Consider the following 60,948-nt stretch of genomic DNA (forward strand, 5'->3'; position numbering starts at 1 on the left):
AATTTCGATCCATGTGTGGATTACAAAAATGATGCCTTGGTTTCAATAGGAATAGTGTCTATAATCTGTCCATATTGTTCAGCTTTAGGAACAGATTTGATATACAGTCATTTTTGCCAAAAAATAAAAATTAATCACCAATTTTAGAGAAATGGCCGATTGTGGCAAGAACGGCATCAAAAGTGACACCGAAAAATTGCCAACCTCGCAAAGTGGAAAATGACTGTATATCAAAGCTTAGCCCAGCTTTAAATTGGAAAGATAAATCAAAAGGCATATGTGGTTTACAAGGAAAAATTGAAACAATTTTAACAGTCTAAATATGGAACAGCAATGATATACAGTCATTTTGAAACAAAAAATAGTTTATCGCCAAATTTTAATGAAATGGCTGAATGTGGCGCGAACGACAGCCATAGCGTTTCCAGTTTGAAGGTTCCGAGGAACACTGCAGCAAATTAACAGACATATAGAAAAAAAAGTCAATAAATGCAGTAAAAAAAAAAAAAACTTAATCGAAAATGATGAAGGTAAGCAGAAGTATGTGCAGCAGGAAAAAAAATCAAGGGAAATGAACAAGAAAGATCAAAATGCAGCAGCATACAGTAACATAAAAAAAAAAGTAACCCCAAACAAAGCGCCAACGAAAAATTGCCAACCTCGCAAGGCGCCAAATGACTGTATATCAAAACTTGACTCTAAATATTTCCGAATATGTGCTATAATTTTTTTTTTGTAATTATTTTTGATGATTTCTAAATATCTTTTTCATCCCGCATGACATTCCCATGCCATATCGGGTGGAGGTCAGACTTAAGTCTAAAGCTAATTTTTCCTCTTAGATGTTATGCCACGGGCAACGCTGTACGGGTACTGGTAGTTAATAATAAACAGATATAATTTCGTTAATATGTTTGCAATTTTTTTTAGAAAAATCTTTCAAAGATTTTAACAGAAAATAATGCGGTTATTTTTCACTGACTCCTCACATTCCGCCAACAAGTAAGAATTCTAGCTTGATACAAGGATAGAGATTGCCAAATTTAAAAGTAGCAATTACTAATAAAATATTATTGCACTGCACTATATATTCTTGCAACAATAAGGAACATAATATTTATTACAAGAAATGCTTGATGCAGCTTTTTATTTGAATGCCATAGAAAAAGCTGCTGACATTTATACATGTGCCCTTAAATGCTTTATTTTAAAAGTCAATACAGAAAACTTCATATCATGGAAAAATTCCTCATAGAAATGAACTGAAATTTTGTATAACCTTATATAGAAGGGGTGTTCAAATGAAAATGTACAAAACGACACTGTGAGTATAAATGAAGACTTTATTCAAAGTATATTTATTCAAAGTATACACCATAGGTGTGGGCACGATGATCCCAGTGATTAACGAGCCAAAGGATTCCTTGTTCCCAGAATTCCTGTGGCCATGACGAGACCCAGTCCATCACAGCATCCTTGAGTTTACCATCCGAATTGAACCACTACTCTTTCAGATGTTTTTTCAGGGAACCAAACATATGAAAATCCCAGCGCAACATCTCCGGGCTGCAAGGCAGATAGTCGAGCAGCTCCCACTTGAACTTGGCCAGTTCCATGAGTGTGACCCTGGAGCAGAACCACCCCTCTGCGAGTAGTCCCGGTCTTTTGTTCTTGATTGACTTGCAAAGTCTTTGGAATGTTCTCACAGTAAACATTGGAGTTAATGGTTCTTTTGTGCTCAAGGAATTCAAGAAGTAGCGGAACTTGGACAATGAAAAAGAGGGTGAGCAACGCCTTGCTGCTGACGCCACGGCTTTGAACTTTTTAGGGGGAGATGACGATGTATGCTTTCAATGCATGCTGTTCTGCTTTGTATCTGGCTCGTAGTGAAGGTACCAGCTGTCATCAACTGTGAAATCCGCTCCAGGAAAGCAGGGTCTTCATGACACTGAAACAGATGTTAAAATGCAAGCCCCATACACAGTTCCTTGTGCTAGTCGGTCAGCTGCTTCGGAACCCACTGCGTGCACACCTTCCTGTCGTGAGCTATTGTCCACACTTTTCCAACACTGACATCCACCTTCACCACCAACAGTCGCAATGCGACACAATGACCACTTCTCACTAGGTACTCCACCTTGTCGATGAGATTGGCTGTGATGACTGTGTTTGCCTGGCCCGGTCTCAGATCATCAACCAAACTCTCACGGCCTGCACAAAAACGGCACTCCATTTTCCCACCGACTTGTTTGACACACACAGTCTGCCTCATATATGGCGACCATCCAGCAATGAATAGCGGCCAGTGTAACACTTGCTATCAGAAATCAGATACCACGCTTCTCCACAATAATCAAATTCTGTAATGAGAATGCCATCATATCTTCACATGCCCTGCCACATTAATTGGACAGAGCTCTTAATAAGAGCCTCTGCTCTCTCCTGCACATGCTCCAACCTATGCTGGAGACTCCAATTGCATCCCTAGATGTCTCACTATGTTCTCCCATAGCGGCATAGGCAAATATGTTAACCGTTATGTTGTTTTTGTACCTTTTTCATTTGAACACCCCTGCTCCTTAATCTATATCCGAGTTTAGATGTGTTGCCATTTAAAAAAACTTTTTTAATTCTCAATTTTAAAAAACTATATTGCATTACAAATTATATTTAATCATAAATAACAACAACAACAAAAAAAAAACTTCAGGTCAATAATGATATAATTTTTCAAGATATGAATAGAAGTCCAAGATTTTATTTTAACACTATAATCAAAGTTAAAACTATGTTAGCTCATAATTTCAATACAAAGAATTGCAGACCAAAAGAATTTTGGTTTCCTAGAATAACTTTTGAAATCCAATGAGGAATACGAGTGATCTCTTTTGTTGTTCAACTTTCAATATAAAGAGACCCTTTATGAAATCTTTAACTTAAAAATCTATAAAAGTACATTAATTCTTTTGAGCGATACTTTTTTAAGATGGTGTGATAAACACTGCCACTTCCTCTTTACCTCCTCTATATCATGACTATACTTATATGATCTTATTAATTTCATTTTAATTTAAGAGAATGATTAAATTAAAATGTTAAAACATTTTTTTATTTGCCAACAGAGCTATAAATAAGAGCAGATATGCAAGATTCAAAAGTATGGTAAAACAAAAAAGAGCTGGTATTTGAAAGTTGAGGAAATCCATATATTGATTCATAAATACTCTATTATAATTAAATTTTATATTTAAAAACTGCAAAGAGATGAAAAAATTTTAAAAACTCATAAAATTTTCAAATACAAACAGCAAAGAGCAAAGTAAATTAAAAAACAAACAAACACATAATCTAAAATACTTTACCAATTGTCCAGCTAAAAGAGGCATGTACTCGATGATAGCTAGCCTCACTCTCCATTTACTATCTTCTGCCAGCTCAACAATAGCAGGAAGAAGGCTTTGAGAGAGCTGTGTTATGCCAATTACTTCATTAACACAATCCAGATTAGAAATGATGTTCAACCGCACATCTGGGCACTCATCTTTAAGTTGGGATAAGAATAGAGGCAGAAGATGTTCTATAGTGCTAAAAAAGGCAAAATGTTTTCAAATTTTAATTTCATTCAATATAAACATATGAAATAATAATTTAAGATATATAAAGAAGCATTAAATTAAATCAAAACCTTCATGCTTATAGAAAATGTCTCATAAATATTCCCAAATATAAATATAATAAAGTTTTAGAACATTATGCATAGAGTATTATAATGCATAAAAGAACTGGAAATTCCCAATTTGAATGACTTCTCTTATATTGCTCCCCACTCATATCAACTCTATCTGGAATTCATTCTTAGTCAACAAATATTATTTCATGGCTTTAATGGAAATCAGTAACAAGAATTTACAGAAAAATTACATCATCTGCAAAAATTATTCATCATTCTGTAGCAATAAAAATATACTTTTGCACTGAAATAATAAATAACTAAACTAAACAGATACGTACTTTTGTTTTCCTAATATTGGAGACAACCCCATGATTACTGATGCTAAAGCTGATTTTACATGTTGATTGGCATCAGCAACTAACTCTTTAATACAAGGAAGAATATTATTCATTATTACTGGTTCTTGGATTTCTGTTGGCAGATTCTGGCAAAAGTCTTTAAGAAAAAAAATTACAGTAAATTTCATGTCCTTGAAGTCATTTTTTCAATATTACACATACATAATAAAATTCTTCATAATGATGTCTTTATTATATACGTAATGATCACTGACCTTTTACTTTATGAGCAGCAGCAGCACGAACTTCAGCTTCACAATCTTTCAGCAAGTTCTGGAAAGCAGGCACAAGGTCTGTTTTTGTTATTTCAGGTCCCACTGCCTTTTGAATCTGCAAAAACAAAAGGATATAAATAATAAGTTTAAAACTAAGATAATGCAACAGAACATGAACTTTAGTAAATATCAAAACAATTTGCAAATGAATTTATAATCTTACAAATACTCAACACTAGTTGGCAACTATTCTCACTGCTGACCATTAATCATTTGAATAAGGTTTCATAAATATTATACACTGTAAACTAGCAATATGTTTTGATCTTGTAAAAGACTTCGACGAAAAATGTTAATTGGAAATTTTAACACAGAAGGGAAATAATAATAAAACATATAAATTCAGTAAAATTTTTGAAAAATAACTTATTTTTCTTTTCTTTATTATTTTTCCCAAATGCACAGCAGGACAAAATAGTTACATTTATTCATAATAATGTCTTAATAACCAATTTAGGTATACAAATAATTAAATGATGTATGAACAAGAAAAAAAAATGTTGCAATGGCATTTCAGTATTGAAGATCTACAGTTATGAACCATTTCTAACATTTAAATCAAAAAGGTACTTTTGTTTTATTATATTAAATATGCATATTTTTAAATCTAAACCTTTGTACAAAATTTGTACACTATGTGTTTTTTTTTCTTTCCTTTTTTTTTTTTATTCATCATTCTTCTTTTAGAAAATTCAAAGCAGTTCCAAATATCAACGCATAATTTTTAAAAAGGATAATTATAGATCCTTCAGAAAAAAAATATGACTTTTTGAACCAACAATGAACAGAGGTGTGAAAGGTATAAAAGAGACAATTGAAAAAATCTTTATTAAAAGCAATAAGCTCCAGATAAAAATGCTAAAATTTGTTTTAGTTAATTCATTTTAAATATAAAAGACACCAATCAGAAAATCTCCTTACTTCATTGAATTTGTCTGCAACCATATAGCGGACTCTCCAAGATTTGTCTTCTGCTGCTTGGCGCAAAATTGGCATTACGTATTGTTCAATATCATCTTGGGGTAGAAGTTCGGAAATAGAAACACAAGCTTCCACAGCAAGTAATCGAACAGAGTCCTAAATAAGGAAAAGATAATTAGGATTCATAACTACATGCAATAATGGCAAAAAAAAACAAAAAAAAACTTAATTATCAGTTTTTTTTACAATATATTTTATATATTCATAATAAGCTTTCTATTCTTTCTCATAAGATATCGCTTCCTTACAAGTTTCTTACATCGACAAGAGCTGATGCAATGAAAGCTTTTTTAATTCACAATTTAAATGTATAGCTTTGAAATACAAAATCAAATTAAAAATGTAACAAGGAAATGTTCATAACACAATATAGTTACGATTATGATTAAAATGAGATAGTCAATATTATTTTAGTCTTTTTGGAATCTTTCATTGTTTTTAAAAATAAATAAATGCTAAGAAGAATTCTTAATTCAAAATCTTAATAAGCCAAATAATCTTTCTCTGATAGATAAATTAAATTACTAAAAATTTTTCAAAGTACAAAATACCTGTTCATCCTGAGCTAAATTTGCCCATAATGGAATCAAATCAGATTTCACATAGTCCAATTCCACAACATAGGCAAATTCTCCCAATTTGCTAGCAGCAGCTCGACGAACCATTGGTGTATCATCCTGACAAAGGTTGCGAAAATGACTAGGAGAAAAAGAAAAGAAAAAAAATTATATATATATATATATACTAGCCGCCTTTGGCGACCAGCCGGTTCGCCCATCTTAATGTTCGTTAAAATTTTAATAATTAAATTTTTTATGCAATTCCTACTTTAATAGCTTCTTCATCAAAATATTTTAAAACTTCAAATTTTGATATATAATTCACTCATAATATTATAAACGCCTTCAGTCACAACGTAATATGTATCTCTCTAATTTTCTGTTAGTTCCTGTAGAATTTATACTATAAATTAAAGTGGAAAGGATTAATCTGCAATTAATATAATAATATTTTTTACTGAAACAAAGTATTTTTTTGTAATATGATTACTGAAAAGAGTCACTGAACGTTTAAACTTTATGGGCACTAAAGAATATCTTTCCTAATTTATGTAATATTTCAAGAATTTGTCAACAAAATATTCTCAGATTCATCATGACCAGAACGATTCATTAACAATGTTTAATTTTAAATGCATCAAACATTAAGAAAATAAAATGAATCGTTTAAAATAATCGGTTGAAAACAGGTTAAAAAAAACTACTTAAAAAACGATGTACTTAAAACTATAAGCGTATACAAAAAATATATAACTAACTTAAATACAATTTAATTACAAAAACATGCAACGAACCTAAAAATAATTTAAATCGAGTCCGCTTCCGTTGAAATGTAAACAATTATAATACAATGCGCATGCGTGAATTTTCAACGCCAGTTACGGAACGCAAATGCGCGAGTTTTTCTACGCCAGTTGGGGTAACGCTATGCAGATTAGACATTTTTAATTTCCTTTATTCTGTTTTATTTTAACTCAAAAGTACTTAAGAATGAATCTGAAAGATCGGTTCATTAACAATGTTTAATTTTAAATGCATCAAACATTAAGAAAATAAATAGAATCGTTTCAAATAATCAGCCGAAAAATCTTAAGCCTAGCCTTATGACTGTTGGGAAAAAAAAACTGAAGCTGTACTCATTTGGCGGTGGGGAAAATGAAAAGATTTTTTTTGGCGGGAAAGTTAGTTTTTAATTAATAATTAAAATTCTAATTAAAAATTCAAAAAAAGGGCTATCCTATCTTTTAAGTTAGATGAAACTGCACACGGTGTGCAAATTTGATTAAAATCGGTTAAGTAGTTTAGAAGTCCATCGCGGACAAACAACGTGACACGTAATTTATATATATTAAGATATTATATATATATATATAATATTTACAAAAAGAATACTGTAGCAGCTCCCTTATTAAATATATAAAATATTTTTAAAAATTCCAACAATTTGCTATTATTTATCTTAAGTTATTAAAAAATATAAAAGCATTAATTAGGAATTCAAAAAAGGTTTTTTTTTAATATATTAAATTGATAAGTTGTGAAATGTTTACTCTTTTCAAAAGCAATAAAAGATTACAAAGGAGAACAGAATCTTCAACAGTTTTAAGTTTTCTAAAAGCTATTAGAATGCTATAATTAATTGTCTGAGAGCAAATAAGGCATAATATACACTAGTACTCCAATATTCAGAATCAATTCTGGGAGGAAAGAGTCAAAATTAGAAAAAGAATAGTGAGAGAACAGTCAGTGCATTTTACCTAGTTATTTTCAACAACAAAAATAGGGTATAATTCTTAGGTAATTTTAATACATTTCCGTAATGCATTTAAATAGTTTCCTTTTCATGGGAAATCTTGCAACACTGATAATTTTCTGTAATTCATGTCTTTAAAAAATTAATTTTAATAGTTTTTTTTCAATATCACTCTTTAAGTATAAAGATTTTTTTAAAAAGTTAGAAAGAACAAACAAGCATGGTAAATAAGATTAGCAAATGGAAAAAAGTTAAAGATTTACAAGTACTTATAAGGCAATATAAAGAATACGCCGATTTAAAATACTTACTTTCTCAATTCAGCTTTTAAGGGGGCTGATAACCTGGAATAGCAAACACCAAATAATCCACAAGCAGAAGTTCGTGATGTAAACCAGTCTCCTATAACAAAAATAAAAATAAGATTAAAAAAGAGGGATAAAAAAGTCCATAAATTAACTCAAAATATAGTTATTACTCAAAAGACAACTGCTTAAATGAATGTTTTGATTGTATTTCAAATACATAAATATCTAGCAGAAGAGAAGGAGATCTAAGATTCTAACATTTATTTTAAACTATTTAATTAAAAAAAAAAATGAAATAATTTTCTATATGGGGGGAAGTTCTCCCTTATAAGAAAGCATAGCTTTAATATAATATAAATTATAATAATATAATTTTACCTGATGCAAGTCTTTTTACTAATGGTACAAAATATTGCTCTAAATCAGCAGAACTATGTTGTTGAGAAATATTTCTCAGAGATTCAACAGCTTTATCTCGAACGACTGTTTCTTCCACAGTAGCGAGACTTTCAAGTGGAGGCTGAAATATGTAAGCAATCATATAAAATCCATAAAATTAAGACAAATAAAAATCTAATACAACCTCTCATTTCAATTAAGAAAACTATTAATCTAACTGCAACTGTTAATCAGATTGCTTTACATTAATACATATTACAAAAGTCACTCCTTATTCATTAACAATATCTGAGAAGAATACAAATATGACAATTGATTAATATTCCACAAAAATAATTTCATGTGAATGGAATTTAAGTTGGTTTCTATTTATTATGTGTTTTATTAACTTTTTCAATACACAAGTTCTTGAGGGAGTGGGGGGAGAATCACTGAAGGAGTAATGTATTGAAAATTACGCATCAAAAATCGACGCCTCAATAACAATTAAAGGTAAATTTCATAATAAACAGCTATCATCAAGATTACATTAAAACATATTAAATCTATTTTTACACAAAAACCTTTAAAATTTGAAAGAGAGAGGGGGGATAATAGATTTGATTTAATTTTTGTAGCTCTGAACTTTTTAAATACAAATTCATTTCAAATGGCACACTAATAGTTTGCTTTGAACTTATATATCAAATAATTGTCTTACCTTTTTTTTTTTTTTTTCTTTTTAATCAACAGCAAATAATTTTAGTAGTCCCCCACCCCCATTGTTACATCTGAACATAAAACTATCCATTTATACTTTTTAAATTTTATATCAGTAGTTGTTTTATAAAACAACTTTTTACATAAGTATTTGCCTACAAACTTTTTACATAATTCTGAAACAAAAGACAAAATCTGTAATTCTAAATAGGTGCAAAAATAAGATGAAATTGATGTTCACCATTCAATAATTATATATATTGTTCCAATTTTAGAGATGGATTAAAATTACAACTACGTGTGACATCATTAAAATTAGATGTTGATAAGAAGTGATTTTATTAAATCAATTATTTGACACAGAAAACTAAAACCAATTATTGATACTTGGATTATTTGCTAAAATAATTTAAATATGCAAAAACAATTAACATTCTAAATAACAAGTATAATAATTAGAGCATTTTTTCCTTAAATACAATATAAATACCCCAAATTTAAAATAATTATACATTTAAAAAACAATACATTAAAGTATTCTAATTAGAATTTCAAAATCAATTTAAATTATATAAAGAATCTAAAATACTTGCATAATAATAAATAATAAGCATTTTATAATTATCTTATATCTTCATATAACGACACAAGAATCATCTTCTTAAAGAAAAATAAAGGTGTGTGTATATATATATATAAAATGAATTGTTCATAATTTAGCATAAAGTTATTTAATAAATACATATAATCAACTAAATAAATTTTTCTTAACTAAAAATTAATAACATTTAATTAACCGAATTCTTCAATGTTTTTTGCACTCAGAATTTAAGAAACAGAATCAAAGTACCATACAAATAAACTTCCAAAAAATAAAATCTAGATTGCATGGTACATAATAAGAACATTATAAAATTGTATATTGATAATTTTTAAAAAAATTATAATCCCCTAAAAACAGCATTTTTATAATACAAGAGAAAAATATTCCAGCATAAAAATAAAATAAATTGTTTAAGTTAAACCAATGTTAGCTTTAAAAAAAATACCATTTATTCTAAATAGAGTATTTACAAAATACACTATTAAAATTATATTTTTAATAGTGTTACTTACTGTTAGTATAGGTTACATATATCAACAATAGCAAATAGATAGCAATGAAAAAAAGTGCATAAACAAGATCTGAATACTATTAATAATAAATAAGCATAATTTGAAGACAAGCAAATTGCTTACCAGTAGACAGTGCACAAATTCAGGTCCTCCTACTAAAGGTGTAAATGTGCCCAACTGCTCAGCCAGAGCTAACAAAACTTCATCTTCATCATATATTGTGTCTATGAAACATTTGTACAATATTAATCACAAGCATAAGTAAATAATATTGTTTACAGCATTACGATCCAGAAAAAGAATATTGGATGTTATTTTTTAAATTGTATCCCTTGCAAAATAAAAGATAACAATGGAAAAATTATCAATGTCAAATAAGGGGGGGGGGGAAGCAAAATATCTGAAAATTAAAACATCTGAGAATAAAATTTTATTTTCTTGATTTTTTTTTTGAAAAATAGAAGAAAATATATATAGAAGCATATAAGTACAAAGATTTTAAACAATATGCACTTTTTAAATTATTCTGTAGAAGTTAGATTTTTATTTCATTAATTTATAGAAAACCAAAAATAAATTTTATAAATCAAATAAGCTCTTTTATCAAGACTTGCAAGATACAAACTCTATAATGAACTACATTTAGTTATCTAACACAAAGTGTAGGAAAATGTTACAATAAATAGATATTATATATATAAAACCTAAAAGGTTTTCCCACTTGTGGCTACTAACTTCCGAAGGATTATAAAACAATAAAACAATCTAAAACAATCTGTGTAGATTTGCTATACAAACCATGTTTGATTCACTCTCAAATTATTGAATCAATGAAGATACTATCTCCATAGGACAGTTACCATGAGAGGGAGGTTATAATTATAGCAGAGCTAAATTCATTTGCTCTTAATGCTTTAATAGAAATCAAAACCGAATAAAATGTTTTAGCCTTGGAAAAAATTTTTTTTTTTCTTCTAATTTTTAGTAAACATTTAGAAAGTGAAAGTAACTAACAAACAAAATTATGAAAGTATAAGATAAAAGAGAGATTTAAAGAAAATCTTTTTAAAAAAATATATTTAGATTTATTAATAAAGGAATTCTTTTAGTATATTTTAGCACAGTTATATATATATATATTGTTGTCAATTTTGTAAATTAGGAAAAATGCTAAATTGATATAGAATACAATGTTTTGGCTTTCAAAAGAGCAATTTTTGTTAAATGAAGATATTGTGAAAAAAAATCCATGAGGCAAATAAAACCATTCAAGAAAATTACAACAGTAAAAAAAAATAAAATGTAGAGCTGATTTTCAAATTAAGGATATACAGTTACCTAAATAATCAATATATTGATTCCTTTTCTTTAAAGCAACCAATAAACATTTAAAAAACTAATACAATTTCAGGTCACAATATAAATAACATAATAAGCAACCTCAGAAGGGTTATATGAATGTTCACAATACTTCTGTATAAACGTAACTGTATACCTCCTTGGTTGGAAAAACTTCGATAACGCTTTCAAGTGATCTGGCTCTAGGCAAAACAATATAAAGTTGTCCATTTGAAAAAAATTGGCTTCCTTATTTCTCAAATGCCTAAACCTTAAGATTAATCACTAATCATCAAAGCTACTAATTTTATAAGAAAACCTATTATTGTCCAATAGGATGAATAATATTCTGGTCTGGAAATCAGGAATATTTCTTTTGAACATGATTCAATCATTTCTGCCCCAATTATCTGAAATAGTCCAGTAATATTGACATTACTGGATTAAAATATATAAAATTGACCCCAGCCAGCATTTACTTCAATTTTCCTATATAAACGTGAAACTTTATGGTATATTTGACAATATATTTAAAAGTAATAATGATCAATTCTATTATGAAAACTTAATTCTGCTCTAACAGATTAATCAGAAATATGTAGCTTATAATTATGAAATTCAAGTGAATAAAAGCAAGAAATCTTTTATTCGTTTGGAATATCTCAATAAAGAGGCAAATGTATCTTATTATCATGATAGTATTTTTTTTCTCCACTTATTTGAAATATTTACTTCTTTTCTTTTTCTTTAATAAAAATTGGCCTAGAAAAACTTGCAAATTTCTGTTATTGTCAATCTTCCAATGTTCTGATCATCTACATATATGCAAGCACAATGAAACAATTTATTCTTTCTTCCTTGAACACCTTTCAAAACATTCAACAGATTCATTTGTCTATTGAATAATCTATCTTTGTTTTGATAATATTTTACAGCATGTCTGTGATTAAATAAACGTAAACAAATAAAATTCATGCTCAAAATAAATTATAAATAACAGCAGTACAGCGCAATTCATAGGTACCTTCAAATATTGAAATTCACTCAAATGGTCAAGAAGATCTACAGATGAAAAACTAAATTATAAAAAATAGCTATATAATTTGTAATGAAAAAGCAATTTTTGCTTCCCCCCCAAACTTTTATTTTCCCAAAAAGAATTCTAAACTGAAACTACAATTCTACCAGAATATTTCTTATTTTTGTTAATAATCCTTTGCAATCTAATGGGGGGAAATATTGCAGTTGTCAAATCTTATAGCTAAATAAACATGTTTCTTAGAAATCACATAGGAAAATTATTCATATAGTTTCTTTTCCAAATATAAGAATGATAGTTTCGCATAACTTAAAAGTACGAGTTTAAAACAAAATATATTTCCTTCAACAAACTACTATATTTCAAAAGTAAATGAATTTTAGATTTTTGTTAACAAATTCATACTTAAAAATTAGGGCAAAAAATTGAAAGTAAGAGAAAAATTATATAACAATAAGCTACATAAAAGTCTAATTACTGTATTATAAAAATTTATATTGCAATTTTAAAATTTAATTCAAGAATAGATTTGAAAAATAATTTTTAAAAATTTCATTCTGCATTAAAATATCTAAATAAATTGAAGTTTTATGAAATTCCTAAACTGAAAATTATGTAAAACATACCTGTTAGAAATGGTATCAATTCACTCCTTGTTCTTTCAACTCCCAGTGCCAATGCTATTGTGGATAGTTTCTTAATACTATTGAGCCTCAGCTAAAATATAGAAATAATTATTTATAAATTTTGACAATAACTAACAATAATGCAAATAATAGGTTGTGAAAATGTTATTCTAAGACACTAAAAAAATTAAATAGAAAATATTGAACTTCTGTTAATGACTTGGGCAAACATGCCAAATTCACATATTTATTCATTTTCATCACAAAAATCTTCAAAAACTCTGGAATGTTTTAATATTCAAATATCCAGTAACTGCTCAAATGATAATCAATGCTTAAGCTATATTGCATCTAAATACTGAGAAACAACAATCACATATTCAGGTAACATAAATAATGGATTCTAGTCTTCTATTTTTGAAATTAATATCTCATCAGAGATAAGAATTCATCTAGTTCTGAGTATGATAAAGCATGAGAAAAAGGAAGAGTTAACATATCTATTGTTTTACAAGTAAACATTAACTGTGTACATAAATAAATAAAAACATTTCAATAACAAATTATGACAATAACCCAGTTACTTAATTCTTTTAACCAGTTAACATTTTCAATGTAAGGGATGGACCATATTTATTTCTTTTATAACCATTGAATTTTTTCTAGAAATTATAAATTAAACATTTTTTTTATAGTGAATTTAAATAGAAGATTGCAATTTTATATAGAAATTTGCATTAAATAGAAAAGTTACCTATAAATACTATTCTGTCAAAAATAGCATGTTTAAATACGATATTAAAATGTTTCATCACAATAAGAATACTTATAAGTATCAAATTAATGACCGCTGGCAGAAAAAAATTGAAATTTTTTGGCAGAATTGTCAAAATGACATTACATTTTTCTTATTGATTCACAAGTGACATCCATAATGAAGTATCTAGAAATTAGTCAAATAAAACCACAAAAATTACATAACCCTTCAAATGTTTTAATAAAATTAGAATGCCAGGAAGCTTGTGCAACAGGATATGCTACTAGATTTCCTACAGCATTATCATTGAAAGGATGATCAAATTTCTTTTATAACCATTGAATTTTTTTATTGAAATCATAATCTAATTAAAACATTTTTCAGGGAATTTAATAAAACAAAACAGAAAGAAACAGCTTCATATATAATTAATAAATATTTTTAACCCAAACGAGAAATATTTTTTTTCTATTGAATTATTTTATTAACTGAAAATGAAAGCATAAGAGGAATATATAATTCAAGAAGAACTACTCTCACGATTGTGATATATCCAATTACTGCTAAAATGAAGAATATCCATTAAAATGTCTCCTTTTTTTATGCATATTTTTTTTAGCAAAAATACATAAAAAAATGAGGAAATTTTTTCCTGCAGACTATACCAGTATGTATTTTGCAACTAACAAGCTCTATAAACTAAAATTATATTTTCCTAATGTTGTTAATTTCATGACCTTCTAATCACTCTGTAGAATATTATTTCCAATATTATTGTACCACAGTATACATGAGTTTTCATTACTGCTGATAAAGGCAAAAACAAACGTACACAGTAATTGAAAAGGATCACAAATAATTACTTCATTAAAAGGAAAAAAGTACTTTCCTGTATCATCACCAAAATCATTGTTTCAAGAAGATATTTCAAACTTTGTAGAGCCATAATCTAATGATTAATTTTTCTATCTAATATACATTTAAAATTGTATTATTTAAATAAATACATAATTTTTTTTTTTTTGTTGCACTAAAAAATATCACTAAAATTAATATTCAAAAATTGCAAAAGTAACACAAAAAAATCTTGCATAATTCAATCTTGTGGCAATAAAATATCAAACTTTTTATATAGCCATAAAATTGCATTCACAATCAAACGGATTTTTTTTTACATATCATATAAATTAAATAAAAATATTTTAAAAAATTAGAAAACAATCAAATAAGCAGAATTCTTTAAAATTAGAAAAAACTAAATCAATTATCATATACTCAATTATTTTTAAAGCAGTTTTACATTTAAGGCAAAACCTAATTACTCTGCTTCTAATTATTTCAATAAATTATCCTACTTCTGCATTGAAGAAACATTGAATTTTACTGAAAAAACGGAATTAAAATTCATAATTACCGACAAAATAATTTTAATAAGATAAATACGAAAAGTAATAAAACAATCATTAATACAAAAGCCAATTCTAATTAAAATATTAATATAATTTTAACAATCACTAATAATTAAATATTTTTTCTTCTAAGTGTAAGTAATAACAGACATTAATTATACAATTTATAGAAAATAATTTTATAAAATTACGTTTGGATTTTAGCAATACAATATTAATTTATAAAAAATACTTTTTTTTTATTCCGGTGAGCACATCTAATATATTTCTATATTTATAATAAGCGGTTAATTTCGTAATAAAATGCTTATCTTAATACTTTTTTAAAGACATTTTAATACACTTCTTGTCAATATTAGCTACGCTAACTGATTTAAAACTCACACCTGTAAACAACCTAAAGAAAATAAGATCTTCAAACTCTAGAATAGAAAAAATTAAAGGCGGTATCAAATAACAAAATCTATTTTTAAATCTAGAATAATTTACAAAAAGTTATAAAATTTAAACAATTTCGTTAACTATAAATATATCAACAAGGATGCACAATCAAAGATCACAGACGATCGAACTCGGGTTGAAAAACTGATGAAATAAAAACAATAGTTACTTACCTGGACATCTTCGTTTCGTAGCTCATCAATAAGGACAGCAATTGGATACAATGAATCATCTGTATTAGAATCACTAGAAGCCATTCTGCAAAATTAATTTGCACATTAGAAAAACATCAGATATTAGTAGTTAATAACGTTCCTACGTATTACATGTACATTGAAAGCGAATTTCAACAACTAGGCTTAATCACAATCATCAGTACAATAAACTGCAAGACTACAACTGAAAAGATGAAATGTAAGGCAGAAACATATTAATAAATCAAAAAAATTTCGGAATTCCACTTACATGATATAGTTTTAAATTTTATCTCGAATTTTCAAGTAACAAACGGCAAGCCCTACGAAGTCATGTAGAAACAATTTGTAAGAGAACTGATTTTACCGATGTCAATATATTCGATATAAAAAATAATACAAAAATACAGATTCAAAACGTATTATTATTTTCTCGCTAGAAGGCGCAGTTCAAAAAAGACATAAATTTTCAAATATTAATTTAGAGAACTTAAGAAAGTGAAAAAGTAACTTAAATAATATTTAAAAATAAATTAATTAAGTTTTGGCAGAAGGTTTATTTGAATTTGAGACAATACCGATTTTCAGGTCTTTATATTCACAGTGAAGTCTTAAGTAAAAACCTAAGGTGAATAATGAGATATTTTCATTTTATTAAACTTCAAGGATATGAAAATTAAAATAAGATTGAAAAGTTACTAAACAAAAGTTTAATTGATTAATACTTTTTAAATTGGAATGAAATAGTAATCTATCTCATTACGTGAAATGAAATACTACACAGTACTATCCACTCTGTGACTTGAGTGGCATACTCTACATGCCGATATTATATCCCAAGTCTTCCATTTCATAAATAAAAAATCCATATTATTATATTTACATAAAAGAAAAAAAAACATATATGGATTAATTTTTTGAAATAGGATTCCAACTCTTGACGTAACAAATCATATAAAAGTCAATCAATAAATAACATCCAACAACATATTTTGAGATAGCGTTTTTCTCTCTAACAAGATATGTATGAATTCAAAAATTTATCAGGAATGGCCCATTTAATGTCTATATTATGAACATAAATTTTTTACTTATTTATTTTTTACCGTCTGTTCAATATACAGACTGTGAATAAATTATTGTTTTCTTCATTTCGATGGCCAGCGAAAAATTATTCACGAAAGTTAAAATTTTTAAAAAAATAATTTTAACAGATAGATAAGATTATAAACAAATACACAATGAATACAAAGTTTCCCATGATTAGAAAATATCTGAATGAAATATTTGCAAATGAGATCAAAATAATTTTTTTGTTACTACATTGCCTTGTTATTCACCTTTTAAAGTTATTATTTAGCAGATGGCACAAAAATATAAAACAGAACCAATGAATATAAATATAATTTTTGACGAAAGGACGGCTAAAGGAAGAGAAAGCTCAACATATTTTGGTATTTCATACTGAATGGATCATTTCTGTTCAATGATGATCTTGACAGAATTATGAATTCTTTATTAGCACAAGATGTAAGATATCTCCACGATGCTGTTGAATATACTGAAAATCATACATTATTGTTAACACATTGTAACAATTGTAAATTGTTTATTGGACATTTTGAATTAATAGGGTTGTCATAATTAAAGGTTTGGAAAACAGATGATGCGCCTAAGTTTGGGTTTGCAAAGATATTTACCCGTAGACAACAGAACTGGATCATTAAAAAAACGAAGTAAGTAGGACGCCAAGATTTTAGGAGGCCTCGAAATTTCGAGGCTTTTTATACTATTTTCAGAATAAATTAAATCGGTACCTTAATTAAATTTACGAATGCAGTGCACTCGAACATATTCTAATTGAAATCAAGTATCATTCAATTTTTAATATTCTTTATATTCTTAAGAAAATACGTTGCTTTATAATTAAAAAAAATGTCCAATTCTACATTTGAATAAAATTTAAATTGAGTTAAAAATTTCGCCTTTTTTCTTTACTTCATTTTACAGTGTTACTTTAATTTTGAATATTTGACACGCGATATTCTAAAATCAAGAGATTAAATTAAAATCAATAAAGATACATCTGATTTTGAAAGTTGGGGAGGAAGGAAAGAGCGGCCCGAAACTTCTTTTGCCTAAGAACTCCTAGAGGCATTCATTCGACATTAATCAGTTCAGTTTTCATCCTACAAGGACCAAATTTCACTGATTATTTCAAATAGAGCCCCATGCGAATAAGTTCCCATGACAGGGTGCTACAAAAAAGTACTCGAAAATTTTTGAAATAATATCAAGTATCGGTTTATTTCGGATTTTTCATTTTTTAAAATTATTTTGCTGATCTATGAGATGCCTTTTTTTTACAGTCTTTAATTTTACGAAAGTAGAAAAAAAGAAAGAAAGAAAAAAAAAAAAGCGCATCGTTTAGTCATCTCTCGCCAGAACATCTAGTTTCCTGCATAGAGGGATAGTTTCCCTTTCGCTTAGCCGTGAGCCTCAATAGTCATAAAAATCTGAATGGTGCTCTCGACTAAACGTTGCACAAAAGTTTTTGCTTGTTTGTTTGTTAGGTAAAATTTATTCGTTTATTTGTTTGAGAAAAGGCACAGGAAATTCCGACAATTCTTTGCAAAAGCAAGTTCTTGCCCTTTTTTTTCTCTCACATACATATATTCTAGATGGGGAATTCCATATTTTCTTATGTGTAAAGGGACCCATTTGTCGCCGGACAAGTCGATAACAAGTGTAATTCGATGATGCCTTCCCATGGCAACATTTGAGAAAAAGGGGTTTGAAATAGAAGAATTCTTATAGATTTATGGCCGAACTTGGCTAATTTGAAAAATTGAAATTAAAATAATTCTTGAATTTCTTATTAATATAATACTAAGCTACTATTTGAAAGGCGAATATATTTTGTTTTGTTTAAAAGGAAAACCAGGAACTATAATAATTAAAAAATAAAAAAACAGTTTTTTTTTCATTAATTAAGTATAATCATACTTATTTCTATGATTATCGTAAATAAATAACTTTTCGAAATCCTTGATTCCCTCGAGTACTTGATTGTTATTCAATGTATCAAAAAATAAAGGGGGAAAAAAGCAGAATTTCTGAATTAAAAAAATATGTAAGTTTATCGAAATTATTATCAAAATTTTTGTCAATAAATAATATTCCATTATTTTTTTTTTCAAAATTCAAGGCTTTATTTACCCTGTTATATTTAAGGCTTTATTAAAACTGTTAAATATAATAAATGACTCTCTCTGTACCTGTTTCTCGTTTAAAGTTCACCTTTCTCTCTTGTTGCAGTCTTAGAAAACGTTTTTCTTTACTCAAATTTTTCGATAAATCAATTTTTTATGGCAAGTTCGAATTATTCGAATTCCGCTTTTTTCATTATTTTGTGTTATCTTCTCTGTATTATTTGCTTACAAAATTAATAGCAATCTATTAAACCAATAATTTAATTTAATAGATTTACAAATGTATAAATGGGAACTAAAGCTGAGTCCTAAAGACCACCATCGGCCACGGTGCAACACTTCCCGTGCAAAGTGGGTCCCGTCGTCGGTAGAAAGTAGCCGACCCCCACCATTTATGCACACACTCGGGTGGCTAAAACCAACCACCATGCCGAAAACTTCTCATTCTAAAATCTGAGCCCCCCCCCCATCCAGTGGCACTAGTTTTTATGATAAGGCCTATACAGGATCACCAATTTAAGTAAAAATGAGAAGTTCATGCCAGTTTTATGCGTTATAGACGAAAGATAGCAAAATAGATGTTGGATATAATAAATACATACATCAAAATGGAAGAAATGGTATTTGTGTATTAACCGTATGCCAGTGATTAATCGCCAAAAAATGTAAAGTACGTCATTTTTATTGAAATTACTGATTATTTGGCAAATATTTTAACCTATTGCTTAAACTCGTCATTTGCAACCAGCTAAATTAAAAAAATATGCCAATGACATGTAGTTTTATACACAAGAATCAAAGAAAAAACAACAACAACAAAAAAAAAAAACTTGCATTCTATTAATAAGCAACAACAGTCAACTAACAAAGAACCGCAAATTTTATACGAATAAAGAAATACTTCAGGCAAATTTTTAAGTTATAGATTTTTCTTATTTGGAAGCCATAAAAATACATTTTGCTAAACTTTTCTGCTATTTCAAAAAGTAATCGTCATCGATCTGAAACTTAGAAATAAATAATAAAATACTGAAATTTCCGGGATATTTTAAGTTTTATTTCTGAAAAATAACTAAATAAAATATAATTGCATGTATTTTTTTGTTTTAGAATATTTTTTAGCTTTCTTGAATTTTGTTTGAAGTTTCTTCTAAAGTATGATAAAACTATTTCAGTCAAATCCATTGCACAATGTTTGAATGTGTTTACGCCAAACCTACTCATAAAAAGGAGAAAAATATTGTGATTTCTCTACCTCCGAAATCAAGTATTAAATGACAAATGGTACATTATTAAAAATTAACCAAATGATGAACGATACACTATTATTAATTAACCAAATGACAGACGATACGTTATTATGAATCAATCCAATGACTAGGGATTGCAATATTGGACCAAAAGTTCAATACCGGTATTCGGTATTTTTTAAATCTTAATACCGGTAGTAGAAATTTTAGAAAAAGAAAGCAAACACAGATGTTTCTTTGTTTTATCTGCCAGTTTTATTAGAGAGTGTAAATATCTCAAAAAATAATTTGTAACTTATAAATTATAACAGTATATAAAGAATCACAAAAAAGTAAAGGAACGTCATACTTTTTTAAATCACAAAAAAGTGTAAATATCACTACTATTCTGTCTGTGGTACTATTACAATTTTTTGAAATTTGATCTTAAGAAACATTATACATCAATTGTACTGTCATTAAGCCTGGAGAGTAATTTTGTGCAAAAATTACCAGCTGTCGAAAACGCTCTTTAGGCATCTATGCTAGTTGGTGGTACTGTTAGCAATGCGCGATATACTTCTTTCCAGTATTTACCTCTAAATCCCTCATCTTCAAATAAATCGATTTCTCGTCGGATGGTTTTGGATATAGTTGATTTCTGTATTGTATTTTGTTTCGTTGAAAATTTCTTATTTATCACTAATTCTAAGTTTTGTTCAGGAAACAATTTTTTTTCACTATCGACATTAGTGTCATCATAATCTTCGAAAACTGTACCGAATTCTTCTGAATGTGGATAGGTTTGTGGGTAAAAAATTTAAAGAAAATTTACTATAAACTTGATCAAATTTGAATTGGTTAGTTTCTTTTCTTCTTTTTCATTTTCATATTTAAAATCATTATAATTATGTAAATACCGTTAGACATTTTCTATTTCGGTATGCCTTTCTTATGTGCGATTTTTCAATGTAATATATAATTCTTCAGATAGTGATGTGTATTATTCTTTCAGTGACTGCAACATGGAATTTATTGTTGCATTAGCTGTTAATAAATTAGAATCTCACCGATATAATGCCTCAACAGCCAATTTTATTGGAAATAGAGCTGATTCAGTTCTGGATATTAATTTGAATTCACTATCTGAAAAATTAATTTGCAGGTTTAAGTCGATTATTGCTTTTTAAATTGAATTTCTCAGTTTCAAAAATCGTTCCTACATTAGAAGTAAACTGTTCCAACGTGTCTTAGAATCTATTATTAAGATATATTCTGCTTTATTTTCAGTTAGTATATATTTTTGTAATATGGCATTTTTTGTAGGGGAACGTTTAAATATCCTAAATATTTTTCGAATTTTATAAATTATGGGAAGCAATTCTTGATGGGTTAATATTTCATCCTCATTAGCAATATCTTCTTCAACAATTACATTATCAATATCTTCATTGTCAATATCATTCTCACTCTCTTCAAAGTCGGAATCCATAGTTCCTATATCCACAGTATTTGGATTCTTCTGTTCTTTATTTTTTTGGTATAATATATTTAATTACTAATTATCTGTAATTTTACGTCTCATAAAACCGCGAGTCTTCATTGTTAAATGTAAATATCTTCTCCTTTCATCTTTCCTCTCACCTCTATTTTGTTGAATTAAACCCATTCTAACGCATGTGCAAAAGCACTGAGGGTTTTACAATCCGTTGTCAAACAGTATTTTATCATTTCTCTTGAATATACGATGCAACTTTGTATGCAAAGTCTAATTAATTTCGTCCGTTAGGGACACATAAAAACAAAAAAACGTATATTATTTTACTATGTTGGCGATCCCTGAACATATAGTGGAGACAATTTAAAAAATTTCTAGTAAATACCAAAAAAACAAACAAAAAAAAACGGTATTTAAACTTGTGAATACCAGTATTACAAAATTGTACAAATGGCTCAAAATACCGGTATTCGGTATCCCGGTATATCGGTATTGCAATCCCTACCAATGACAGAAAGGATATTTCATTGTTTAAGAGCTTTTAACGAATTATTACTTTCTAGGGATCGTAAGTGTTTAACTGTTATATTACTAAATCGCGAATTACAGTATAAAAGTAGTTTAATTTCAACAGCCAATGACAATTCAAGCTATAGTGTGGACAGAACTGTATTCTGTATCATAACTTTTTGCTACATAGAACTAAATTTCAAATAATAAGTTATTGAAAGATTTGAATGGAAATTAGTTTCAAATTTCGTGTATTAACGTTATTTTTTAAACGAATCATTTAATTTAATTGATCCTTAAGCTCTGCAATTGCAGTAAGATATTTAAAAACATATATATAAGTTTATCTATGGAAGATTGGGTAGCTTGTAACTAATCACATGCTGTTGCCGTTGAATAGAGTCTTTTTGATTGGAGAGCGATTTATTTAAAAAGAAATTTCAAATTATTTATTTAAATGCCGATTCTAAACATTTTTAAAGAAAAATATCCAAATATAATATAATTTTTGAAAACAAATTACATCTATCAAAATTTGGAGTTTAAAAATATTTTGTTGAAGAAGATATTAAAACAGAGTTACACAAAATATTTAATTGAAACTTTTAGCATCCACAATTCCGTAGAAACAACTAATCTTCAAAGGTGTCTAATTTTGAATAGATATTAGATTTTTAGAAGTGGCAATACCAGGTTTAAACAGGCACGAATGTCGAGGGTAGAACTTTCCCACATTTTTTTTTTGTAAGAGATTTTATTTATTTTTAAAACGGAAAATATTATTTGATTAATTTATGTTTAAGATACTTTATTCATAAGTTCGAAACGACGATCTTTTTCAACAAAATACTAACTAAAGTTTCAGTTCCTACATAGGAAAAAAAAACCCAACGGGAGTGGTCTTTTCAAAACTTTCTAGCATACACTTACATAAAAATGTTACCCTAGAGAGCGTTTTACATAGCATTGGAGTACAATAGTTATGAAATATTAACCTTTTTCATGAATTTAGTATTTCTACTGAATATATTGTGTCATCTTTGGCGAGATATTTGGCGATTAATACCAGTCATGCGGTTAATAGTAACTGAGATGTTGTATTTTAAACGCATTTTTCCCAACCGATTGGAACAAAAAATATGACATACATAAGACTATAATTGTAGTAAAAAAAAACCATACAAAATTTGATATATTTAAGTCATTGCGTTTACATGCTTCTAAAAGTACATACCGACAGACAGTTAATCACTTATTGGATTTGGCTAGAAATTTGATAAGTGTCTAGATTATAGATGTTAATTTTGTGTATCGAATTTTATCGATCTATCTCTCTTCGTTTTGTAATTATCATCTTAAATTATATTCAAACAGTCAGACAGACAGACTTCCTCTGAGCAGATTTTTCTGAAAATTTGATAGAAAACTACAAAGTTGGTATCAAGAATGGATACTAAATTTCATCCGCCTGTATCAAAGTATTTTTTAGTTATCTTTGTCACAGATAGACAGGTGGACATTTTTCCAAAAATGTGTTTTTGAACCCAGGGAAGGTTTAAAACTTGGAGATTCGTCAAAATATCGAGTTCGAATTTTCGGACGATCATTTCATTTTCCCTATACTACAGATAAGAGAAAGAAAAAAAAGACGAAATTGCATCAACTTTCAATTAAATGAAAGTATGACGCAATCGAATTTTTCTTGCTACGTCACTCGCTTGATAACGTTCCATTGTACTAAAACAGACGATTATCTAACGGACGGCAATGCTTTGCTCTTTAATTTCGACGATGTTCATCCACTGAATGGAAGATTATGAAACAAAAAAAAGGGAAATATTCAACAAACAAAGAAACCCAGAAATACTTATCATAATTTATCAGATTGTCGATGATTAAACAGGTTGACAAGAGAGCTGATAAAAGTTAATCTGGAAACAAGAGATAACTAGCTTTTATCGATTTTTTTCCTCTTGGAATAAGGCAATTATTGTATAATATATATCCATCTATTCTTAAAATTCCTAACTGATTCCTAAGATTGCTAATTTCATTTCATTTTTACTCTCTCGTATATGTAGTATAGAGAAACAATTGTAATCGTCAAAAGATTAGAATTCGAAATTTTAACGAATCTCCACGTTTCAGATCTCCTCGAGTTAGACAAATAATTTTTTTGGCATTATGTCTATCTGTCTGTTGGTACGCTAACTCAAAAACTTTTTGAGTTTAATAGATGAAATTTCATATATGATCTTTACTTCAGACTGGTAGGTTTCTATCGATTCAGATGAAGTCTGTCTGTCTGGATGTTGGAGTACAAGTGAACTAGATAAGGCGTAAAGAGCATTATAAATAACATTTCGAATTCAGGTTTAGCATCTAAAATGAAGTTTCTTCTTAAATTTTGAAACAAATCTGCCATTGGATTGACCATCTGTCATTTTGAACTTTTGCAGGCAAACGCAATGATTTAAATCAATGAAAATGGTATGTGATTTTGTGTCTAGAATTGCAGTTCTTTGCCTAATTTATCGTGCAATTTTAGAATCTGCGATCTAGTTCCGTTTCTTATTCTCAGGCCTCTAAATAAAGATCTTAGTTCTTTACTAAAATTAGATCTTTGATGTAAAGATGCAAAATTGAATAGTTCTATGTTTTCATTGTGGTAAAACATGATCATAAATTAAAAAAAAATCTATGTGCAGGGTATGTTTCCTAATTTAAACTATACAAAGATTTCCAAGGTAATTCTGGAAACCTTTTGTTTATACGTACAATAAAAAAGTGTGCCAAGGATGTAGAAAATTTTAATAATTCAAATATCTTCTACTTTTAAGCTTTTAATTTATAATACATTATCCACACTTTTAAAAGGAAATGTTTGCACGCATATCTTTAGTGTCCAAATAAATTCACCGCAATTTCAGCCATAAAATCTGGTACATAGATAGCCGTAATGGTAATTCAATGCATCTCGAGGCTCGAATTTTAAACTTTAGCGTTGGAATATATATATTTTTTCCTATTTTGCGTGATTTTTCCTCTTATTTGCCTGAAATATCGTTTCTAATGAGAAGATATAAAACGATAGAAAAAGATAAGCTTACAATCGAATACAGCAAACAATCGCGTTTCTAAAGAAATGTGTTTTGCACTTCTGAACTAGCTGAATTTTGAAAATTTTTCTAAAAACAGTCAGTTTTCACGAAAAATTAAAACTAAAATTCCTGCTACTGACTTTCTAATTCAGTTATCTTAAAACAAAATTTTGAGGTCATCATTCGAAAGTTTCTCTGTAATTTGAAACAAGAATGATCAAAATGCTTTTCTAATTTATTTTTTAATTAATTATATCCTGATGAGAGAAAAAGTTTCATCGTTGATCTGTGGCTCGAAATTCGGATTAATGCGCTGAAAGTTTTACTTTTTCAATGATTTGGCAAGAAGCCAAATAAGGAAATAAAAAAAAAATTATAACTTTTGCAGCAAAGTTTCTAATTTTATTTATTTTCTTTTTATATATATTTCTATCTTTTTCTTTCTTTTTTTTTGTGCATCGTCATTTTCATTTGTTGTTTTTAATTTTATCATTCGTATTTCATCAGGTGTTATCATTGTCACGAATAAAAGTGAATGTACAAAATCAATAATATTTTTTCTACCTTCGTTTTCATAATTTTTTTTCATGTTATTGGGGGTTTTGATTTCATGCACGTTTATTCTGCCATTGTAAACAACGCGTGGTGTTCTGCTAATCATAACAGAAATGTTGAAATCAATCTAAAATTTACTACAAGGTTGGTTTAATCAATATAATTACATTAACATCCCTTTTAAAAGCAGATCGAGGTCTGTTTTGGAATGGACTTCGTAATTTTGAACCGCAATCGGGAATATAAACCGAGTTGTTTCCCTTACCTCTGAAATTCCGTCCTACATCAGCAGGCAGACGTAGTCCTTGAGAGAAAGATTCAGTTTGTTTGCATGAAATTCACATGTACGACGGATTTTTAATAGAATCGGGTGTCGAGCCTGGAGAACTCCGGCCTCGAAGAACGAGACCTAATCACTTGGTCAGCTCAGCCCTAACAACTAGGTAACGGTTTTCAAATGGAAACAAAAATTAATCAGTCGATTAACTGAAACTGAGTTCTAGAACTATTAAAATAATATAGAATCTCTTGAAGATAAAAAAATATCTCTACAAATTTCTAGGACAAAATCTACAAAATTTCAAAGCTATTAATTATATCAGGAAGCAAGTGAAAAATCGATTACAGAATTCTATCTTTACAAATGTGAAACAAGTCAAGTCAAATAAAAGTGTTTAAGAATAAATTGATTCAAAACGAATAAAAAAAAAGAATAAACTCAAGATTATTGTAATTATAAAAGCTACTGTAGAATCTATTTAACCTTTTATTCTCCAAAAACTAATTAGATGTGTATATTCTCATTGCTATTTGTAAGACTTATTCGCTGATTAAATTCTTTTAAGCAACAAGGTTTATTTTTCTAACTAGATCAAATCACGTAGTTGTCCTAATTGCTTGAATAAAAATTGCATTTCGTACATCAGAATCTAAAAAGTGCATGCAAATCAATGTTGCCATAGTGGCATCAGTGGAGTGGAAAGGGTTAATAAACTATCATGCACATAAAATGTGGAACGCTAAAAGTCTGCATTGCCAATCGATTAATTTTTATTTTTTGTCTGTGACGAACTCTTACTTTTTAAAGTATTGAGAAAAGGTAATGAGCGTTTGGATATATTCGATAAACTAATAATATTTCGATAAAATTAAACAAAAATAATTAGAAATGCTAGAGATTTGGAGAGAATAGGAAGAGGGCGGGGCTTTAAATCAGTTAATAGTTTCATTCGCTTAGAAAAAGTAAACATATTTTAAATAAATAATTCTATTCGAATATTACTGTAATTTTATTTCAAATATTATAAAGTACCACTTATACTTTTCTCTTTTATGCGTCGTTTCTATTTAGTTCGATTCATTTATGGCTTTTAAAATGACAAAAATACTTCGTTTATATGACGCAAAGAACACAAATTTTCTATTATATTATTCTTTCCCATTTCTTTACGTAAATTCAAATATCTTTCTTCAATGAATATTTCTTCGTTCTTGTTTTGAGAAAGAATACTTTCATGCCTTCGGAGTTATTCTCAATTAACAAAATAATGAAAGACAAAGTGCATGAGGGTAATTTGAACGATAATGCAAAAAAAAAAAAAAAAAAAAAAAAAAAAAAATTAGAAACCATTCCACGATGCCGGTGCCGTAAAAAAATGCCGTTGACTTCATTAAAAACTGTCGTTTTTTTGTTTGTTTGAATGCTTGTTTACTTGTCAAATTCATGAAAAAACATTTAAGGAGTCCAAGGACTCTTAAACTTTAAATTTTAAATTTTTTTTTTTGAATAAATATATGTTAGAGACCCATCTTTTTTGAACATTTTGGTATTAAGATTTTAATGATACTATCAAAGCTTCCATAATTATCGAGAAGAAAATAAGACAACACTGATTAAATGCAAACAGAAACCGCCTCTGCCAGAATGTCAAAAGACTAACAGCCGCAACATTCTTTGATGCACATAAGGACGAAAGACTTAAAATGTCAAAATAAATGGATCAGTTTCAGATAACTAAGGGCAATGCCTGTTCGTTTTTTTTTTTTTTAGCTGTTGTTGTTGTTCAAATTCTTTTTTACTTTAAAATCATTTTTCTAAAAATAAAAAATGAAGCAATGAAGCTTGTGTGCAGGATTTCTCAAAAACTATGTATCTTATTAATCTAAGATTTCATGCATATACTCAAAATAAGCTCTTCTATGACTTATATATAAATTTTTAGACTAATTATTCACAGAAAAATTTTATATGAATTTTAATTAAATTTTTTTTAATTTCAATTTTTTTTTCATAATTGTATTTTTAAAATATTTTTTCAAGAAGTTTTATAAAACAAAAGTAAAAATTTAAGCTAAATAAAGACATGTTTCTGGAGCGTTATGGTTGACATAACTTTATTCAATATTTTTTTTTTTTTTTTTTTTTTTTTACTGTTTTTCAACCTCAATGTCATTTTTCAAAAAAAAAAAAAAAAAAAAAAATGAAGCTTGTGTGCAGGATATCTCAAAAACTACTTATCGTATTAATCTGAAATTTCATGCAAATGCTCAAAATAAGCTCTTCTATGACTTATATATAAATTTTTGGATTAATTATTCACAGAAAAATTTTATATGAATTTTAATTATATATATATATATATTTTAAATTTCAATTAAAAATAATTACATTGAAAAATATTTTTTTCAAAATGTTTTATAAAAAGGAATTATAGCTTCGCAACTGAACATTTTTCTGCAAGTTATTATTAATTTTGTAAATTTTGAACACTTTTTAAATTCAGAATCCAACGTGCAGTAAAATATTGATTTTTAAAATTAAAAAAAAATTATCCAATTTATATTTCTTCATAACTTTTTAATTTTTCTCTTGAAATTATATGAAAATACCAGAAATAATGTAATTGTATATCAATATTCTATAGCTAAAGTTTCGATAGTTTCATTTGTAAATTAGATGGGTTGGAAAAAGAATGGATTTTTTGCTTCCATGGATAATTATTAAAGAACGCTGAGACCCCTTAACGAATTTAATTCCATTCGTAATGCTGTATTTGATATTCATAGAAAATCGACATATCAAATGATGATTAAATATATTTTTTGTGATTAAATATTTACTTGCGTGCTCATGGCATCAGTGAATTAGTAATCGTGGTATCAGTAAATGGTATCAGGACTTAAAAAGTTTTATCGACTTCTGTTATATCATACAGTTTCTGTTAACGTATTGTTTGTTTAAAATATTAGATAAAAGGAAAATTTAAACAATACTAATTTAATTATAATTATAACTTCAACAAATTTATCAACTCAAATAATATTATTTTACATATTATTTCTGCTGTCAAAATTACTTTTTTTCGTTGTCATTTTTCATAAGAATCATAGATATGCTACCCTCCCACTCCATAGCTTTCTGCTTTACAAAACTAACAAACTCTCTGTTATAAATCACATATTATGGGGGATTTTTTTCAAGAATCACTAAATCTAACAGCATTCTCTCATCAGTTATTGAAAACAAAAAAGTAAACCAGCGAGATTTTTCTCCCTAAAACCTTTTTGCATACTCTCTAATAATGTTCTTATCCCAGAGCATATAGTGGTGGAGTAACATTAGAGCAAAGTAGTTATGAAATATTAAACTTTGGAATAAATTTAGCCTTTTTCTGAATCTGTTTTATCATCCTTAGCGAATTTCATTGATTTATCCCCGGTATGCGGTTATATTTTTCGAAAATTGAATTTGTACTTCAGATGCGTTTTCCCCAATCAATTTAAAAAATTGACTCAAAACTATACTTGCAGTTAGAAAATGGCAAACCAAATTTGATATATATAAGTCTCTGAGTTTCAGAATTATCGCGTTTACATGTTTCTTAAAGTACAGACCTATAGACAGTCAACCCCTTGTTGGAACTTTGACAGATGTCAACCCCCTAGCTGAAACTTTGACATGTGCCTACACTAGAGATGCTAAATATGTGTACTGAATTGTTCCCATCTAGCTCTTTTCGTTTGCTAATTATTGCGTCAACTTGCATTCGAAAGTATAATTTAGTTTAGTTTAGTTATATTAACGTCCCGTTTTAAAGGAACACTAGGGATATTTTGGGATGGACTTCGTAATTTTGAATCGCGGTCAGATGACGAGGACGTCATCTGAGCTGGCATTCCCCCTCCAAACTTCCACACCATACCACACCAGAATGATTGCATTCGAAAAGCCGGGCAGAGAAACTTCCTGTTACGGATTTTATTCAAAAACTTGATAGAAATCTACAAATTTAAGACGAAGTTCGTATCCCAAATTTCATTTATCTAGTTCAAAGCATTATTTAGTTATCTTTGTCACATCCAGACAGACGGACATTTTAGAAAAATTTTGTTTCTCGAACTCAGGAATGTCTGAAAAGTAGAAGTTGGTGAAAATCTCGAGTTCAAATTTTTTGACGATTACTATACTTACTCTATACTGCGTATATGAGAAAATAAAAGCTCAAGATGATTCAATACTATCATGAAATAACGTACACAAAAAGGAATTACAAATTGCAAAATCATTTACATCAAGAAATTGTCTTTGCGATTTTATGTACAAATTTCAGTGAATGTTTTATTTCCCTAACCTAACAAAAGACTAAATAATATTTTGGTGAAATGATGGAAAAGATGGCATATGTGGAACTTTCATCCGGATTCTATTGGGTTATATATAAAGTAGAAGGGATTTTTGATATTTTATTCAATTAAATATCAAATATCAATTATGAATAATCTCAAAATGAAATACTTTTAATAGCCATCCACTTTATTAAAAACACATTGTTTATTAATTTTCTTTATAAAAAAATTCAGAAAATAAGTTCTAAATTTACTCCAGTTACTCTCTACTAACGAAATATAGAACATAGGGAAAACTAAAATTCACACTATTTGCAAACATCAGTTTTATATAAAGTAATTAATGTATAATAAGAGAGATAGTAAGTCCAATTTCCATTCGGAGACAAATTGAACTGGAAAACCCCGGAGTTATTTCTTTCCTTTCTTCTTTCCTTTTTTGTCTTTTTTCCCTTTCTTTTTTGGCTTCTTGATTTTGTAAGGCCCCAGATGCTTTCTGACCATTGTGCCTCGCCAGTAAGCTTGGATCTATGAAACAAAAGAAAATAAAAAAAGATTGAGTTAAATAGGGGATTGCCACTGATTAAGACGATTATTTATTTTAAAAAGGTTTAAAATGTAATGGTATGCATTTAGAATTTCAGGTATTAATTTCGCTTATGTTTCAAAAGTTGCATCTGCTTTAAAGCAGCAATTTGCCATTAATTCATAGCAAACTATATTATATCTGACGTAAAGTTTTCAATCATCGATTCTTCTAACGTTTTTCTTCGGTACATAAAATCACCAGATATTTTAACGGCATTCAATTGCTTTTTTCTAAATGCATATTGTTAAATGAAGGTATCTAGGGAAACCGGGGCTAGTTGTAACATGTGCGTTATGTAGTGATTTAAAAAAATTTTTAATCAAAATTTCTCCTAAACAATTTTTATGGCGGGTCCTATTACGTCAGCACAATCAGTAACCAGTCGAAACGGTCAGTGAGAAGTTGTGATCACGTGCTCCAATTAGCTAGTAAATGAAAAGAAAAATATTTCGGTTTAAGATAAGTTAGCAGATCTTTTAAAAATATGTTTCCTTATTAACTTAGCTTATGCGGTTAATACAAAAATACCACATGTATAATTTGGACTCAATTTTCTCAACCGATTAATTTCAAAATTTGGTGACCACAAAACCACATATCAAATTTCACATATTTAAGTCATTGCGTTTTAGGGTTATCGTATTTATGAAAGTACCGACCGACAGATGGTCAGCTCCTTGAAGAGTTTGGCTCTAAATGTGATACATATTTACACTTTAGATATAACCCCCGGGGGGCACCTAGAAGTGATGATGAGATGCTTCCGGCATGGTGGTTGGATCTCGCCACCCTGGAGGGTTCACAAATAAGTGGGGGATCTGACTCCTCCCATCGATGACGGGACGCACTTCCTTCGGGGAGGGTTGTACCTTGACCGGTGATGGCCCTTAGGACTCAACCACAGTTCCCGCCAGTGTTGCTGTTGTGGCCTTCCGGTCATTTAGCCTTATGGTTTAAATCTATGTGCCTTCGTGGAGGGTCGGAGAGTCAGTTGGTTGACTTACACTTTAGATAATAGATCTGTGTACAGAATTTTATTCACATACCTATTACAGTTATGTAGTTATTATATTAATTTATATTCGGACAGCCAAATTTCCTCTCCATAGAATTCATTCAAAATCTGGTAGAAATAAACAATGAGGAGTAGAGACCATACACCAAATTTCATTCATCTAGCTCAAAACATTTCTGAGATGGTGTTCACAGACAAAAAGACGGAAGACAGACATAATGCTAAAATGGGGTTTTTGGATTCAGAGAGATCTGAAACATGAGAATTCATCAAAATTTCAATTTCGATTTTTTTTTTTTTTTTTTGAAGATTGCAATTATTTTCTCTTTGTATATTTCCTTTGCAAAAAAGCTAAAAATTATAATTTTTTTAAAAAAATATTAATTATTTGAAAATATTTCTTGTAATTGCTTTAATTAAAAAGTAATGTTTTGAAGTACTGTTTTATGATGCATTAATTATTTAAATGACAGTAAACAAATTTGACAGTACGAATAAAATGGACTTAATAATATACAAGGTTGAATTTTTACTATCAGTGCATCCTTTAAAGACATTTTTACACCATTTCAAAGAAAATTTCAGACTAAAGACATTATGAATGCATGATTGTCTTAAAATGATAATAATGATAGCATAATAATGTTTTTGACTTGATTTGTCTGTCTTAATTTAATTTTAAAATATAATGTTACTACGTGAGTTACTAATATGTGCCAAATTTCGCGGCTTAAGTCTAACAGAAACAAGAGTCTTATAGACAGTTTTTTACTTTCTTGCATACGTAATATAGAGAAAGTCGCCAAAAAATTCGAACTCGAGATTTTGAAGAATCTCCAATTTTCAGACCTCCTTGAGTTCGAAAAATACATTTTGAAAAATTTCTGTCTGTGACAGAAATAACCGAGAAACGTTTCGAGCTAGACGGTTGAAATTTGGTATACGGACTTAAGACCAAATTTGTAGATTTCTATCAAATTTTGTGTAAAATCTGTTCAGAGGAAGTCCGTCTGTCCGGCTGTTCGTATATAATTTAACGCGATAACTACAAAACAAAGAGAGCTAGATAAATAAAATTCTACACACAGAATTAACATCTATTGTCTGGACTCCTAAGGAATTTTGCGCCAAATCCAACAAGGGATTAACTGTCTGCCATTTTATACTTTCAGACATACAGTGTAGACATTGTCAAAGCTGGAGCCAAATCCAACTACGGGTTGATTGTCTGTCGATCTGTATTTTCAGAAACAAGTAAACGTGATAATTAAAAAAAAAAAAAAAAAAAAAAAAAAAAAACAGTAACTTAAACATATAAAATATGGCATGGTATTTTGTGACTGCAAGTACGGTTTTGTGTCAAATTTTTGTGTCAATCGATTGAGAAAAACATGTCTATAACAGAAATTCGGTTTTTCGATATTATTAACACATGCCAGTGATTAATAGCCAAGTAACTCGCCAAGGATGACACGAAAGATTCAGTAAAAATGGTAAATTCGTGCCAAAAGGTATTTCGTAAACACTATATCCAATGGCATGCAAACGTTCTCTGGCGCGAAAAGTTTATTAGAAAGTGTGTGTGAAGATTTTGGCGGAAGATTTGGCAGTGTTTTGGGGAGATTACTGCGTTGGTTTTGTTAATTTTTCACAGACATTAAACTAATTTATAAACATTATCTTGTTAAGAGAAGGAAAAATTTAAGAGGTTGGCAAGACAAGTTTTTGTTATCATTGTGATTCGTTTAACATGTCTTCAACAACAATATATCCATACATACTGCATAAACAATCTCTATTGTCAGTAGAGATAATGTATTATTAACTTTTTTTCGGAGATCCGTGAATTCTTTTGTTTCATTCATGAAATTATGCCTGCGTTCTTGAATTCGTCATAGCTCTCTAAATTTTACCGCACGTACACAATTTAGATACGTTTAGCTTATTGCGCGATCACGAATAATTTTTACACGAAAGTATTGCTGAAAGCTATCAGTGAAAATTGTGGAGCGATGATAAAAACTGAAATAAGTACTCTACGAGTAAATAAAAAGTGGAAACACGAAACAAAGTTAAGAAGTTGTTAGATCAAAGTATGATCGTCGGTCGTGCAGTATTGATATAAAGGAGCATTTAATTTGATTTTTGAAATGAATAAATAAATGAAATAAAGTATAAGAGATTCAAATTTCTTATCGAAAATCTTGCGGTATGAATGTTTTAACTTGATTCGTCTATCTTTATTTTGTATTTAAAATGTTCATTCAAATGTATATTCAAAAATTTTGTGCCGGCGTCCTGGCATAGGGGTAGCGCATCTTCCCCGTGATTCGGACGTCCTGGGTTCGAGTCCCGGTTTGGGCATGGTTGTTCTTCCGTTGTTCTATCTGTGAGATGTGTGAATGTGCCCTCCTGTAAAAAGGGGTTGTGCAAGCGAATGAGTGATGCGTGAGTAGCAAAGTCGTACTCTTGGCCCTAGTTGGCGCCACTATAAAAAACAAGAGGCACTCCCCCACCGGCTTAAAATCGCTGTCTCCGTAACAGCGGGCTTGTCCATGGCAAGTGCCATAAGAAACAAACAAACAAACAAAAATTTTGTATTAAGAACAATAATGCGCAGACAAAACCAGACGAAGCAATCTCCCCTAGACGCTTACTCTCTAATAAACTTGTAATGTCAGAGAAAGCCTTACAAGGCATTGGCGGACAATAATTATAAAATATTTTTTGGCGTGAATTTAGCATTTTTACCAAATCTATCGTGTCATCCTTGGCGAGTTACTTGGCGATTAATCCTTGGCATGTGTTAATAATATCGAAAAAGCGAATTTCTGTTATAGACATGTTTTTCTCAATCGATTAAAATAAAAATTTGGCACAAAAATGCACTTGTAGTTACAAGATTTCATACCAATTTGATATATTTAAGTCACTGCGTTTCTGAATTGATTTACTTCTGAAAGTTCGGATCAAAAGATATCAACCCGCTTTTTGCATTTGGCTCAAGCTTTCACAGGTCTACACTACAGATATTAAATACGTGTACCGAATCTTATTTATCTAGCTTTCTTCGTTTTGTAGTTATCGGGTTAATTTACATTCGAATAGCCGGACGGAAGAACTTCCTCTGAACAGATTTTGCTCAAAATTTAATAAAAACCTTCAAATTTGGTGTAAAGACCGTATACCGAATTTCAACCGTCTAGCTGAATGCGTCTTCGAGTTATCTTTATCAGAGGCAGACAGACAGACATTTAAAAAAAAAAACGTGTTTTTGAACAAGGGACGTCTGAAATGTGGAGATTCGTCAAAATCTCTAGTTCGAATTTTTTGACGATTACTATACTTCCTCTATACTATGTATAGAAGAAAATTAAAAAGAGAAGAAAAAAAAAAAGAAGAAAAGAAAATGAATTAAAAAAAAAAGTCTCCTGAATGACCATTAGTATAAACACATTGATTGAAATTATGAAAAGAAATTTGCTACATATATATAATTTTTTTGAAAATTTAATGAAAAAAATGAGAAAAATTGTACGGAAATAAATCTAATATAGTTGTAAAACTTTTTTATTTGAAATTTAAAGCGGTAAAAATGTTTCAAATACCGACATGAAGTTCTTTATATAACAGGGTGAATTAGCAATCAATAAACATCGATCTGAACGAAAACATATCATAAATTTATTCAAACCTTGCTGGCTTTGGCGAGCAGATGGAATATTAGTTGAGATTCAATTCAATTAAATCTCTTACGAATTGTTTGACATTCATGATTTCCTCAACAGCACAGAGCCATTAAAAAGTAAATGTCTGGATAATCTATTTCAAATTGCACGCTGTCTTTTGTCATTTCACTGTTTACTTCGTTATGAAAACTACACAAATAATAACGCGGAATATTCCTTAATAGGTTTTCAGCAATGGAAGAATATAACATGATTAAATATATGCTGAAAATGATATGAATTTCGTAGCAACAATAGAATCTATTGTTAAAAATTATGAAAATTTATTTTAAATTGTTAGTATTTAGAAAGGAAGCACGTAAGTTAATATCTTGGGAAACACAATTTTTTAAATCTTAAAATGGTATAAAAAGTCAATTTTGTTTCATAATATTTCCAGGAGTTATTGCGGAATAAAGCCAAACTGATGCTTAATTTTTTTAATAAAAAAATAATGGCTAAAAACTTTTAAAAATTAACTTCGATAGGCGCATTTAAACCCTCTAAAAGTCTATTTATAATGATTTTTGTAGTTCTTTGGTCAAACGTACTAGCGTATATAGATACAACATACACTGATTTTTTTTTTGATAATAACAGAGCTATTTGCCGTTTTGTCAATAGGTTCCCTTTAAAAGTTGCTTTACTTATTGTTACTAAGTTTTATATACAGATGCTTAATTTATTGGTGATAGAGTTTCCCCTTTTCTTTTCTTCTTGAAATGGAGTTAGGGATTGCAATACCGGACCAAAAGTTCAATACCGGTATTCGGTATTTTTTAAATCTTAATACTGGGATACCTGTTTTAATACCGGTATTAGAAATTTTAGAAAAAGAAAGAAAATACAGGTGTTTCTTTGTTTTATTTGCCAGTTTTGTTAGAGAGTGCAAATATCACAAAAAATTTATAACTTATAAATTATAACAGTATATAATCACAAAAAAGTAAAGAAACATCTTATTTATTTAAATCACAAAAAAGTGTAAATATCACTATTCAGTCTGGGGTACTATTACAACTTTTTGAAATGTGATCTTAAAAAACATAATGCATCAATTGTACTGTCATTAAGCCTGAAAAGTAATTTTGTGTAAAAATTACCAGTTGTCGAAAACGCTCTTTCGGCATCTACGGTAGTTTGTGGTACTGTTAGCAATGTATTTACCTCTAAATACCTCATCTTCAAATAAATCAATTTCTCGTCGGATGGCTTTGGATATAGCTGATTTCTGTATTGTATTTTGGTTCGTTGAAATTTTATTTATTTATTGCTAATTCTAATTTTTGTTCAAGAGACAATTCCTTGTCACTATCGACAGTAGTGACATCATAATCTTCGATATTTGAACCGAATTCTTCTGAATGTGGATAGGGCTGTGGGTAAAAACTTTTAATAAACTTTACTCCAAACTTAATCAGATTTGAACTGGTTATTTTCTTTTCTTCTCTTTCATTTTCATTTTTAAAATCATTATAATTATGTAAATACCGTAAGACATTTTCTATTTCGGTTTGCCTTTCTTCTGTGCGATTTTTCAATGTAATATATAATTCTTCGGATAGTGATGTGTGCTGTTCTTTCAGTGACTGCAACATGAAATTTATTGTTGCATTAGCTGTTAATAAATTAGAATCTCTCCGACACAATGCCTCAATAGTCAGTTTTATTGGAAGTAGAGCTGATATAGTTCTGGATATTAAGTCGCATTCACTATCTGAAAAATTAATTTACAGGTTTAAGTCGATTATTGCTTTTTGGATTGGACTTCTCAGTTTCAAAAATCGTTCTATCATTAGGAGTAAACTATTCCAACGTGTTTTAGAATCTAATATTAACATATATTCTGCTTTATTTTCAGTTAGTATATATTTTAGTAAAATATCCTTTTTATAGGGGAACGTTTAAATATCTTAACAATTTTTCGAACTTTATAAATTATAGGAAGCAATTCTTGATAGGTTAATATTTCATCCTCATTAGCAATATCTTCTTCAACAATTACATTGTCATTATCTTCATTGTCAATATCACTCTTACTCTTTTCAAACTTGGAATCCGAAATTTCTATATCCACAGTATTTGGATTCTTCTGTTCTTTATTTTTTTTAGTATAATATATCTATTACTCTTAATTGAATTCCATGTGCATAGCACAACTGCTGATTTGCACCAATCAACTTTCCAACTTTTTTCATAATTGTTACTCCATAAGTCGTTAAGGATACAATATTTTCTTTCATGGATAATCCATGTTTTACTAATTTAGATTTAAGCAATTAATTAAGCCGTTAATTAGCTAATTTCGCCCGTTAGGGAGACATAAAAACAAAAACGTATACTATATTGCTGTGTTCGCGATACCTAAACATATAGTGGAGACAATTTAAAAAATTTCTAGTAAATACCGAAAAACCGGTATTTAAACTTGTGAATACCGGTATTACAAAATTGTACAAATGGCTCAAAATACCGGTATTCGGTATCCCGGTATACCGGTATTGCAATCCCTAAATGGAGTATATCGCGAAAGATATTGCTGAAAGGAAGAGTATTTTACACACGCACACACACACACACACACGCACATACGCGCAATGTTTCTTTTTCTGTAATCGGCAATTAGGAATTCCTTTTCAATCGGTCAGCTAGCACTATTTGTAATTTACAAATTCTGGTGCATTAACAATTAGTCTTTAGACATTCCATCTCTCTAGTAGCCGAAAAAAGGTAAATCTTTCCGATTATCAAGGATTTAAGGATTAAGGACAAGGATTAAAGGCTTTATAAGTTTAAAGTGTTTTTTTTTTCATCGTCTTAAGGTATGGAGTTTATCTGTTTATTTCAATTTTTTAAAAATCATTTTAAAGAATAATTCCCTGAAACAAATTGAAAGTAAGACTTCTTTACTCAAGTACAGCTGGCAAATCTAGAAAAAATAATTTATTCACGCTTTGTAAATAGAAAATTATACAATTCCTATTATCGGATTCATTATATTTAGAGATCTTATTAAAATTTACAATGAATAAAATGAGTTTCACTGAATCAAGTTAAAAATATCGAAGTCAAATCATCTGCAGTTTCGGAAAACCAGAATCCAAGCCTACCGGAATCTCTGTTCGCTCTCTGCCTCTTATGTTCTGTGAGTATCGTTTTGTATTTATCTATTTATATTTAATGGTACAATTGGCGCTAAAAATGTGAACAATCGACTAAAACTGCAATTTCTGTATTTTTAAAAAATCTTTTTCGATAGTTATATTGCGAGTAATTGCTTACAAAAAGAATTATTTTGATATCTTTATTCGTTTGCTTAGTAATAGAGTTTTTTAATTGATATTCGGATGCTATTCCCACTTATTTATATTTAGGTAGCTGTAATATAACAGAGTTTCATTTTCATACATATGAATACTAAACTGAGCGGCCATTTTATTATGACCACAAAACAGTTTTATAAAAATGAGCTATTGCCTCACAGTGTTGCCGCTAGAGGGTGAGATAGCTATAGAAAGGGAATACAGAACAAGTGAATCATGAATTTTTATTTCAATATCCACTGTACTCTTAATTAAGATAGGGAGTGATAACAACTGGTATAAAACTGTTTTAAATATTCGGTGTCACTAGAAATCGGGGGAGAGAATCAGATTCGCCCAGAAACTGTCGAGTCTGAAGAGTTGGCACGTGCGGCTACAGGATGGTGATACTAATGTAGAATACAACAACGCTATCGATACAAGCAGCCAAGTAGTGGGTCCCATGTATCATACATACTGCACTTAATTAAGGAATCTGATTCCACACACAATCAGCATTAAATCTTTTAAAGTAGGTCTCCCAATGGCCGCTACCACAACAAAGCATATACAGCTCCCACATGTGTAACTAAAACAGCGCTCACACGAGGCTAACTATTGCGTGCGAAGGAAGGCCACGCCTACTTCAGGAACATCACGTGACTCCATTGGAGTCATCTCATTGGAGTATCTGTATATACTTGCCCAATGGGGCAATGGCAAAGGGTTGTCTTATCGGGATAACTATTTGCCTTGTCCCATTGCGATATTCCCGAGGTAGGTGTGGCCTTCCCTTGCGCTCAATAGTTGGCCTCGTGTGAATGCTACTGGTTTATCTTTTGGGAAGGCTTGTCATAGTTTTTTTCTTCCCGTCCGCTAGTGATGCAGACGTATTTTATTAATGTCTAACTGAGCATTTCTCAGGAGAGTCCCACTTCCAAAATATCTGCAATCCTGATTCCTTGTGCGATCAAAATATATGTGACCATGCATCCCGGTCGATTGCTAGTCACAGGAGCGAAGGACGTCCTTTATAAGCGCATCATTTAAATAAAAATTTCTTCACCATGGAACAAAACTTTTTAAACCTACGTGAGCTTTGAGAGTTGCAAAAATATGGATAGTTATAACATATTTTGTTTTATTATATCAAAACATAATGTAAGTGTACAGTAAAAAGTCGCCAAAAAAATTCGACCTTTTATTAATTCTCTACACAAACGCTTCCTTTTATCTATATTTTTACGAATCTGTATATACTTATGTATATGTATGACTTCGGTCTCCAGATAAATCTATTGCATTTACTGCCATGATGTTTGATAAACAAGTTTTCGAAACAGCTTGTGATGCAATGCATTTAGATACCCGAATTTTTAATGCGGAAAAAAATTATTTAATATATTGTGTTATTTTATATGATTTGTCGTACATATTTGCCATACTTTAGATTATTTGTAATACATATTTGCCATACTTTAGTTTATTTGTCGTACATATTTCCCATACTTTAGATTATTTGTCGTACATATTTGCCAGCCATATCGGTTTTAAAGTGTAAAAAAGAATAAAAAAAGGCCAATGCATCTTCGAAGAGAACAAACAAATATTATTCTCCAGAAGTTAATTTTGCATTTCTGATATAATTCAATGAATTTTGAAATTTTTTAAAAAAAAAAAAAAACAATCTTTCTGGAAAAATTTTAAGAATTAGAACTAAAATTCTCCATCCGACATATTAGTTACATTAACTTTTTCAAAATTTTTGAGGTCTTTATTCCAACGCTTGACTTTAATTTAAAATAAGAACGATCAAAATACTTTTCTCAATGATTTTTTTTATCAATTATACACCTGATGTGTAAAAAGATTTTTTTTTTTTTTTATGAAAAGGAGATTTGTGAGGGAGTAATTTCACTAACTGGTAAGGAGCCAATTAGGACAAAATTAAAGGAAACAAAACATGAAAATTATTTTTGTAACATTTAAATCAGCATCGTTTGCAGAAAACTTTTTAATTTGATTGCTCGCTTCTCTTTTAATTTTTAAGCTTTTCTTCATTTCATTTATTTATTCTATTTTTATCGTTTGTAGTTCATCAAGCAATGTCATTATTACGAAAAAAAATACAAGATCAATATTATCTTTCAAATTTCATTTCCTTACTTTTACTTTTATTTATTATTATTTTGATTTTAATAAGGCCACTTACACCACCAGGCTGATTCTGCTATTATTTAAATAGTTTTTGAATTCTTCGAAGGTGTAGTGTGTATTCTTGTAGCAGAAAAAAAAAAAAAAAACTTATTTAGAAAGTATTTTTTTTCATTCAAAATGGGATCAGTAGTGGAAAGAATTTTAAAAACCTTCGTTTAATTGACGCAGTCAGCTGTTGGAGTTAAAAATCAGCTGACGGGAAATGCTTTCTCCATTTGCAGTACTTACCAGTGTGGCCGCCAACCGCCTCTTTAGAATCTCTCTCTCCCTCTGTATCTCCTTTTCTTTCTCCATCCGATCAGTTTCGATAACTTCCTCTTTCTGAGCGATCTGTAAAAAAGAAAGAATCCTCATTCATCGCGAGATCCTTTCTAAAATTCTTCAGTTTTTGGAAACGGGTAAACTGCATGTCCCTCAAATCCACACCGGAAAATGAAATATCAGACTCATCGAAGATTAAGAAAATCAAACAATGAACTTTTAGAAAGATCTAGCTATTATCTGACAGAATATTATATTTCAGAAGAAGGGGAATTTCCGTCATACATGTAGTCTTCACCTATCATTAATGCTTACACAAGAAATGGCTGCGAATCTTTATACCCAAGGTTTAATGCAAATTTTGCTAGAGCTCATCCTAACATCTTTACTTTTATTAAGTATAAAAGGAATTTGGGATGATATATATGAACTAATAAAACAGCGTAACAACACCAAAAAAATACAAATGCGAAATACAAAAAAAAAAAAAAAGGGAGGGAGTAGCAAATATAGAAAAATTGATAAGAGAATATCAAAATTCAGAAATTACAAGACTGCATTTTTTTTAAAGTTTGTAGTATTTTTCTCTAAAATCCTCAATGCAAAGAAACGAGTAAAATTTTTTCGAAATTAGAAAATTGCATGTAAGTCATGCATGTATTCTGTAATTCATTCTTTGAAAATTATGACTTTTTTTTATCTACAGATATTTTGTATAATTTTTTTTTCTTTACAATTTTTTTATAATTTTTATTTGCCGATATATCGTATAATTTTATTAATAATTTATTCAAAAATACATTTTTTTTGTAAAAAGTAGTAGAGGAGGTATTTTTGAAAAGTTTTTTATACATTTATGAAAATATGTATATTTATTTATATATATTTTTCTATATATAATTTTATTATTATTATTATTATTTTCTATTTGAGTCGAGTTTTAATAACTTACATTTTTGTAAATGAAAAATTATATTTATAGCTTATGAAAAAAATTAATATTATTTTTTAATACAGTAAATACAAAAGTAAAGATATCTCAAAAATGAACACAAGTGGTACTATATATATGAATTTGATTCTGTGTGCGACTATGCAATTTACCACTTTTACAAACTTAGCTGTACTCCATTTGTCAATGGAAATCATCAAAAGTGGTCTCCCGGGAACTTTCTCGTGTAATCTGCAAAAAGAATGTTATCCTTTCCCCAGGCAATGAACGCCACGAATGCTCAGATTTTTATTTTCTGCGCATGAGAGTTTTGTTTCGAACGAACTAAAACCAGGTATGTATTTTAGATGCCACTTTTTTGGTCGATGGAAGCCACAATTTGACATACAATTACAATTTTAGTATATCATTTATTTGAATTATTGTGTTTTTAAGTTAACGCGTTTACACGCTTGCGAAAGCACAGGCAGATAGATGATTAACTTTTAGACAGATTTGGTTCAAAATATCATAAAAATCTATTCTTTATATGCTAAACCTGTCTACCAAATTTTATCTATCTAGCTCTTAGCGTTTTGAAGTTATCGAGTTCACTTATAATTAAATAGACAGGCATACTTTCTCTCATTGAATTTCAATCAAAATTTGAGAGAAATCTACAAATTTGGGGGAAAACTCATAAATCAAATTTTATTTATTTAGTTCAAAACTTTTTTGAATTATTGTGCTCACAGATGGACTGACAGATAAACAGAGCGACGGACAGATGCAATTTCCAAGATATATTTTTCGAATTCAGAGATGTGTAAAAACTTGAAGATTCATCAAAATTTCGGGTTTAAATTTTTTGGCGATTACAACGCTTCGCGTACGAGAAAGTAAAAATTATTTTTATTGTATATTAAAATTTAAAAAAAAAAACCAATTTGAACGCTTTTCGTACTGCATTCTTTAATTTTAATATCGTTTCACATTTTTGCATGCAATGGCTGATGCAATAAATTTTTTACCATTCATTTGATTTTGAAATACTTAACAAATTGATTAGTTGTGGAATCAGCTTCCTTTGATCCAAAAATAAATTCATTTACATTTCAAAACTATTAAATGTTTTATAAACTTACTTGCATGTTTCTGTTTCATTTTTTTTGAAATGCCTCCAATTTTCTATTGTTTTGAAATAATTTTAAGAATTCGCAAACTTTGTAAAGACGACAGATAAATAATATTATAAAATTTTAAGCTATAAACTAAATAACGCTTTTTAACAAAAGAATGTTTCAAAGCTGTTTTTGTTACCTTTTCTCCAAAGCGGCCATTAATTAGATTTAAATTGCGTTATTCAAACCTTCATAATTTGGAGAAGTTTGGTTACAAAAGATTGAAATTTATTTTGAACTAGCCGCCTTTGGCGACCAGGCGGTTCGCCAATCTTAATGCTTCGTCAAAATTTTAATAATTAAATATTTTATGTAATTTCTACTTTAATAGTTTCTTCATCAAAATATTTTAAAACTTCAAATTTTGATAGTCATATAATTCACTCATAATATTACAAAAGCCTTCAGCCATAACGTAATATGTATCTCTCTCATTTTCTGTTAGCTCCCATGGAATTTATGCTTTAAATTAAAGTGGAAATGATTAATCTGTAATTAATATAATAATATTTATTACTAAAACAAACCATTTTTTTAAATAATATGATTACTGAGCATTTAAAACTTATGGGCACTAAAGGATATCTTTCTTAATTTATGTAATATCTCAAGACTTTGCAAACAAAATTTTCTCAGATTCATCATGAGCAGATCGATTAATGAACAAAGTTTAATTTTAAATGCATTAAACACTCAGAAAATAAACATAATCGTTTGAAATAATTGGTCGAAAACAGGGTAAAAAAACTACTTAAAAACCGATGTGCTTAAAACTATAAGCATATACAAAAAAATATATATATAACATAAATACAATTTAATTACAAAAGCATGCAACTAACCTAAAAATAATTTAAATCAAGTCAACATCCATTGAAATTTTTTGTCAACAATCAGAACACAATGCGCATGCGTGAATTTTCAGCGCCAGTTACGGTAACGTAAATGCATGAATTTTTCTACGCCAGTTGCGGTAACGCTATGCAGATATGAAGTTTTAATTATTTTTATTCTGTTTTATTTTAATTCAAAAGTGCTTCAAAATGAAATCTGAAAGATCGATTCATTAACAATGTTTAATTTTAACATCAAACATTAAGAAAATAAACAAAATCGTTTGAAATAATCGGCCGAAAAATCTTAAGCCTGGCCTGATTAGCGTGGGAAAAAAAACTGAAGCCTTACTCATTTGGCGGTGGGGAAAATGAAAAGATTTTTTTGGCTGGAAAATTAGTTTTTAATTAATAGTTAAAATTCTAATTAAAAATTCAAAAAAAGGGACCCCAGGTGCACATTCCCGACCTCCAAGGTATAAATGCACCAAATTTGGTAGCTGTAGATGAAACGGTCTGGCCTGTAGATCGCCAACACACACACACACACATTGAGTTTTATATAAGTATAGATGAGATGCTCGTGCGTCAAGAGTATTTTACAAATATGGCTTGAGGGGCCGGAAGACAACATTAAATTTAGATTTAATTATTTTTCCAGAAATGCGTGTTTTGTACTGAAATAGCATAAAATAAAAAAAAATTCTTTACTTCCTTTATTTCTTTTTCCTATTGCCAATGTTTGGATATCTGTAACGATCTAGAAAGCAACGGTTGACCACGAATAGAGTGGACATTTTACATACATGTTCGCCTTTTGTTTCTTAAACATCAATTTTATTCCACTCTTTAAAATCCTCAATCACTAAAAAAAATAACTTTAAAAACTTTATAGAGATAAATAGACAGTTAAAATTATATCGGCTTTTGGCCATAGCTGCTCGCCCACCATACTAAAAATATTCATTTAGTCTTTTCAACTAATAGTGAATAATTACGTTTTATTGCGTCAAATAAAATTATGATTTTAAATTATACTTGAAAAATAAACATAGAGCATTCTTGTTGACTAGCGGTGCACATAAAGTACGGAAATTAACTGACCAATAAAATTAGGGAAATTAATCCAGTTATCTATTATGGGAGTTATTAAAGTTTAATTTTGCGATGTATCTATGATCTTCCCAAAACTTTCCCTTATTCTCTAATAAAGGTGTTATCCCAGAAAAGTCATGTACATCATCGGCGTTCAATAGCTACGAAATATTTACTTTTGGCGTGAATTTAGCATTTTTACTGGATTTATCGTTACATCCTGGGCGAGTTTCTTGGCGATTAATCCTTAGTATGCGTTTAATAGCATCCGAAAATCAAATTTGTGTTTCATACGCGTTTTTATCAACCGGTTGAAACGCAAACTTGATACAAAGCTACTCTTGTAGCCACAAAATTAGACACTAAATTCGATATATTTAACTCATTGCGTTTTTGAATTATTGTATTTACATGTTTCTGAAAATACAGGCCGGCAGACGATCAACCCCTCATTGGATATGGCTCACATTTTGACAGGTGTATACACTATGGATATTAAATATGTGTACAGAATTTTATTCATCTAGCTCTCTTTGCTTTGTAATTGTCGTATTAACTTATATTCGAACAACCAGACAGACAGACTTCCTCTGAATGAATTTTGCTCAAAATTTAACAGAAATCTACAAATTTGATGTAAAGACAGTATACCAAATTTCAGTAGTCTAGATCAAAGCGTTTGTGAGTTATCTTTGCCATAGACAAATGGACGGTCTGACATTTTCCAAAAATATATTTTTCGTATGTGATGTTTCTATGTCTGGTGATGTCTTTCGTATGTGATGTGTCTATGAAAATGTCTATTACGTATTATATACTCAGGGAGATCTAAAACGCGGAGATTCGTCAAAATCTTGAGTTCGAATTTTTTCACCATTACAAGACTTTCTCTATGCTTTGCATACGAAAAAGTAATGAAAGGGACAGGGCGGGAGAACGTTAATATATCCCTCAAATGGCACAAGCTTTCAAGTGTGTATGAAATCGATGCTTTTATCGACAGCAGCAGATTTAGGCAGTGCCCATTATGAGGCCCATTATTCTGATATTATATAATTCACAAATCCGTATTTTTAAAATTCTGCATTTGTATTTTTTTGATTTACTTCTTTAACAATTAGTCTAATAACATTTAGTAAAAATCTCTGTCTACAACCCCTCACTTTCTAAGTGGCTATAAGCAATTACCTGATCTGCTTAGTTGGAAATCTGCCATTAGGGATGGAAGGCAGGTTCTTTGGTATTCCTAATTATTTTAAATGTATAGGTGATTTATTGATCTAATGAAAGAATTAAACTTTTAACGCAGTTTGATGACTCTCTTTCAAAATATCTTCACATTGGAAGTTCCATTTTTTTCAATTTCTTGTATACGAAGAATGTAAACTGAAAATACTGTAATCCTCAGAGACTTCAACTTCGAGATTTCAACAAATCGGCACATTTTAAACCTCTCTGAGTCCGAAGAACACATTTTAAAATAATATCTTCTTTTTGTCTGTGGACATGATAACTCAAAGACGCTTTCAGCAAGACGAATGATGCAAATAGTTACGTATTTATTGTATTTTTTTGTCAAAGGGAAAAAATAATACGTATCAAGTATCATTTATCTATTCCGTGCTAATAATTTCAACAGCTAGACATTTTTGCAATTGAATTTTAACCCAAATGTAGATGAATTCTGACGAATGAACAGCTGCATTTGCTGAAAGGAGAAAGGTTTGAAGCGGAGAGCATGCCATGCTGAAATAACATAATAGCAATTAATGTGCAGAACTAGGTTTCATTGTCTCATTACTGGTTTAACATCAGTCGCTTCTTACAAAGGAGAGAAACGCAGCCATACATAGCAAACTTTGATTCACGGTTGCCTTTTAATTTATCAAAACATAAGGGTTTGTTATCACTCAATTTTGTCGTCACCCCTACCAACTCAAGAATCATGCAAAATTTTGTATCGTATCGCATGAATTGTTCAATCTATTTTTATTCAGATTGCTACTCTATATTATATATACCTGAAAAATACCGATTAAATATTATCTCCTTATTTCCTTTTCACATTATAATATGTTTCGGCATTAGTTTCGTCATGTAATGAAGATTATCTAATATGCATTTGAGACCGAATATGGATTACAAATCCATATCAATATACAGACCCAATTATTCAAAATTTGATACCTCTTCATTTTGATCTCAAATGTAGTCTTGCTCTTTTTGGCATAATAAAACAATCACATAATTAATCGATCTTAAAAGGATCACATAATTAATTTTTTTATGTATAATTCTATTTCTGTGCTATGCACATAGACAGACAAGCCTAATTTCTCAAATAGTTTTTTTTTTTCTTCGAATTCCGTAAGATATTAAATGAAGCAGCCGGCGTCCTGGCATAGGAGTAGCGCATCTTCCCCGTGATCTGGGCGTCCTGGGTTCGAATCCCGGTTCGGGCATGGTTGTTCTTCATCTATGCTCTATCTGTGATGTTTGTGAATGTGCCCCCCCTCCCCTGTTAAAAGGGGTTATGCAAGCGAATATGTGAGTTTCATCTTCATATAAGCTAGAAGTCAGACTTCTTCCCTCGGGTGCTCAGGAGTCTTTACACACAAAAGCTACTGCACCCCCGTTCCGTGCTAACGCGGACATGACATCATCATTAAATGAGGAGACTAAGGAAAATTTCGAAGTCAAAGCTTTTTTGCGATTACAATACTTTTTCTTTCAGTCCACGATAAGATAAATTAAAATTAATAATTTTAATAAATGTAAGATTATACTATCTGATAGCTGGTTATTTCTCGTTTACAAAAGAATAGGATCCCAATTTCGGTTATCTCAAGAAATTTGTTAGAAAGAGAAAAATAATTCAAAAAGAAAATCATTTTTCTCAACCAGTAGAAAATGGAAGATTTCTCACTTGTTTGGTGACTCGCTCGATTTTCTCCAAATTGAAATTCCGATACTTCTTCAAAACAGAAATTTCTCTCTTCTTTGAGGCCCAATCATCGAAAATCTTCCGCAGCAGCAAATCCAGGTCTTGCGTAAAGGACTATAAAGAACGTGAAATAATTATAAAAGAATATATAAAATACCGCATACAACTCTTTATGGTAATTTAGGTAATACCAAAGCAAAACCGTATTCACAAAGAAAATAAACTAGCTCATAGAAGCAAAATAAAAACAAAAGACTTACTTCATATTTAAGCAGCCAAAAAGAAATCGTTTGGAAGTCTGTATGAACTTGCATCCGAGACTCTCGCTCAAAATTCTAAAGCAATTTTTTTAGAAAAAAAAAGCACTTAATATTTTTTGATGATGAGATAGTTTAAAAAGGATATTATACTATCTTTGACTTACAACATCATTTTAATTATAAATCTGCAAAAAAAAAAAAAAAATCATGGAAGTAGTTATCTGGATTTAATAACTTTTTTTGGTCATTGTGTGACAGATACGAATCCGCTTGGTGATATCTCTTCAGGTCTTTTAAAAATTACAGATTTGTCATACAAATTTATTTAAAATGTCCGTTTTTAAAACTCTTTAATGCGCATGAATAATATAATTTAAGAGATGCAGTAAAAACTGAAATGATAATTAACGGGTTAATGAATTAAGCGGGGGCAGGTTTATTTTTTCATGTAACGAAAATAAAACAAACATAGAACTTAAAATAGTAAGGTGCAATAAATCATATAACATAATCTTAAAATAATCATGTAACGTTCATTTTAAAATAATTTTTTATGGAAAGTATAAAAAAGTTATTTTAAGATGTACTATAACTATTTAAGATGTGTTTATTTTAAGATGCAATTTATTTTAAAATGTACAACACTAAAACTAACATTTACATTATTGTTATCAGTCACCGCTTGTGACCAGCTGATTCTGTAGAAACACTAATTATATTTAACTTCTATTAAATCGTTTATACATTACTTCATGTCTATGATTCCGTCAATAAAACCATTTAACTGTCTTACACATATTCTATTTTTTACATACGAATTTTTTTTATGGAGATCATCACATCGCTATCAAAACAATAAACGTAGGATTCATTTAAATTTCGCGGTATTGTAAATTCTCTTTTTACTTTCGTATATGTAGAGAAAGTAATCGCCAAGAAATTCAAACTCGAGATTTTGATTAATTTCCACGTTTTAGACCTCACTGTTTTAATAAAACATCTTTTGTCTGTCTGTCTGTGACAAAAACAACTGAAAGATGCTTTGATGCAGACGGATGAAATTTGGTATACGGTCTTTACACCAAATGTGTAGATATTTATCAAATTTTGAGCAAAATCTATTAAGAGGAAGCCTGTCTATCCAGCTGTTCAAATATAATTTAACATGGTAACTATAAAACAAAGAGAGACGGATTGAGCAGATAGATAAGATCGGCACTTAGATTTAACATCTGTAGTGTAAACAGCTGTCAAATTTTGAACCAAATCCGACAAAGGGTTGATTGTCCGTCGGTCTGTACTTTTAGAAATATGTGCACGCGATAACTCAAAGACGCATGCACATGTTAAGTCGTTGCACGCGATGTGTAATGACTTAAATATATAAATTTGATTTAATTTTGTGACAAGTGAAGTTTTTGTCAAATTTTTGTTTGTGAAAAAATTCTAAACAAATGTCAATTTAATTAAAATTTCAAAAAAAAAAAAATCATTCGGAGGAGCACATTTTTACATTCCAAAATATATATGTGACAAATTTGTAACGGTAGATGAAACGGTCTCGTCTATATAACACCAATGCACATTCATCTTTATTATTAGAAGAATTTAGTAGAAATACCAGTCATTATAATGTATCACTTTATACGGATCTAAAATGATATTCTTAAAAATATTGTTAGAAGCTGATATCAGTGTATTTCTTCGAGATCATTCACTTGTCTATTTCGTCTGATAATAAAGATAAAAATGATAATTTATACAATCTCTTCGATGTCCTAATAATATACAAAAACTTCCAAATGACCGTTAGTCATCCATTGATGGCCATTGTAATTTGGACTTTTGAACAGCCGCTCACGATTTTTACGTCTCTTTAAAACCAGTGGATTATAAACATCGGAGAGAGAGATTGTAAGTTACCATTCTTTACTGAATAGTGGCAATTTCTGTAAAACTAAATTAAATCCACTTTTAATTAGTTTTGAAGAGTTTAATAGTTATTTGACAAAAATTATTATTTTAGTTTTGACTCGAAGAAAGTATAATAAAGAAATCACTTAAATTTAATTAATTTTAAATGAGAATTTAACATTAAAACACATTTTTCTAATAGTCTTTTTGCGTTCTTATATATATTTCTTATATATATATGTAATGATATTTTAAACTTTAATTTCAATTTAATTAATTTTCAGGATTTTATCTTAATTTAGCCCATAGTAACTTCATTCTAAAAATAATCTCTTATTTTATGATCCATTTCACTTTCTCTACTTAATTAATTCAAGAGTAGCTTTGTAAAATTGTTGAATCGGTTAAAAGCCTAACTTTCCCACACTCCGAGTGAAGTAACAAAATACCGCTGACGAGGCATATTCTTTTTTAATTAATTCTTTTTTCCTTACCTTGTCGACGCGTGTAACGAAAATCCCTATCGAAATCTCATTTTATATTAGCACTATGAAGAAATATTTTCCCTATCAATTTCTTTGGTTATATAAGACCAGGGATAAAGTGTTCAAGTGCTTTTTCTTCATTCCTTTCTGTGTCGTTCTGTGTACTTATCGCTTGTACATATGCTTGCTTCTTCAAAATGAAATAAAACGACGTCACGAAATCTAAAGTCTTTTCACTATCTTCAAACTGCATCCTGCTTCACATAAAATAATGCTTACATATATATATATATACTTATATATATTTCTACAATTGTGTGTAAACATTCCAAAACTCAAGGAGTATAAATTTAAAGTAAACACATTTGTAAGTATAATGATAATATTAGTAATAATAAAGATTTATTTTAAAGGAAATCTACTCTTCTTATTGTATTTCGATCAAGAAAAAAAAATTCTTTTTAACTGTCAAACTGCATGATGATACATATGGATGGACATATGGACTGACGGGAGAACCAACGGGTCTAGTCTCCACAAAACGTTCTTTCTATTCTCTAATAAAAATAAATTTGTGTTTTAGACGCTTTTGTTTCCCAATCAACTAAAATTTAAATTTCACATAGAATTATAATTGAAGTCACAAAATCACATAAAAAATTTGATATATTTAAGCTTGAAACTTCGATTTTAGCTTGATTTTAGCTTGAAACTTCGAAAATCATTTCAAATATTTTTTCATTGCTTAAAAATGTTATCTGATCCTTTAGCTTTCAAACGATACCAAGATGTTGTCAATATTCGAATATTTCTCGAGTTATAATTATTTTTCTTGAGGTACTTTCACTAAAAACTATAGTTTCGGGGGTTTTTTTAAACTCATTTTATGAAGAATGATATTTTACCACTATGTTGCTTCATTCAAACAATCATAACTCAACAAGAAATTGACCAAATACAATTATTTATATATCAAAATAATCTTTATGAAACAGTGGATGTTTTGTGCCTCAATAAAAGTTATATTTATAGAAATAAATTTTTATAGCTATATAAAAGTTAAAATGACAGAAAAAATCTCGCTTTTTCAATTCATCGTTAATGAAAAAATTATTACAAAAAACTATATATTTTTATAACTTGATTGAGGCAGACAGCATGAAGATTAATATTAGGCATAAATTCCAACTAGAATTGTGTGTCTGTACAAATTAGAATTTAAGATATCATGTTTCAAAAAATATGCTAATTAGCTCATTAAATATTAATTAATTAATTAATTATTAGTGTAATATGGTCTTTTCTCGCTGAAATGAATTTCAACATATATTAATGACTTACTGTGAAAAAACTGGATTTTTAAAGTTAAAATTGAAAAAAAATCTTCTAGTGTGTACGTACACCTTAAGTCATTGCGTTTTTACGTTACCGCTGCTTGCTATTATTATATGCTTCTGAAAGTACAAACTGACAGACGTTCAGCACTTTGTTGGATTAACTCAAAATTTGGTAAGTGTCTACAATAAAGATGTTAAATCTGGGTACCAAATTCTTTCCATTTAGTTCTTTTCGTTTTGTAGTTATTGTGTCATCGTATATTCGAACAGCTGCACAGACAGACTTCGTCTGAGTAGAATTTGCACAGAATTTGATAGGAATTTGTAGATTTGTTGTAAACATCATAAACAAAATTTCATCCGTCTAGCTCAAAACGGATTTTTTTTTTATTATTTTTGTCACAGGCAGACAGACATGTTTCAAAAATGTATTTTTCGAATTCCAGAAGGTCTAAAACGTGGAGATTTGCCAAAATCTCGAGTTCGAATATTTTGACGATTGCAATTTTTTCTCTATATTTCGCATACGAGAATGTCAAAAAATGATAAACGGTAAATTTAAAAAAATTCTTGAAGTTGAAAACTTTTTTAAAAAAAGGACAAACTGGTGTCAAGAAAAAGAAGGAACACTTCACATAACTGGGGATTATTGAAGAAAAAATTCCATTTTCTTTTTCTTTCCAGAGGAAAAAATAAAATTTAAATTCAATTTTTAAAATTCTGTTTCATTCAATAAATTTTCAATTTTCAAACAAACTGCCTAAAATTTTATTAATATAGGAAATTTCAGAGATTTTATCCGCATAGAATATTCTTTTCATATCTTGAACTATCATTATTGTCAAAAACGCTGCCGAAGTTGAAGGTCACTTGGCCCAAGAAGCGTCTTTTTGTATCAAATTGTAACTCGTGACTATCTCTCTTATCGTTCTAGGAGTATTTTATCTATTTAAGACACATATTAGAAAACTGAAAGCATGAATTCGAACGTCCAGTCATCAACTGTATGCTATGATGGAAATTTAGTGACATGAAAATTACTTTTAATTTAAGGAAAAATTTAAGCTAGCTCCGAAAATAATTTTTAAGGATAAATTTTTGATAGATATATAAATAGAGAATCATTTTTGATTGATTCATTCATGAAATTGAATCAGCGAAGCATCATGTTTGATAGATTCATTAAATAAATCATTTTTGATTGATTTTAAAGATGTTTCTTTCAGAATTTTTTTATTTATTTAAATATATATCTTAAAACATATATGGATACAAACTAAACATATGCTAGATATCCTAAGAAAAATACAATATGGTTGAAAAGGAATTGTTTTTTTAATGTAAAATGTCTATCACATGGTAAAACTGAATTGTAAATAGCAATTTTTGAAATTTTACATGGATAAATAGTGATAGAGACTCAAAAAAAAAAAGATTTTTTTTTAATAAAAATAACATTTTTGAAAAATGAATAGAACTATGATATTTTTATTTATACTTCCAGCTTTGCTTTAGAACTACCTGCACGTTTTTAAATTATCACATTCATGCGATATAGTTTACAGACTTCTGATAGGAATAAGTATAATTTTTTTCAAATTCTAGAAATTCTTAAAATTTAATTAATTTTTTCGAAAATAGAAATTAGATAGAATTATTCTTAAATAGATATTATACGAAAATAAATATGCCTGGCCAATTTATAGGAAGATACAACAATCCTTTCATCTCCAACAAATATTAAATTTTCGAATGTATCTTTTGTCGCCTATGATACTCCATTTGGGTCGCTTGTAAGAATAAGATTTAAGAAAATTCACAAGACAAAAATAATAATAATAATAAATAATAAATAATAATAAGGCGGTGTCTTGTATATCAGAAACTCAGGTATCCGCTATCATATAAGAAAACAGAATCAATGAATGATCATATCAGGAATTATTTGCAAGAATTACTTTTTTATTCACAATGGAGTTATTACCTCAATTATTCTCAATGGAGTAGGAATTGTAACAATAATTTAAATATTATTTACATTTTTATAAAAAATAATATTAGGAAATATAACTGTTTCGAATCTGTGAGGTAATGGACTTATCTCCTCTACATTTTCTTATTTTTACTGCAGTTGTAAATTCATAAATTTGATTAAATTCGACTTTGACAATCAACGCCTCTTGCAATATTCTTTCTCAATTTGTTATAAATTCATTTTCAGTAATTCCAATTCATACTTCTCTGAGTGAAATTGTATGCATTCGTAATAATATAATCCATATTGTTACGTATTAGTAACGTTGCTTCCCAAGTTAGTTCCACCTTATGGAAGATAGTTTTACGTTACCATTGGATGCTGAATGGATGTCGGATCAATGATCCTCAGGCTAGGTGGAAGACTTGGTGCCTTGGTGACGACTTCGGTGATAAATTGAATGCAACAAGAATTTTCAGGAATTTTGGTGATGGGACCAATAGGAGGCGAATTATGCTGATTCTTCGAGAACCTTCTATGTCATGCTCCCGAATCTATAAAAGGCGGCAGACTGAGCTGGAGTCAATGCGTGTTTGAGTCGTATAGCTAGTCAGTAACGAGTTAGTAAGACCAGTCCAGAGAAGCACAAGCGTTAAGTGGGACTCGAGTGATTAGTGAATTAAGGACTAAGCCGTGCGTCGGGTCTTGGAATAGAGCATTGAAGGAACAAACTAAAGCGAGGAGAGAGTACTGAAAGCAGGCGTTTGGAGAGACCATCATGACGTAAATAATTGTATAAAGTCTCTCCTCCTGCTGTGTCTAGCTGCTTTGTGTGCTATTGTTTCTGTTTATTACCGATTAACTATTGTATGTTGATGTTTGTTTTTAGTACTATGCTTGTGTACGTCTCAGCTATGCCTTTGTTGTCTGTGTTCATTCTTCGTGTTAATAAACGTTGTTATTTGTTATTGAGACCTGTTGATTTTGTCACGATACACCCAATGCAGTGAACCTGTCGAGGTTATGGCTTTTATGTGGAAAATTTTCCGTAACAATATATGTATATAATACTGGTGTTGGCTTGTTTATACTTTCATAATTTAAACAAATTACCTCTGTCTTGTCCCTGACTTCTCCGATGAGGTACTCGTAGAATTCCTTCTTCGACTCTATTCTGCACTCCATCCACTGTTTCACCAGGGATAAATTATCCTCTGACAGTTCAGGTTTCTTACCTGGGGCGGTCTCGTACACTTTCTGCAGAGGCCCCTGCTTTTCTCGTAATTCCGACAGAACCTTCTTCTGTTCCTCTATGCTTTTTCTTTTGGATTCCAGTCTTGAAACGAAAGGGGAGGAAAAGTCATTGTCACTATTGATATGTAGCGCATGAATATTTGATCTCCTAGTGTCTGGCGGTAATGACAAATACTAGAGAAACCAAAGCAAATGAATTAATTTATTCAAATAAAACTGGGACACACCAGCTGAACATGAATGGACAGACAAATTTATAGGAACATGCAGTATCGCGATGCTAGAGATCACATATCCATACTGCTTCTCCTTAGAATGAGAGAGTTTTACTCAGGGATATTAGAAGAGTTAAAAAATTTTCAATGATAAGTCTAACTCCGAAGTGAAGAGAGTGAAGTGTAAACTCCGAAAGTCTAAAAGCCGCCACTGATCCATATGAAAATTAACCATAATATCAGGGCTGCACTTCGCATTGATATTCATTTTTCTTTTCTGATGTTGTAACAATAGCAAATTTCAATGAATTAGCAACACATTAGTCGAATGAATAAGATTTCCATCTTTTAATTTCGTTCATAACTAGTATTAATGCCAAGAGAGTGTTTTCAACTCGACTTTCTTCGATACTTACACAACCAGCGAGCTTGGTTTCTCCAAAAATTTCTCTCATTCTTTCTAATAAAGGTGTTATCCCACAGAACACTGCATGGCATTGGCGTACAATAGTTATGAAATATTAACCTTTGGCGTGAATTTAACATTTTGACTGAATCTATTTTGTCATCCTTGGCGAGTTATTTGGTGATTAATCCCTAGCATGCGGTAAATAGTATCCGAAAACCGAATCTGTGTTTTAGACACTTTTTGGTAACAAAAATTTGACCGATGGAAACAAAAATTTGACACAAAACTCCATTTGTAGTCACAAAATCATGTACCAAATTTCATATATTTAAGTTATTGTGTCTTTGAGTTATCGCGTTTGCATGTTTCTAAAAGTACAAACCGACTGACGGTCAATCTCTTGTAGAGTTTGATTCAAAATTTGGTAGGTTTATGAACTATAGATGTTAATTCTATGTTTCAGATTTTCTCTCTTCATTTTATAATTATCGCGTTAAATTTTATTTCAGTAACCAGACAAATTTCCTCTAAGCGGAATTTACTTAAAGTTTAATTGATTTGATTTGGTTTGGTTTGGGTTTATGGTACAAGAGCCAAAATTTAATAGAAATCTACAAATTTGGTATAAAGACCGTCTACCAAATTTCATCCGTCTAGATCAAAGCACTTTTGAACTATCTTTGTCACAAAAAAAGACAGACGGACATTTTCCAGTAATGTGTTTTCCGTATACACAGGAAGTCTAAAACATGGAGATTCGTCAAAATCTAGAGTTAGAATTTTTTGACGATTACAATTTTTATACATTCTCTATTCTATGTCTACGAGAAAGTAATAAGACAATGTTTTGTTTTCTATATTGTAGTATAAAGAAGAGAGTCAAATATACCTTTTGAACTTCTTATTTTTAATAAGTTGATTCCAAAATTGGTTGCAAAGCTGCCAATCAATCAGAATTTTGTTCAAAGATTATAGGCTAAATATCAATCATCAAGACTTCTAGGATTTTGAGCTATTGTGCTATCATAGCTATGAATAGTTAGAACAATAGTCAATCAATTTTTCGATGAATTTGATCCAAAATTGAAAGCAATCAATAATTTTAACGTTAAAATGAATTTGTCAATCTTTATCGGTTATTGCATTTTTGGAATATCATGTCTGCATACATAGGAACGGACAGGAAGATTCCAGTAGATCAATCATATTAAAATTTATAAAAATCGACTACAAAGCCAGCTTGTTGCAAAATGTATCGCACATAAAGTATAGTATTAAACTGGATGTTGTTTTGAGTCATTGTATTTATAGACAAATGAAATTGAGTTGTTGAATCAAATAGACATAATTTTACAAAAAAATTTCCTGGATTCATAGAAGTCTAAAACGTGGAGAATCTGGATGCCAAATTTTTTGACAGTTAAAATATTTTTTCCATGTAAATTTCATAGGCGGCAAAATAAAAAAAAAATAATACAATATCTGAAATAATGCATTTGGAAATTAAATGGAGATCATTCCAATGTTCGAAACACATTCTTTAAGGTATTTAAAAGGTTATGTTCCTTTTGATCATTAGTTATTTATAATTCTTTCATAACTATTATGCGTCATTTGTATGTTTTACATTTCATTATTTGGCTTATTTTTTTCTTAATGAAATACTAGGACCATTTCTTTCATCTCAGATAGCAGCGTGCTTCTAAAATGCAATTCATTTTATATATAAAAAATTCAATATCAGTTGTGATAAAAAATTACCGTTATTTTTCAACAACAATTTCCTTTAAGCAATTTACTAAACCATTAGTTTTTTAGATTTTTAAATTGCACATTTGCACATTGGCAATAAGAATATTTGAATTTATCTTACATTTTTTGATGTTTTTCGAAAGAGGTACTGGCTTCCTCATATTCTTGCACAACCTTGGTAAGGGATTCAAATGTACCAGCTTCTATTAATTCATTGAAAATCCTATTAACAGCAGCTTCAATGTCACAACTGAAAGAAAAAGTAAAAACGAAGAAGACAAATAATAATAAGTCTTCAGGGATCAGCTGATCTCGCATCATATTAATTGCATTAATTTAATATTATCAATCAATAATGATGAACTACATCGTACCACATTATATGAAGAAAAAATTTAAAATTTTTTTCAGCAATAAACATAGAATATTCTTACTGATTTAATAATCAAGCAAAATAATAAAAATCAATTGGCAAAATTTATTCAGTTATTGAGTACAAATACATCAGTCAAGATTTTATTTTGCGATATCCCGCAAAAAAGGGACTTTGGATCCTCTTCTTTTATAATTTATACAATTTGCATTTTTTACATACGTATTTATTTGGCAACAAGACTAATAATGTCTTTTTAATCAATCAATCTATTCTATTTTCCTCCAGCTGAAGTAGGCAGATATCTAGTTGGTCTACTCGGAAATCGATCACTGCCTAGATCCCCAAGGTAAAATCCTTATCTTTGGGATTTTAACGCCAATATGCAACGTCTTTATTGGAGCAATACAAAGTGATGTTGACATTTAAATTTGGTGGCAACCTCTCGAACGGAATAATATTTTGATCTATCGTTTTAGTTTTAGCTAAGTTTAGTTAGTCAAACGCATTTATTATCGATTATTTAATTATTTTTCATTACAACATTAAAGGTCAGATCTATCAGAAGTCAAAAAAGCAAAAATAGCGTGGAAGCGGTAATATTTATGTATTAATCGCATGTCATTGGCAATCATAGATTAACATTAACAGCAAGATATATGTTTGTTTATTTTTTTAACTTTTAACTGCTGGCCTGCGGTTAATATGTAAATATCGAAATAACAAAAGTTTTTTGTAAAGTTCTAATATCAAATATCAGATTGTTTCGAAAATATTAAGAAATAGACTCACCAGTCCAAAATTAATGTGTACTCCACAGTTTCAGGACCTATAGTAAACTGGTTATCGTCATCCATAAGTGATGTAAATTTCTTGGCTGTAAATTTTTTTCTCAACTGAAATAAAAAGAGAAGAAATAAATTTGACGCATTAAAAAAATTAAATTATATATGTATATATATATATATATATATATATATATATATATTCATGAATACACTTCTATTATTGTATTAAAAATAAAAACGTATTATTGTATTAAAAAGTAAAACAATTACTTTCAAAATATCTCTAATTACTTTCCACATTATAATAACATCTTTAATACATGAGACGCTGAGATAAATAATCTCAGAACTCGTACAGACTCAAAATTTAATTAAAAACAGTCGAAAAAATATAAAAATATTGTATTTTCCGGACAACACGTATACTCAGTTTCGAAGCTCCTGTAAAAAGTATACCAAGAAACGAGTAAGAAATCGCTTACATAATTCTATTTTTACAAGTATGAAACGAATAAGTCAAAAGACCATTTTTACAAACATGAAGCAAGTAATTCAATTTCACTTATTTTGAAACTGTGCAGAAATATCTCAAACCTTCACTTTTATTTGAAAATTGCATTATTATTTTCCAAATAGGTAGGATTTGATAAAATATATTTTTATTCACCATTAAATAAAGATTCACAATGTCGAATTCCATCTTTTTGCATTAAGGCATAAATGGACTCATTATTTATTTTATTCATTGCATAGACAATATCTCTAGATTCTTATATAATAATCGCCTTCCAGTGGTGAACTTTTGGCATAACCTCACATCAGTGCTGAACATAATCAATAAACAATTATGACATCGTTGGCGATTATTCGTTGGTTGTAGTAAACATGATAGCTTAGGAGATTTTTGGGGGGTGATTGTTCATTAGCATGCTGTTAATATACGCAAATACCCATTGTGTTGACTGAGAAATATTGAATGATTTCCTGAAACCCTATGAAGTCATATCTAGTTGCTTCATAGCCAAGAAATAAACCGAATGTAATCCATTTAATCTTAAAGTGCTGATTATAATTTATCGTAACTAAGAGAAACAAAAGATATGATTTGATTATACAAGACTCTATTACTAAAATCTAGAAGTCGGTACAGCAGTGGCATAGTAAAGGTAAGTAAAAACTGGGATAAATTATTATTTTCACGCTCACTCAAGCATTCTTATTAGCAAATGATATTGTACGATACATCCACGATGTTTTTCGTTATTCTGAATAACGGCCAATGTAATTAAGATATCGTAACAATGTTGTTGGGCTTTTTGTGCTAATAGGGATATTTGATGCTTAATTAAAACATTATTTCACCATAGAAGCAAACACATGGAATAAGATTACA

The 60,948-nt window shown here is 29.3% G+C and overlaps 2 protein-coding genes across 4 annotated transcripts in view; both read right to left on the reverse strand.

Annotated features, from left to right (window-relative positions):
• The window catches only part of LOC129965783 (serine/threonine-protein phosphatase 2A 65 kDa regulatory subunit A alpha isoform-like), a 23,779-nt gene extending 7,453 nt beyond the window's left edge, over positions 1-16,326 (reverse strand). The window contains exons 1-11 of the mRNA XM_056079963.1: positions 16,238-16,326; positions 15,946-16,030; positions 13,166-13,256; positions 10,286-10,386; positions 8,327-8,468; positions 7,952-8,042; positions 5,879-6,026; positions 5,268-5,423; positions 4,287-4,401; positions 4,012-4,168; positions 3,363-3,585 (exon numbers count right to left, since the gene is read on the reverse strand). Of these exons, the coding sequence (XP_055935938.1) occupies positions 3,363-3,585; positions 4,012-4,168; positions 4,287-4,401; positions 5,268-5,423; positions 5,879-6,026; positions 7,952-8,042; positions 8,327-8,468; positions 10,286-10,386; positions 13,166-13,256; positions 15,946-16,029 (1,308 nt within the window). The 5' untranslated portion in view covers position 16,030; positions 16,238-16,326. The remainder of the gene's footprint in view (positions 1-3,362; positions 3,586-4,011; positions 4,169-4,286; positions 4,402-5,267; positions 5,424-5,878; positions 6,027-7,951; positions 8,043-8,326; positions 8,469-10,285; positions 10,387-13,165; positions 13,257-15,945; positions 16,031-16,237) is intronic.
• Positions 16,327-30,956: 14,630 nt separating this feature from the next.
• Positions 30,957-60,371, reverse strand: LOC129966954 (dynein regulatory complex protein 9-like). Of its 3 annotated transcripts, none has more exons than XM_056081574.1 (8): positions 60,223-60,371; positions 59,560-59,663; positions 58,516-58,644; positions 55,878-56,100; positions 49,054-49,128; positions 48,776-48,907; positions 41,777-41,878; positions 30,957-31,225 (listed from the first exon to the last, which is right to left on the reverse strand). In XM_056081574.1, exons 1-8 carry the CDS (start codon positions 60,253-60,255, stop codon positions 31,109-31,111), a joined length of 915 nt encoding a protein of 304 aa, XP_055937549.1. In that variant the 5' UTR covers positions 60,256-60,371; the 3' UTR covers positions 30,957-31,108. The 3 variants fall into 3 exon arrangements, with proteins under 3 accessions (XP_055937549.1, XP_055937550.1, XP_055937551.1); XM_056081575.1 differs by lacking the exon at positions 60,223-60,371 and adding an exon at positions 59,826-59,933; XM_056081576.1 differs by lacking the exon at positions 49,054-49,128.
• Between the last annotated feature and the right edge of the window lie 577 nt (positions 60,372-60,948).

The sequence above is a fragment of the Argiope bruennichi genome, chromosome 4 (genome assembly GCF_947563725.1).
Source record: "Argiope bruennichi chromosome 4, qqArgBrue1.1, whole genome shotgun sequence".
NCBI classification, from domain to species: Eukaryota; Metazoa; Arthropoda; class Arachnida; order Araneae; family Araneidae; genus Argiope; species Argiope bruennichi.

Excerpts from the sequence above, each read along its gene's own strand:
- LOC129966954 (XM_056081574.1), bottom strand. The coding sequence starts at position 60,255 with ATGGAATTCGACATTGTGAATCTTTATTTAATG. Across the intron at positions 56,101-58,515 it reads TTCGAAAAACATCAAAAAAT|ACTGGAATCCAAAAGAAAAA; the intron begins GTAAGATAAATT and ends TTTCGTTTCAAG. Across the intron at positions 41,879-48,775 it reads TCGAGCGAGTCACCAAACAA|ATCGCTCAGAAAGAGGAAGT; the intron begins GTGAGAAATCTT and ends TCTTTTTTACAG.